Here is a 71,883-nt window from a genome sequence, read left to right as displayed (position 1 = left end):
TAAAAGATATCGATGATAGTTTTAACTTTTAATATCAATATCAAACACGAATATATGGACATATCAATGAATAATTTGATCCTTGTGCATAAACAATACAACAAAAAAGAAAAGAAACACCCTAATATACAATATGAGTGCTATGGTATTTACTAAGTTCGAAGTTAGAATCATCATACTGGCGCATGTGTGTTCAAAAAATGTTCTTCCGCATGTCTTTTAGGAACCATATCGCCGCATATTTTACATTTTTCAAGATTCCTCACGCAATGAACAGAATGCAGATCGATATTTGATGACGGAATATCTCTTCCGCTGTAAATAGAGAAAGAAAACGTTTCATCATTCAAAGAGGGAATCAGAAAACAAAAATCGTCACAAAGAAGAAAAATAATTCAAGCCAATTCAAATTATTGCCTAATAATCATTTTTACAAGGCAAGTAAAACAAAACAACGATCCTGCCTCAACAGATTTGTTTCTAAATTAAACAAGAGCTCTATCCCACAAAACAAACTGATCTTGAACACAATTAACGGAAGAAGTCAAAACTCCGAAACAACAGATAATCATGATTAACAAATCAATTGATGCATCGTTATAAACAAATACAAAAAATCAACGCCAGAAAATAAGAAAAACTGAAATCGATAAAATCTTCAAACAAGATGGAAAAGAAAAAAGATTTCGATCCATGGAGAATTAGAATACCAGTGATTGCATATGCTTGTGGTCTCTTCAGATGCAACAGCCATCGGAACGGAAGGAAGACGATCGTCCCTGAATGTCGGATTATGTCAAAATTAGGGGATGGAGAATTGAAGCGCTGCAGATAAATTTTTGTGGAGATCAGAAAGGAGAAGAAATTGAAGAGACTACAAATTGAAATTGAATGAAAAATTACCTAGAAATTGTAGCCGTGGATCGATGGCGTTTGGAGAACGAAGACCGACCGACTTGGATTCAACTACTTGTAAATTGTAATCAAGTGAATGAATTTCACGAACGAAGACGACCAACCTCACCCACCCTTTTGATGATTGAGCGTCTATTAATTAACTTTACCATTACATTTGTGTATATATACACACACATACGTATATTATTATCCACTTCCGTTTTCTGATGGGAATGGGAATGACGAATATAATTTTTGTTACTTTTTTTTTTAATTTTAGAAATATTACGATTACATTAAATTTTAAATAAATTATTTTAAATCACAAATCTTCTAAAAACATTTAAAAAATATGAATAATTAATAAAAATAAAATATTTGACTAAATATTTATACTTCAAAATAATGAATTTTGTCATGAGTTTGCTAGTGTAAATAATTTGTCGATTTTTTTATTTTTAAAAAAATATTAAAAATTTATAAAATATTACTCTCTTATACATAAATACATATAATATATGAGACATTTTTAAAAATAACAAAATATAAAATCTATTTACAAAATAGAATAAAATCCCTCCAACTCTCTGGAGTTTTTTAATTTTTTTTTGTTGAATTTTATAAATAGGTTTTTTTTTTACTATCTAAATAATTTCTCTAATATTATCCACGACAAAGATAATTTTTTTTTAATTTTAGTAAAATTGCAATTACTATTTTAAATAACAAAATTTATAAAAATATTTAAAAATATAACAAAAATATTATAAATTTTTTTAAAGATAAAAAAATCGACAAACTATTTACATTCAAACAAAATCACTTAAAAGAATTTTATTTAATTTATTTTTTAAAATATTTTATTAAATGTTTTATCTTTTTTATAATTTTTCTATATGTCATAAAATCTATCGAGATATTGATAATCATAAATAATAGTTATCCATGTTTTGCTATATTTTAAATTTTGGATAACATACTCCACCCTCACAACAACAATAATGGATTTGAAATATGTTAATTTTTAGGATTAGAATATTACATTTTTCTAATTATCAAATTTTATTTTATGTTATCTTGATTTACCCACATCTTATTTTTACCTTTTATTTAGTATTAGAATGGACGATACATTCATCTTTAAGTTTAAGTTTTGTTATATCCACGAATTATTAAGGTTAATATTTGGATATGAATTAAATATTTGATGATAGCACCAAACTAATCTTATCGTTTTATTTTTGAAAAAGTTATTGACCTACACATCTTAATCAACGGGCTGGGCCTTGATCCATTTAAGCCCAAGTTCCAACCACAGTTGTTCCTCTTGTCTGGTCTTCGGCCAATTTAATTAAAATTTGTTTAAGTCAGCTTTTTTATCAAATCATCGCCTAATCGACTTTAGTTAGTTTAGTGACCGTTAAGATTCATCAAATCCGAAGAAGTACAAGCTGACGATAGGTCGGTCAATTTAAGTCTTTGAAAAATTTTATACATATCGTGGTTTTGTATATTTTCCAAACCAACACCAACCAAATCCATCCTTATCTACAATTGACTACCTTCTTTTCAATCGATTTTCGTGACGGTTGGTTCGGTTTTTCAGTCTATTAGGTTTACTCCTATATATATATGATTTATAGTTATATCAATTTAAACTATGAACTAATAATTATTTATTTTAACGGATGTAAAGTGAGATCTATAAATTTATCTTTTTTAATAAGAACGTATAATTTTATAAATCAATAGACTCTCAAATTTCAATTAAGATTTTACTTAAAAATTATCGGACACAAATTTTAATAGTCAATTTTATTAATCTAACATTTTGAAGAGTCAGTACACATCCTATGTAACAAAATCTAATAAGAGTAGAATGTACTTGCTAAATTAATTTGTTTATAAAAATTTTGAAATTTAATTTGAAATAATTATATGTTTTACGTGATATTTTTATAATTATAAAGAAGGTTATTAATAGATATATTTACATATGATTTGAGACTGTGAATTGTCGAATTTCTTTTTATTCATAGGATGGAGTGGCGTATAAAATAATGCCTTTTCTCTTTTTTTTAGTTGTTTTTATTGGGTGAATATGTTTTATAAATATAAAATAAAAGGTAAAGTTCCATTCAAAAAAAATTATCGTATAGTTTTAAAATTCAGTCTCACCGATCAACATCCAAAATAATTGAGAAATGTTAAATTTATTAAAAGATAAATAAGAATAAAATTTTAATGATAAAATGAGCTAATCCACGTACGATCGAGTAGATTTAATATGAAGAAAATATTACTTAAAATAATCACAAAATGTATAATCGTGCATAACAATAAATGATGGTAAATACTTTGCGGAATTATATATATAGTTTGAGATAAAATAGATATATATTAAAACAAGATGCTTGAAAGTTGAGTTAAAATCAAATCGAATTAAATTGAGCGTATAAGTACGAGAATTCTAGTTTTCTTCTTTTAGAATGCTTTTGTGTAAAAGTTTGTTTCGTTTGTTATGTATTAAAAGTATTTTATTAATTTCAAACTATTGTAAAACAAGAATTTTTCCGTAGAGATAATCGATGATCATGCAGAGGTGGCAGGAGTTGTCCAACCACAATTATTGGAAGTAATGGTCAAAGTTGACCGATGAGAATTGTTAAAAGGTCGTCGGTCAACTTTTATGTATATATATATATATATATATATATATATTATGTTACAATATTGAAGTAGGAGGAGATTATTCCAACCACGAAAACTATTCAATTGATTAACGTTGGATTTGACATATAATTGCTTTATTAATGTCATCTCATAGATCATGACAAAGTCATGATGTAATTTAACATGTTGATCCAACCATGGTCAAAATAAGAATTGATAGCCGAAATTTTGAGATAATATTTTTCATCTTTATTTTCTGCATCCATTTAAGAGAAGTAATTAATACAACATTATATACAAAGGAAACTCTAGGATTGGGTTGAGAAATAAAGGACAAAAGAATATTAATTTTGTATCGATGTCAACATATGATTGATTAACAATTAACCGTTTTGGTTCTTTGACCATTGTGGAATTGTGCCGACGTGGTGCTTTTCTATTCTTCAATTCTTCAATAATTCGCTTGACAAATGATGAAACATGTTCGAATGAATATATATTTACAACTAATATAATTACTAATCTTAAATAATTATAATTATGGAAAGCAAAAAGGAAATTTTCATTTCTTTAACAAAACATCAAACTATTTACGGGTACTGCATAACAAACCAATTTTCCTTTTTCCTTTCTTTCCTTTGTGATTCTTTCATCGTCTTTCTCCTTGCTGCAATTCATGTCTTTCTTTTTTTCCTCTTCTTTTTTATATTGTGATTTCTTTTCATCGTCTTTCTTCTTTTTTGGTAACCAAATCTAAACGATTTAAAATCTAAAAGATCGTGTATAAAAAAAATCATTTAGATTGGAGTAGGCAATGTAAACTAATTATGTAAAAAAAAAATCATCAGACAAATCTAAATAGTCGTGTAACAAAAGAATTAAAAATACCGTGTAGCAAATTATTAAAAAAAAAAAAAGTTTAGACAAACCTAATAACCAAAAGTTTTAAAAAAATCGTTTAGATTTGGATCTAAATCTAAAGGATCGAATTTAAACAATCATGTAACCAAATTAAATAAATTATAGTCATATCTAAACGAGCACCAAACCATAGTCTCCTATAGCAAATATATTATGCCCTTATTGTTGACGACGTGGTTGACGGGGTATTCTTTGTATTTTACACGGTGGACCTCTGAATTTCTTTTTTTTTTTTTTTTTTTCGGAATTGAGACCCCCTACATAACCATTTATTCATGAACTAGCTTTTCTTTACAAATGTTAATGTTGATAAAAAATCAACGTTACTTTTTTAGTAAAAAAAATAAATAAACGATAGTAAATGACAATAACGATCCTATTTATAAATTAATTCAAAAGCATTTTTTATTCTTTTAGAAAATGTTGCAATACCAACTACCTCAAGAAAAAGGATGAGGTACAGTTACCTCAACAAAATAACAAATCCAAGAAGAAAAATTATCCCAATAGAAATGAAATTGAAACATATTTATTATCAAAAAGAGCTAATTCAACTATCACTAGATTTAAGGTCATGTATAAAGAGGCTAAATCTTATAATATACTCCAAAGATATATTATAAGACTACAAATATACGTGGCCAAAGTCAGCATCTTATTCTTCTTGTTCAACCATCACACGACTATCCAGCTCCACATACCAAACCAAAATAATTTCTGATTATAATTTTATATATATATATATATATATATTTAACAATGTGAAACATAACTATGTATATTTTTTTATTGGGAGTTGAATGAATTAAATAATAATAATAAAATAGCAAAAGTAAACAGAGTCAGAACAATAATAAAACATTACTATATTTTTTAAATTGAAATTTTATATCCTTCTTTTCTTTGGTTGTACTGAAAAAGAAATCCAATAATTAAAACAGTAGTAGTCGGTGACCGGGGGATCCGGGGATGAGGAGCTGTAGAGATTGTTTGATGAGGTGACACGTGGGATTTTCCCAATTTAGAAACCTTAAAATGCCCAAATAGAAACCGGCTATTTCCATTATTCTTTCTTTTCCCATCCGCACAATACACACATAAAACAGAGAAGTGGGGTGGTGACGTGGCCCACGTGACGTGACTGTCTTCGTCCCACAGCTCCCAATTTAAATAATTATATTTACTTTATAAGATAATGGAGGGAAGATTACCTTTCTGTCCCTATGGTATTAGTGTTGTTTATATTTGGTTCTTATAATGTTGTTATATGTAAATTAGTTTAGTTTGAAAAGGAAATCGTAAACATTGTAAAAGATAATTAAAAAATGGTGAATGTAAAATAGTAAATTTTAAAAGGTTTTGAAACCGTTTTTACCGTAACTAATTAAGAACTTCTAAATAGTATTTATTATAATTTTAGATAATCATTATTTCAAACGTTTTTTAAGAGGTGTTTAAGACACTCGTTGGTACCGGAGACTATAATAAGCTCTAAATAAAATAGTAATGATCATATTTTACTAAATATTTGCTTTTAGCCTTATACGTTAACATATATTAATGTAAAATAATTATGAAGAGAATTTTAAAATTATTTTTTCATAGTGATTGAGAAATTAGTTAAACTTAAATAGTAAAACTTTTAGTTTACTAATGTATATTAACACTAAATTATAAGTTAGTACTTAGTTAAGAATCGAAGATAAGAGTGTTAATTATTTAGGAACAAAATTGAAACAAAATTCAGATATCAAAGATAAAATTACGGCATTTAGAAACATATAGGCTAAATTAAAATAAAGCGCATGATTTAAAAACTAAATGTGTAATATTTTGAAACTTGAGAACCAAATAAAAACCAAAGCACAAAAAAAAAATTGTAATAATATAAGTTAAATAACATTTTAAGTATATTTTATTTATTTTCAAAAAATCTTAATTTTTTTTACTACAACTTCAGAGTGAGAATTTGAGTATGAAATCTCTCGTCTTTAAGTACATATAGGTATTTGAGCTAAGTTCATGTTTTTCAATAAATTTAATGTTATTTTGATATTTTTTTTATATAAAAATCTATAGTACGTTGATATTTTTTTAGAAAGTACGATAATATATATAATTACATGATGGGTTTTTACAATAAAAATATATATTTTTTATTTAACTAATTTGGATAAAAATGAATCAAATTTAAAATCGATTAAAAGTACCTTTTTCAAAATTCATAATTAAAAGTACAAGGTGAAAATTAAATAATTAAATCAAAATATAATACAAGCAAAAGTACATAAATTAAAGTGACGTTTAAACCAATAATATATAATTACTTATACGCGTTGGCCGTGGCGTTGGCGGTCCCCCAACCTATCAAAGGAAAGGCATTATAATTGTCTCGGACTCTTCGCTTAAAGAAACCTAGTTCGTTGTACAAACGAAGTGGTCCAACTCTACCAATACCATTAATTTTTTCCTTTATAATCCATTTATTTAGACATATTTTTTTTTATTTTGGTTCTAATATTCTTAAACGATATATATAAATAAAGTACACCGAAATATTATTGTACATATACAATGGATTGTGATAGATTAAAATATACAAATATTTTTGTTTAAGTATATTTTCATGATCTATTATAAATAGATTGTGTACAGTGTTAATATGTTGGAATTAAGCTAGAACCAAAACTATTCATAAAGTTAACCGTACACAAGAAAATAAAGAACACAAACACGTTAGAAACCCTATTTAGTGTATTCAAACCCATATCAGGAGAGCCATATTTAAATATTTCTTACTTGAATGTACTTAAAAAAAATACTCAAAATGAAATTATCTTCATCTTATATTTGTAATAATTAATCTAAATTGTTCATAAAAAATACTTCTTTTATCAAAATAAATGATAAATTAAGTTGACGTATAATTAGAAGATGCATGCTTAATATTTTAAACTATATAAGATAAATGATCATTAATATTAAAGATGATCTTTATCACTGTTCATCTTATCTAAAAAATGTGTTGTTTAAAGGAGTCTTTTCAAAAATATAAAAAAACAGCAAAATATTTGTAATGTATAAAACAATTTCGAGAACAGAAAAAGCTCAAAAGCTCACTGTGTAAATTACCAAAAATACTCCATCAACAATGCGCGTAATATATTTGGTACACGATCGTTTAATTAATTAGATTACACGATCGTTTAGATTTTTTTTTCAAAATTCGGTACATGATTGTTTAGATTTTGCTAAATGATTTTTTTCGATATTCTTTATACACAATCTTTTACCTTTGGTTACCTTAGTTTTGGTTACCTAATCTAAATGGCTAAATGATTTTTTTTTTTTTCAAAATTCTTTGTACACCATCTACCCTAATCTAAACAACGCAAAAAAAAAAAAAAAAAAAAAAAAAAAGACGATGCACACATGAAAAAAAAGGAAAAAGAGAAAAAGTGAAAGAAAACAGATTTTGATAACCAAATCTAAACAAAAAAATGGAAGAAATAGGAGCAAAAATAAAAAGGGAAGACGATAAAAAAAATAAAAAGTAAACTTGAAATATTTAAAAAATGGCTAACTTTGTTACACAGGCTATATTTATGAAAGTTTCCCGTGTTTAAATGATTCATATGATTAATTTTAATTTACACATACTAGATATTACCGTATCAATGTGTTTGAATATAGTTTTGTAAATGATGTCACGTATCTCTTCTGATGAAAGTTTAAAAGGGTGTTTCTTATATGATTAGTCAAGAAGAGTGCATGGTTAATATATAGCAATATGTATGACATAGCTTTTAGAAATATTAGTGATTAAAACAAAGTTGATTTAGTTAATTAAGAAGGAAAGACATTACAAATTATTTTTCATACAAGCATCTTAATATCTAGTTCTATGAATTTAAAAATGATTTTGAAAATCAAAAGTGATTTTCAATGACTTAAGAGTACGTATGTTTGGCTAAATTACTTCTTATAAAATTAGTTTGGTAAAAGTGTTATAAGTGCTAATGTTTGTTTTTAATTATTTGTACAAGTTATTTAAATTTAATGTTTGTTTGATAATGTGGTACTCTTAAAACATCAAATTACTAGAACAACATTTTACATTTGAGATGAAAAAAAAGAAGTTAGAGAGTGGTAACAAAAAATAATATAATTAAAAGAGGAATAAAAATTCAAGAGAAAATAAATAGAGAGATACCTAAGAGTTAGAGAAAATTTTCACAAAGAGAAAATATTGTTACTCTTAGGAAAAGTTTAGCAAAAGAAATTAAAAAAACATTTCAAAAAAATAAAATAGAGAAAAAATTAAAACAAGAAAAATTATGTTAGTAACAAAATCGTTTGAAATTATTTATAAATATAATAAAATTTTATTTTAGATGAAAAATATATTACAATAGATATAGATAGATATCTATCGTTGAATCTACGATATTCTAAAAAGAACAAAACATATTTTTATAATCTATATACCATTCAATATAAATTGGAATGACATTTTGTACTTTTATTCTATATTTTCCTTTAACGATCATCTTTAGAATAACTTACCGTTAAGGAAATGGCTTTAATTTATTTGTGAAATATTCTGATTGGATAGCTATCGTCGTAATTAGTGGTTTTTAGTACACAATTTATTTAAAAAAACTATGTTTGTCTTCTAACACTTCATTTTTTCCTTCAAGTCATTGCATGTTTAATTAGAAACAAGAAAGCATATAATAAAGTTACTTAATTAATTTAATTATGTTTAATTAAAAAGTGGTCATTTTTGTTTTTAAATTTTTAGTAAGTAAAGAATTAGTTAATAAAATAATAAATTAAATAGTGCTAATTAAATTAATTTTAATTGAGTAGTTATTTAATTTTGGTTGTAGTTTCTAATATAGACATACATATTTAATTTTTATAAATTAATATTTTCCACGATATTTATACCTTAAACTTTTAGAGTTTGCATTAATTTAAAACAAACTAATTAATAGTTTTATCAAATTAGTCTTTGAACTATCTCAAATGTATCAATTTTGAATCTTCAGCTTAAACTCTTAACTCTTATAAGTGTATCTAAACAAAACATAATGAATGGTTTATTTGATATTTCTTCTATTTAATATATTCATATTTATGAGACAATATTTGTGTGATATAACCGAGCCCTAATTGCTAATAGCACAATTAGTAAATATTTTGTACTATCAATTTCGAAAAAAATGGATTCAATATTAGTCCACCCGCACCCTTAACAATGTCCAAAAGAAAACGACACACAAATAGAAGTATCTGTAGACTCAATTCAAAAAGGAAAAAAAAACTCAAATAGTTATAAAACAAGAGCTTACTTAATTTAATATATTATATTATGTTTTACCAATGTCTCTGCCCTCTATTTATCAACATCTTTTTACTCTATCCAAGATATGAATATATTTCATTACAGGAAAAAGATATGTTTTTCCCTTACTTTGTTTTTATTCGGTTGGTTTTAAAATATTATACATTAAGTCGTTGAGTTCGTTTGAGTTTAATTCTTAAATTTTAAAACGTAACATTTTTATCGTTGACATATGAATTTTGATTCAATTTGGTATCTAACTAGATTTCATTATTTACAATTTTAGTCTCAATTTTTCACTCATTTGACCACTTTTGAAATTAAATTTAAAAAATTACTTCATAATTATTTTAAATTAATTAAAAAATATTAACATCTATATTTATAAGTGATTATTTAGTGAAAATTTGAGATTAAAAATATAAAATATTAAAATCTAAGAACAAAACTCAAATCTTAAAGGTATATAGAACTCTAACATTTAGATACTTTAAGAACTAAAGAAACAAAAATTAAAATTTAAGAATTAAATATATAACATTTTGAAATATAACAATTTAATAATAGAAGAAAAATCGTAAAAAATGACAAAATAGAAAAACTATTTAACAAAAATCAAGTTTAATGAGTTTTTGTCATTTAATATTTTTGTCGTATAAATGGTTTATATTTTCTTTTATTATTCTTGAAAAAACCCTTAAATATTAGCTACGCAACATTGATGGTCCGAAAATGTGTTTTATCTCATTAATAAAAGAATATGATGTTACAAATTACAAAAGAATAAAAAAAAGGAAAGAATATATGTTTGTCCATATATATATATATATATATATATATATATTCCCCCTTAAACCATGCTCTCCTTTTCATGGGTACATGGAAACCACAACATATCATTTTTGTCGAGTACTTTTCCAAAAGAGGAAGCATGAAATATATATGGATTCGCATCTCTTTTCCTTCCTCTATCCATTTTAACAACAAACATTAATATTAAACTAAACTATGATATTTAGAAATTTTATTTACTTTGCAGTTATTGAACTAATTAAAATAGACTTTCAATTATACCAAAGTTTTAAACATTAGTGTTGATATATATATTTCTATCAATTAATATTTTTTTAAAAAAAGAATTATATAAAAGTCTATTAAAAGAAAAATAAATAAACAATACACATTTTACCTTATTACTTTCACATCAGTAACAGTCTATCAACATTTTTTTTATAGTTCGGTATGTTATTAATGATACAATGAAAGCAAACTCATATTAATAACGTTGAATATGTGAAGTGAACTTAATTAAAAGTAATCCAAATATACTATTTTTTTGAATTTGATGATCGTCCATTTTTATGCCGTAAACATAGTAAATAACATCGATGTACAAATGTCGACTTGTCAGGATAAAATTTAGTATCGGCAATTGTTACATTAGAATATTTCATGCAAATAAGTAAGAAAAGTGTAATAATATGTTATCAAATTGTATATTAATTTATTTAAAAAATTATTGTAAATAACAAAACTATTGAAAATATTTACAAATATGACAAAATTTCAATTTATATCAACGATATATAATGTTAAACTTTGATAGAATCAAAACTTTTGCTATATTTTACAAATGCTTTAATTCATTTTTAAAAATTATTAACTTTTTTTTTAATATTTCGTCAAATGTTTTATTTGTGGTCATTTTCCTTTTATAAAAGGTAAAACTATAAGTAAAATATATGGTAAATATTAATAAAAGATGGAGGGCAATTTGGTAAAATTGTTACACCCTTCTATTTAGCAATTCCACACACACAAAAAGTATCTTTCGGAAGAAGCAGATTTCCAAAAGGAGAAAAAATAACAGTGTCCGTATCCCACAGCCTACATCCCCACGCGTCGATGATCCATATCACGGACCACTCGAACCTCGAGGAATAAAAAAATGTTCAACACCGAAATATGATTGGGCCACGTGTACTCGTAAGGAGTGGGATTTGCCACACTGGAATAAAACCCCAGAGAAGCTTCAACATTTGGACGCAGCAGATCCCTTTCCAGTTTCCATAAATGGCGCTGTGCAGCTGAATGATGTGAAATCCGCTTCAGTACAACGCTCCGTAAAAAAGCGCTGATTCTGTTTGTTTGATCTCTCACTTTGCCTTGACTCCAACAAGCACCGCACTCATCCGGAAACAGTAAGTTACAATTTCTTCGAAAATTCCCTCAGCATTTCCTTTTTCGTTTCTTCAATCATTGCTTCGTTTTTTTTTTTATATTTGTTGATTTTTTCATATGTTTTTTTTTTGACTGTTTTCTACTGTTTTTCTTTTGGATCGCATGTCTTAAATTTGTAAATATATCATTCGCGTGTGTTATCGAGGAAGAACGAAGTGTATTTTGGATTTGGTTGCGATTTTCGTTGTATCGTTGTTTTGCTTGTGAAATTTACTGGAGTTTCGTTATTTTCTGTGACTTTATCTCGGGAAAAATGGATAGAAGAATCGAGTTGCGGATCTAAGTATGGGGAGAGGCAAGATTGTAATTAGGAGGATCGATAATTCAACGAGCAGACAGGTGACTTTCTCAAAGCGTAGGAGCGGATTGTTGAAGAAGGCGAAAGAACTAGCGATTCTTTGCGATGCGGACGTCGGAGTTATCATCTTCTCCAGTACCAGCAAGCTCTATGAATACTCCAGCACCAGGTTCTATGTTATTCATTTTCTGTTTCTTCTACTTTTGCCTTTGTTTTCTTCTACTTTTTTCATTTTCAGTTTGAATAATTGCTCAGTTTCCGTACTTAATTTATAATAGATTAATCTATCGTGTGCGACAAGACATCGGTAACCTCGCTCTACTTAATTTATCTGATTTTTATTCATTCTATTGGCGAGCGTGCACCTTGAATCACGATTAAGACGGTATATGCTTTAATCGTATGGAATAAAATTTTGTGCACACTGAGAAATAGGAATTTGTTTTATTTTGTGATTTTATGAGGATCATCAGTTCTGTCAATCGCCGGACCTCGATCTTGATCGCTGAAACTTCGGTTGTTTCAGTTTTCCACTATTCCGGTAATAAACTCGATTGACATATATCATGTGTCATTAGAGTTATTATTGGCTGTGAAGTGTTAGATACTGATCCACTAGCTTATTCCTTTTAGGATGAACGGATCGTACCTGAATTTAAGATGAGTTTGTGATGATGGAAATTGAAATGTTGCAACATCATTCGGATATGTAGTTTATCAGAAAAGAAAGTTGAGCAATTCCGCCAGTGAAATATTTAGTTAGATCATGCAAGAAAATAAGTACACATTCTATTGGAATTAGTGAGTGCACTATCTCGACCAATGTAGATGAAGATCATGCACACGATACTGAAAGCTGGATAACCAGACAACCAGATCGTTTACCTGTTCCTTTTCGTTATAAATTTTAAATCATCACTTGACCAAAAAAACCTTAAGGTAGTGAGTAATGATAAATTTACTGTAATATATAACAGCAAAGGACGTCATTTGAGCGAACTTAGGTTTTGAAAAAATGGTTGGAAGGGAGGATTTCTCTGCTGTTTTTGGTTGAGGTGGGATCTGTGCACAGACTTATTGGCCAATTGTTGCTAGTTAGCTCATTCTATGCCTTATTGGATCTTGGATTGGATAGAATAATGTGGTCAGTAGTAAATTTTCATTTGCATCTGTTACAATTTGGCTCAAGATTCTTTCTAAACTCATCCATTTGAGTTCAAGGACCAGAGATCTTATATTAGTTAAGATCGTAGAAATAAAAAAGGTGTAGTTTCAGATCTCAAAATTCATAATATGTATGATTGCGTTATACAATCATACCTCCTTCTGTATGTTCAGTTTACTTATCCCATATTCTTAGTTTATATTCTAAAAGAAGGAAGGAGCTGCATGGTTCGAGCAATAGTTATAGTCCCCATGGATGACCACTTTTACGAAATATCGGATAAGGGCGTGGACAGAAGTTGGTCGGGCTTCCCGCATAGCTCACACATTGGGAGGTTTCGTTTGTGTGTACTTCTAACTCCTGGGATGAAGGATTCAAGCTAGAATTTAGAACTATGAGTTAATTTTCTACAAGTTTTTTTTAATACCAAAATGTTAGAAGTGGGTTACGTGAGTTATAACATAAAATTAGTCGAGAGACATGTAAACGAGTTAAGAACTCTATTGGATATTAGACAAAAGAGAATTTAGGTCCGTAATAATAACCGATCAATGCAGGTTGGCCATGTTAAGTTGGATAGTTTTAAATATCATTTCATAAGATATTCTTTCATATTATTGGCTTCTCAAAAATCTCCGTTTAGCGTATGTTGTCTGAAACTTCACTAGAATAAAGCTTTCGCACTCTTTTTTTCTTCTTTTCTTTCCATGAGTACAAGCTTTCATACATTAAGGTCTATAATTAGCCGATAATGTTTACTAACTTTGATCTATTTCAATAGGAAAATAATTGTTTTATTTTTCCATTTCAGTTTTTATGTAATACGAAGTTAATGTTATAAAGACAGTATATAGCAAACATAAAATATAAAGGACCAAAAATAAAGATAATGATTTGTACTTATTTCAAATACTTTCACTCTCTGTCATGTAGAAATAAAATTTTAAAAATATATTTGGTAATCTTATTTGTGTGGTGGAGAAATAGAAAGCGTTTTTTAAAAAATAAATGTGTCTATGTGGTTAAAAAAATAGAAAATTTTCTTGAAATCTAATCGAGTTCATCTTACAACACAAAGAAATCCCTTGCTAAGCATTACACTCATGTTTTGCTTTGAATCTACTTGGCCTCATTGAATCCCGAACTTAACTGATAAAAAAGATGACTAAGTTGGTTCAATTCTTTTGCAAATCGTATTGGTCAGCCTGATTCCTTGTGAACCATAATCTCTCTTTTATTAGAAACCATTTGAATCCTATCATCCATCCTTCATGAGCCAGTTCTCTCACTAATTTTCTAAGTTTAGTGTTATTACAAAAGATAGTATAGGATTTAAAACTTAAGTAACTAAGGGTATGTGATTCGAAATTCATTAGTCATAAGTTCTTTATTTTTATTCTTTATAATAATAACTTAAGTCAACTTAGGATGTTTTTCAGATCCACACAAAAATGTTAAATAATATATTATCGATGTTTTCCTCGAGCAAAGATATTTGAACCATAAGGTTCATATTCTTAATTATTAAATACTACTTGTTCTTATTAAGCACCTTTGAAAGCTTTAATGATAGAAGGGAGGGTGCATTCTGGGGTAGGTTCTTTTCTTATATTTTTCTTTTGATACCTTCCTATGGGAGGTTGTTGAGAAGGACCATCCTTCCAATTTGATTCCCTCATACGAGGTAGGAGGAGAGAGAAAGGTCGAAGTGATAGTTGGAAAAAAAAAAAAAAAACTTAGATGTTGACTAATGAGATGTCAAATATACTTTCTCCCCACCATAACTTTTTCCCTTTTTTTCCTATCACCTATAGAGTCGTTTGGAGTAAAGATTCTAACACTATAATAATCACTCATTGTTATAGTAAAATATTATTTAAAAATTTTCAATTAACTATAACAAACACTATTTTAAAACTCTATTACATCCCAAACAAAAACGATTAAAAAATATTAAATATAAAATTTATCACATATCAAATTATGATTAGATAATTTTTTTGAGATACATGTTATTCGAAATGCATATAAATATTTTTCGGTTGGAAAATAGTCAAGGGTTTTGTCAACTAAATTTCACCGACCTTTCGTCTTTGTTTTTTTAAAAAATTGACTTCTTATCTTTATATACTAAACATAGTCCATGAGAATTCTACTGTGTGTGATTTTTTAAAAAATTATTTTTTTATCATTTTTTTCCTTTTTTTTTTTGTGGTAGTAAAGTGGGAAGCACTTGAGTGCAGCCCACCTACCCACTACTATTCTTGAAATTAATTTTTTTTGGATAATAAATGAGTGTTGTATGGCCTATTCATCGGTAGTAGAGAACAATTTCAAAAATAGAAAAAATTTATAGGTCTACTATGTAAAATACTAAAATTACTCTAGTGATAAATCAGTCATGTGCACTCGAGACACACGATCGTGTAGAATTTGATACAAGATCTCGATCATACCATACCCTGAGATGCCTTGGGATGAAAGAATATTACCTTTAATTCATTCCATCTCGTGCATACAATGCACCAAGATGAAAGATAAAGTGTAGATCTACACAATCTTGTACTTCATTTTAAACGACTTTCAAATTCAAACAATTTTGTAGATAATGATACGCAATCTCGAACCTTAGTTGAATCAAGATACCCCAGGGTGAATGAATTCTGCTTTTAATTCATTCGACCTCAGGTATACAATGCCTCAAGATGTCCTGGTATGAAAGAATTCTTCATTTAGTTAATTGTATCTTGGATCTTAGTGGCACTGAGATGGCTCGGGAAGAAAGAATTCTTCTTTTATTTTTTTCGATCTCAAGCATACATTGCTCCTAGATGCCCCAAGACGAAATACTTCTTCTTTTAGTTATTCAATCTCGGACTTCAATTGCACTGAGATGTCCCAAGATGAAAGAATTCTACCTTTATTTTATTCGATCTCGAGCATACATTGTCTCGAGATGCCCTGAAATGAAAGATCTCTGTCTTTAGTTATTCGATCTCGGACCTTAATTGTATGAAGATGGTCTGAGATTAATAAATTGCAAAGAAGATATAAATTGCAAGGACATAGTGTCATAAACTTTTTCTTATTTTGTTATACCGAATTGTAAATATTTTAGATTTTTGTTTTATTTACGTAAATTACCCTTTTCTTATTCTATATTTTGCCTACTTAATGAGAAACTTTATCTTAAAACTTTACTACATTCCAAACACAAACTTATTGATGCAAATCTATTAACTCCAAGCTTCATAAAACTACAATCAAAACCCTAAACATTCTCCAACATTTCCACAAAGCTACTCATAATTTAGTCATTTATTTATTAGATAAAACAGTAAACCTATCTCTGACACATAATTTTATGTGTTCTTTGATCAGATTTGAAAAAGAAACTATTATTTCCGTAAAAGTTCTAAAACGTAAAAAGTATCACTCGTCAAACTTAAAAGAATATTTATAAATGGAGAAATGAACGTTATTTCTTATTAGAATGAGAAGAGAACGCACAATAAGTTGCAAATCTAGATGTCAATATTTGTATATTAGTACTTAACACGAGGAAAACTTCCACCTCCACGATTCAAAGCTAAGAAGTTTACCCTTGAAACGAAATTTGTGGTCCAGTGAATTTCTAATTTCAAGTCCAATATATCTAACAAATTTAATTTAAAATTTTTTAAATTCATGAGTAGTATTTTAATTTTAAAAAACTTCAAATAGATTAAGGATCCATTCAGAGAAAATTAAAATTTAAGAGAATTATTAGATAAAAAAATGAGAGCTCACAATCAAATAGACACAAACATGAAACTGATTAAATCCAACTTGAAACCCGAACCAATAAAAATAAGTTATAATTGTTATAATCATACATTTTAATATCTGCGAGAAATACAAGAAGTAAAATAGCAGAAACTAATAATTAGGCCTTTTTTTGATAAAATTATAAAGCCCATCCAAATTCTATTTTCCTCCGGGCATCGGCACTTTTACAACAATAATAAAGTCTTTTACAAAGGATTGGTAAGGATAGACATATCAGGATAGATAACAATTTAAAAAATAATAAGCAAGTTTGTAATAATAATATTTTTCAAAAATTACTAATATAACAAAATCAGTCTATCGGTAATAGACTGATCTATCATAGGTGATAAGACCAATATATATTATAAATATTAGTCTATCAACTACAAATTTCTATCAACATACGATTTTGTATTATATACTAATATTTTAAATCTACTTGTCATAATCTATTGATTTAGCGGAAAGCATTCTTATGAGTAAGCCAACCTAAATAATATAAAGCCCTTTATATTAATCTGAACATATATGTACGGAAGTTTCAAAATTAATTAGTTCAATAGAAAATACGATTCAGAAGATTGGATAACTTCTGTCTTAGAAAAAAGGATATTTCTTTTTTAATTTCAACTAGACTTTCAGTACTAAAAAAAAGTTAGTCGCCGAGTTCTCAAAAGAAAAGTTGAAGTACTACGGTTCACACTGTAAATGCACCTTCATATCTTTTGTTGACAACGATTTTAGGATATTCCTATTTCCAATCTATCGTACATTAAAAAATAGTTTAAAAATAGATGCATCCAAAGTTCTATTTTCCTACAGGTAGTAAACTCCAGAATTCTAGATTAAAAAAACTTGAATATATCCCAGAATACATTATCTTTTCTATTCTTCATCTTTCCTCCACACAAAAATTAAAAGCTAACTAATTTTTATGTGTTAAAAAGATGAAGCATATTAGATTAGTACAATTTAGGATGATGCTAGATCATTGTCCATCCATCCATTTAGATACAGTAACCAAAACTATTAGTTTCACATCAAAAACCATAAGGACTATTCAAATGGTCAATGAGATGTGAGAATAGATTGCTAAAAAAAGGAAAATTGAGATGCACGCCGAATCAAGGAGAAGAGCAGGAACGCAACCATAAAATGTCAATAGTAACAAGATGGTTGAGTTGAACGAAGTAAAAACTTAATGAATCTAATATTACAGACTAAGTTCAAAATGCTCAATCTAAATGTGGACTTGAAATTATAGTCGAAGTTTTGTGAGTCAATAACTCCACGGAAACGAAATCACACACACTTCTTTAAACTTTTACCATTCACAAAAAAAAAATATATATTAAAAATCATACTCGAAGTTTTCTGAGTTGTAATAACTCCACGGAAACGAAATCACAAACATTTATTTAAACTTTTACCATTCACAGAAAATATATATATCTATATATATATATATATATATATATTTGGAGATAATTCTACAAGAAAATTTATCATATAAACATAGAACAAAACAAAACAAAATAAACAACCCTTAGAAGTCCGAAAGTCAATCTCAAAATTATAAGGAAGAAACCAAAGAAGAAACTAATCTACGGAGTAGGCAATAAATAACCATGTGGCCAAAAATAGATCGTAGATAAAATAAAACAAAAGGGACCACTCGAGGATAAAAAACACACGAAACCACTCCTTTTCAATACACAGCTTCTTCCTAAAACATATATATCCATCAGTAATACACGGTTTCAATCTTCCCCTTTGTAGCGATTATTACAAAGCTCCTAATAATAATGTAGAAACTGCATTGGAACAGCTGGTCGGGAATTGCTGAAGAGGTGTGGTGAACATGTTCCAAAATTTATGATGTAAACGAACAAAAGCTTCTATGTTTTACTTTTCTACATGTTGAGAACTTGAGACTATCTAGCTCTTAGAAAACATTCGTGTTTTAATACCAATACATGAAATGCAGTAATGTTATCATGAATTATTTTCTTTTCGTTAAGCACTGATCCTAAATCTTCGTTCTATCATTTTTATTTATTTATTTATTTTGCATGTTTCTATACGCTGAAAAACATGAATATTTTCGAGCTCGAATTTTATAATAGAAGAAATTTGGATTTAATCAAATTTTAAAAAACAAAGTAAAAATTTAGAATCTCCAAACCCTGTTTTCTAAAAATTCTTTAAATCGATAATATTTTTAGTTTTAGAAAATATAATTGATTTCCATCTTTCTTATATCCATAGTTAAGAAAAACGAATTTAAAACTACACTTTATTTTTATTTTAAATAACAAAATCCTGAAAATGTATTCAAATCTTTTACTATATATTTATATATTATATACCGTTTTATTTACAAATATAAAAAAATAACAGTGATAAAACAATTTTGCTATATTTTGTTAACTACCTTGTTTACTTTTCAAAACTCTCTTTTAGAAAAAGAGAATCAAAATGACTATAAAATAGAGATGTAGTTTTTACAATTTAACTTTGAGCATCTTTCAAAAGTGGGTATCTAGTAAAGAAAACCAAAAGTGATAGAATTATTTTTGTTAAAAGGGTGGAGAAAAGGATAGTATATTTGAGAGGAATAAAATTTAAATGGAGAAATCTTTTAGAAACTTATAAAATAAAAAAATAACTAGAAAGAATAAATCGAAATAAACTTAACACAACAACAATTGATATGTCATTTCATTGGATAACGGGAAAGATAAGTTGGAAAAAAATATTTTAGGAAGAGGTAAATTAGAAGAAAAAGGAGATATGCAGAGAAATAAAAATATAAACAAATGAAAAAGGATAGAACGATATATATAAATTAATGAAGCATAAAAAACCAAAGTTAGTTAAACACAACATTGAAATTAGCACAACCTTCATCCAAAAAAATATAAAGAACGTATTAAATAGATGGATAACCAAAATTATGTTTTTATTTTATTTTAAAGACTTATCATGAATTTAACAACAATTTTCAAATTAGAAAATTGTAAACAACTTTATATTTAACAAAGAAAAAAAAAAACAAGTGAAAAAGACTGTTACAATGGTAGAAAATAAAAAACCAATCCGACGAATAAGATATAAAAGTATCAGTTCAAAAGTTTAGACAATTCTTTGATCTTATTATTTCACAAACTAAAAAAATTCATGAAATCTTACCCATGATTTCATGAAATCATGAAATCATTAAAGCTATACAAATAAATATTGAAATTAATAATAAAATATGGTGATATGATACTTCCAAATAACTTTTTAAATAATTTTTAAAAAAATTCTAGATTAAACTGCTACCTCTTAAAACACAATTAATCAGAAACCAATTAAATGCTTTAGAGAAGTTAAAATGACCAAATAAACACAACACAATCCATATGAACTAAAACTTATGTAACCCCAAAAAATATTTATGAAAATGGATGGAAAGGCAATTATTTGTGGCCACGAAATGTCAACAATGTTAAAAAAAGAAATAATAATAATAATAATGACTCTCAAGAGTCTCAATAAGCAAAACATGAGGAACCATAAAAATAGATATTTTTTGTTTTAAGAAGACTATGGTAATGTCTTATACGATATGAATTCAAATCTTTTAAATAAGAAAGTACATATAAATCAAAATATATACCACAATTCTTTGATCACGATAGATCGTTATCAACTATAAACTTAGACTATGCTATTTTGTTATATTTATAAATTTTATGAGCAGTTTTGTAATTTAAAATAGTTTTTTATTAAGAAATATAACTTGAGTTCCAACACGTTAAGATAGAGTTTGAACTTTTAACCTCTATCGAAAATTTGTGCCATGTACAGTAAAACTATGATCAAGCTTGTAATTGACAAAGAATTACGGCTCTAAAAACCTAATTCTCATCAAATATAAAATCAAAACAAAATTATCGTCCATTTGATATTTGGTGATGGAAAGGAATTTACAACCTGAATCAAGTCAAATCATGCTTTTCTGAGGTACTTTTCCGTTTTTAAAGTAATCAAGAATTGAGACTTGTTTATATCCATATTTCGCTTTTAGACTCCTAATAGAACCGTCCTTTTGGCTAAAAAATTTAGGAATTCATGTGTTAAGCAAATGATTAGAGATCCAACTTATCCTAAAAAGTTGACATTTTCTTGTCTTATCCTACGGCTCAAATCAAAGAATCTCGACTTTTTAATTGAGATATCACCGCTAGGTCAATCCATAATGGTTTAGGATAGTAAAGGTATTATTAAAAACATATCTAAGGAAGAGCAAGATTTAGGGTAGATCACGTCTCTTTACTGGCTTTTCCATATCACCCCTTGTTAAATAACCATTTTTTATTTCCATCGAAAAGAAATTACCCTTCGGCAAAGCATTACAAATTACAACTCACCAGTTTTAATGTTATATACAGCTCCTTGTTGCTTGCCTTTGCCATTATGTGTGCTCGGTGGCTTTTGTCATTTCATCTATTTTCATTAGTTTTGAATCTCACCTTCTTCTGTTGGCTATACAAAAAAAACTTGACGTTTTAGCTATACTTTCTTTGTTAAGTGATTTCTATTTTTGGTATTTGATCCATCCAATCCCATCTTTAAGGGGCTTTTCTTTAACTCTTCTCCTATGCAGATCCCTCATGGCACACTTAATTCTCTTAATTCTGAGAAGTTTGAAATTTTGAAGGTCAAATCTTTTATTTTGCAAGTCATGTATGAGAGATTTAGCACTTATGAACCATGGTGGATATCGACAATCTGAGATAGTCCGTTAGATGTGGAGATATTTTTCTGAGTCATTTGCGGTTTGCTGGCCTTGTAACCGAAATTGTTGTTTAGTGATCCTTTTCTACTAAGAAATTGTTGTTTAGTGATTCTTTTTTACTGAGAGACTATCTACAGTGTGTAGTTTCTTTTATGGGGCAGTTTGACAAGGGAGGATGAGGAAAATTTCTAAAGCGTAGCTGCCAAGCTAAGAAGCACGAACACTTTACTTTGGCTAGCATGTCCGTGTCCGTGTCTGTGTCCGACACTTGGACGCTTATCGAACACTTATTAGTGCAGTAAATGCATTGGACATACATAGAACACTCGTTAAATAGACCAAAAAGACACATATATGACAATAATAATAACTTTTGAGCGTAGAATACATCAAGCTAAGTCTTTTAAGCATATTAAATGCATCAATGCATTTACTATGATTTTTTTACTATGAAGATGGTATATATTTTTCTAATAAACATGTCTTTGCCTTGTCCTATCCTAGGTTTTTAAAAAATGGTGTCACCGTGTCCGTATCATGTCTTGTCTGTCTCATATCCGTGTTTGTGCTTCTTAGGAGCCAAGAAGAAATTAGGTCTCTCACCGTTCAATGCCTCTGTTTAGCTTTATTTTTCCAAGAATTGTTGCAAATACTGTTTGACAGCCCTTTTTGTATGGGCTTTAAAATTGCAGAAGAGTCCATTCGATATTACAACTATCATTTGAATTTAGCGTCTCCAGAATCCTATGGATATAATGGTATATAGTTGTAGACCTTCAGTGGACCAAGAGAAAGGCAGTTTATTTTTGTGGAGATTTCCCAGACAGCCATTTTGACAACAAGGGCTTCTGTATTCCTTAATCTGCGTCGAAATCTCATTAATCTTTCTTCCATAATCTAAAAGGAGCCTTAATACAAAGAAGTCAAGGTGTGAATTGCTCTTTAAGGATATGTTAGATGTTTTATGCTAATTGACAAGGACAGCCTAGAGGAGTTTGAAAGCAGTAAACCTGGTTCCTTCCATAAAAGTCACATCTTTGACATCCTATTTATGAAGCTTTGGAAGAGACATTTTTTATATTGGAAAGAAATGTGGCTTAATGCTGTTAGGAGCAATTTTATGGTCATTGTAGTTAGAAGAGAAGGGGAAACTTTTTTTTATTAGAAGAGAGGCAGGTCAATCGGTAGAATTGAATTTTTGCACCTCTAACTAATGCATCACTCAATTCATTTTATAAATAATATAGGCTTTGAGTGCAGCTTGTGGTCTTGAGATGCGAGCAGTTCCTTGCATGAATTCACAAGGCAATCGATTTTTATGTTCGTTTGTTCTCTACAGGTTTGGGTTCAGTGGTTCTCTCTTGGTGTTTTTGGTCTCGGTTCTGCTCTTTTACTTGGTGGTTTTTCTATTTGGTTGGAGCTTCTTTCATTTCCCCCTGTTTTGGGCCTTCTGTTTCAGGGCTTTTATGGTTCTCAAGAGTTGTCTTTTAGCTTAGTTTCTTGTGCTGGGTTTGGTTATTCAGGCTCTTCCTTGGAAAGTTTTTCTTTTGAGTGTTCTGTTGTTGTATGGATTTTCCCCTCTCTATTTGGATCTCTTTGATGGTTCTTATTGTGTTCCATTAAGTTCTTTTTTCACTCACTTGAAAAGTTTGTATTGTTCACTTCTCAATTATATATTGAAAATTTTCTGTCTATAATTCAAAATGGTATAGGTTCCAAGTGATTCGTGCCAATTGAAGAAAACTCCTCTCCAACTCCTTTAACTTTTGCCTAATAGTTCCATCTCGTTAATGAAATTTTGTTTCTCACATAGACCAGTAGATTCCCCACTTTAAAATAATCACAATATTGACCTACTGTAGACCAGAGGGTTCCCCAATTTAACCTAGTCATAATTTTGACCTACCCGGGCATGTTTTCAGTTTAATGAATTTGGACAATTTCCTTTGCTTCACCTTGAAGACAGGATGAGTTTCAAGCTCAAGTATTATGAAGCCTCCAATTATTTACACTTACGAGAGGAGGGGTAGAAAGGTAAAGTCAATGGGAACAAACCGTTGGGGACCATAGGAGTTTATTCTCTCTCTCTCTCTCTCTCTCTCTCTGATAGGAAAGAGAGACATATATTAGGAAACAAAAGAAAAGAACAGCCTAAGGGCAGAGGGTTGAGAAGACCCCAACAAAATTAAACTAGAAGAACCCTCCAAATGTTAATAATCATGAGAAGGCTATAATTCTCAACTCAGTCGAATGTGTTGAGTCTGTTGTTCTTCTTTGTTCCTAGTTATATATTGTAATCTTTTAACTTGTGAAGTTTTTCCATGAAGTAATTATATAAGAAACATGAGTGCTTGCCTATTTTATCAGATATTTGCGTGTTCTCGTTGGATTTTCCTGAGTGCAGGCCAAACAGCATGATCCACGCTCTATAAATAAAATCAAAACCAACATATTCAATTGTTAAAATCAGAACCAATATATTCAATTGTTAAGTCATAGTTTGATAGCCATTTAGTTTTAAATTTTTTGTTTTTAAAATCTAAGTCTATTCCTCCCGCTCTGTTGCTATCTAGTTTTATAGAATATTTTCAAAATTCAAACCAAATTCTGATGGAAAAAAGAAAGTAGTTCCCAAATAGTTTTTGTTCTTGGAATTCAGTTAAAAAAGTGAAAACATTGTAAATAAAGTCTAAGAAAACGAGCATAATTTTCAAAAACCAAATGCTTATAGAACAAAGCCTAAGTGTAGAACTATTAGATGGGTTAAATGATAGCCAGTAGATCATAGATAAAACTTAGCACTTGTCAATTGAACCTGCTATGCTATTCCCTCTTGACCACGTCCCTCCCAACCTAAGTTTTATCTCAATGTCATTGGCTCTGCCATGTCAAACCACTATGCCTGGTCATTCATGGGACTACCAATATCTCCGCGCCAAAGCTGCCATGAGGTAGTACAAAGTTCCATTTCAATTGAGGCTCAGAGATAGTTTTGGATTCTGTTGTTCCCTTAAGGTACAGAAAATATGAAACTTGTTTTATGGTTGGTGAGGGTTGCCTTTGTTTTTCTCTGAGCGAGAATCCTGGAATATTTATCCAAGACGAAACGTGACAGACAGACAAATTGAGGATTGGGCCAACCTTATTGTTGGAAAGGCAAAGGTCATTATCCACCAAGGTGGTGAAATACAGAATTTCTCCATTTGAGAGTGAGGCACATCTACAACTTAATACGTTTGACAAGCTTTAGAGTCGCACTCCTTGGATCTCTATCACCCCAAATTGCTGCACTAATTATTTTTTATCTAGTGCAACCTGGTCTGGATTTTCGGGATTTTCCTAGTTGAAGCCTGATGTTGGGACCTGGTTTTTCCTTGTCCTATTAGAGATCTCCTCCCCATTATGTTTGTTGGAATCCTTTCAAGAAAGACCGTGGTTGAATTTGATTTGGGATCTCTTATAATATATTTTGTTAGACCACAACTCCCGTATTTATCTTCTCATATAGAGAAGAAGACACTCAAAATTTACTCACATCCACTCTCTGAGCTCTAGATTCGTGTAAATTGAGATCCCCTTTTTTAACACTAGTGTCACTAATTTTATGACCAATTGCAAATGTTGTTTTGTACATCAGACAGAAGATCCTTCTCTTTTGTAAATTTCATCATATCAATGACATCCTAAAATTAGAATAAGGAAATTGTAGAGCACCCTAGACTTGCTGCAACTGACGGACGGATTTGTCAGCTGAAAGAAACCAAAGATAGATGGGATCCTGAAGCTGGCCTAGACGTTTTCTAAGTGCCTCTTCATTTATATAATACGTAATCAGTAGTGCAGATCCTTAGTTGAGAAATGTGGGGCAGAAAGCCCCTATAAAGTGAATTTTTCTTTGAACCTTGATCTTAGAAGGAATTAGGCAGTTATAGTCCAATAGAACTGAAATGGTGATACGTGGCGTACACATGACCGTCTAAACTACTCTTATCTTAGGATATAAACTAATATACAGTCAAACTTGGAGGAAGAGAAGAACTCCTACATGTGCTAAAACCAAAACACTTCGAGAAGAAATCCTCTATTAGAAGAAACTCTCAAACTTGGGGCAAGCCTTTTTCTTATATTTCTTGGGAAATTTCATGAAGGGTCATTAGGAGACTGTCGAAATTCTTTGGAACCAAGAGAAATTTGTGAATACACTTTGTGTCGTGAGTTTATTACTATGGAAACTTTTTATCGGTTTGATCCTAAGCTTGTAAAGATTGATGAGGGTTGCTCAGTTCTCACCTACAAAAGAAAAACTGAGCTGTTTCTAAAATAATGGAGGCACATTGATGAATAGGTGAACCAACAAATTTATGCTTGAACTCTCTAACCCACCTCTTCAATTTAATTGCTGTAATATTTCATGTTAATATGAATTCATTGATAAATTATAAATTTTATTGGTGACCATGTCTTCTTTTGAACATAGTTCTCAACTTCTCAATATTATTTCATTATTATCTATATAATTGGTGAACTTGTGAAAATTTGTTTGTTTGAATTGAGCATTGGATATTCTAGGATAGATTTTTTTTTTCTTTTTTTTTTTTTTTTTAATTTTAGTTGAACTAAATAAGAAGGAAGGTTCAATTATTAGGCGACCCTATTTACCATCCTTCAAATGTATCCTACGATTACAAATTAAAATCTACCTACTAGTAAATTTGAACTTTATCCATAGAACTCTGAGGAGAATCTCGGAAAGGTAAAGAGCCTACTTCAAGTGTGATTAAAAGTTAAGGTTTAACAGGGAAGACTAAATTAGAAAGAATCAAGGAATGGCTAGGGTCATCTAATTGGCAGTCGCTAAGTTTTCTACTTTCCATGTCTTCTCAATAAATTTTCATTTCTTGGAAATTTCATTAATACATTTCTTTAAAAAGGAAGAGGACTTCATCTCTAACTCTTGAATTATTGACTGTCTTACCAGCATGAAAGCACTAATAGAACGATATAACAAAACAAAAGAGGAGAACCATCAGCTTGGGATCTCGACTTCTGAAGTCAAGGTATTCTTTAGCATATAAGACTATTGTTTTTTCTTCCCTCTCTGTCAGACATTAGGCAGTGGATCATGAATGATTTTTTAAACACAGATTATCTGGATTTCCTATTTGTAAAGTTTCTGATACGATGATGAAGATTAAGTTGTAGAATGTGGAGTTGGGAGGGTTTGGGACAGTGCAGTTGGGGTATGGCAGCTGTTTGACATGGGAAATGGCCAAATGAATTACTGCCTACTGGCTTTGTTCGTTACATCCAGAATAATAGTGAATTTGGACGTATTAGTACCCATCAATACTACTGTCTAGGTGATAGGAGCATGTATGTTTGTTCTGGATCGGAGACAAAGAATGATAATTGTAGGTGTAAATTCTTTTGCTAAAAAGAGAGGCACCACAAACCTTTCTATTTACCTGCCATGCTGAAAGAACCAATGCCAAACAACAATCATGGAGAGAATGAATCTTGGACCCTTGATCTAGGGATGTCTCTGAACAAAATCAAACAGATGATTCAACAACTAAAGCCAGAAAAAAAAAAAACAGAGAGCAAAAGGCATAAAAATAGCAACATGACAGACTTTAAAAGTTAAGGTGCCATAATATATTAAGAAAAAGTATTAGATATTTCTGCATGATAAATTGCATAGAGTATAAACTAAAAATAATTGAAAAAAATAGAATTCTCTATTTCCCCTAAAGTTGCAACTTTATCAGTTAAAATTTAATTTAGTTTTATGTTATTCAATAATTTAAAATAGAAAACTGACCAAGAAAGTTTCTGAAATTCATTAAAAGGAATGGGTTGTAGGCCAGGATGTCGAAAGAACAGGGGTTGTAGGCAAGGATTTTGGGAGGAAATGAGGTGTAGACATGAATTGAGATTCCAGGGCCATCCGCAAGCTAACATAACACTGTCATCTATAATGAAAACTTAAAAAATTCTATGATTTCACAGTCAAATCTAAATATTCAAAGAATTCATAAACCTAAATATATGAACTTCGGGTTCAATAGTCAATCTAATCAAGGTTAACTTTTTTGCTTAAAGATCTATGATCACGAGCAGGCATGCCACTCTTTGTAAAGTGGGAAAAAGGATGTTCTTGCTATTGTATTTGAATATTGATGCATTCAATAACTATTTTTTATGCATACAATGATAGAAATGATGTCTGAACAATTACATCATTCTTAAACTTCAAAAATTAGCATGCTCATGTACCTTCTTATAAAAAATGCTTCCCAATATACTCTATGCGCTTAATACATTTCTGCGCCTGTATATAGAAGGCACTCTTATATTTCTAAATAGTAAGGAAATCACATTCTGGTTTTTAATTAGTACTGGCAAAGGGAAGCAGCAACCTTACGGCAGCAACTGCAGAGCTTACATGAAAATCACCGGTACTAACACATGTATTCTATTATATATCATTACATGTTTACTTGTTAAACACTATTACTAGAAGAAAAGGCAATAGGGTGAAATGCAAATGAAACTTCCCTTCAACATCTTTTAATGGCCATGGGGTTGAGTGCATTGAGCAAAAAATCTACTTCCCAAACTCACAACCATGTATACTGGTTCAGACATAAGAATAACATTTATTGATGACCAGGCATGATCCAAATATACATTTCCTAACACACTTCCACGTGATTGCTCAAGTTAAAGCTGATACATGATTTGAAAGAAATAAAACTTAGAAAATATCAAATGAAAACCATCAATTCATTCTGATAGAACACCACTAATAGATATAGTTACAGGCAGATGATGGGTGAAGAGCTGACTGGTCTGAGCGTCAAAGACCTACAGAATCTAGAAAATCAATTGGAGATAAGTCTACGTGGTGTCCGTATGAAAAAGGTATCAAACTGTATTTTTTGTCAAATGTGTTTGGTGTTTTTACACAACTTTTCATTTCTTTGAGCAGGACCAAATCTTAGTGGATGAGATACAAGAGCTAAACAGAAAGGTTAAGGAACTGTGGCTCTGAAATTTCTGTTCTCGGTTATTTTGGTTACTAAATATTGTTCTCTTTGTTATAGGGAAACCTAATTCACCAAGACAATATGGAACTCTATAAGAAGGTAAACTTAATTCATCAAGAAAACCAGGAATTACACAAGAAGGTATAGATGTAGATAACTGAAATGAAATTTAATTGGATCCCAAAAGAAAAAGAAAAACTGAAGGATTTAATTGATTGACCAGTAAAACTATGCGTTGCTTAGTCAGCCTAAAGCAAATTTTCAACATCCTAGGTCTATGGAACAAAGGACGCCAATGGAGCCCACATAAGCAGTCTTACAAATGGACTTAGTGTTGGAGAGGATGCAGGCATACCTATTAACCTTCAACTCAGCCAGCCACAACAACAAGACAATGAGACACCAGAAAGAGCTACAAAACTGGGGTAAAATTATGAAAAAAATCCATAAACAACGTACAAATGAACTTTTTTCCGTAGTCACTATTTCAATCTTGTTCTTTTGATGGTTGCAGCAGACTACAACTACGCTAGCAAAAAGAGACCTTACACCAAGACCAACCAGGAAGATATTTCTTATTTTGCATCAAGAAACGGTGTAAGGTTGCAAATTATCTTTCAATCAACATTAGAGAGACGTCTATTCCATACCAAAAGAAACCAGCTCTGTCTAGTTTGTGGTGATTAAAACAAGGGTATTTATGTGAAGAGTAGGCTATGCAAAACAAAGATAATAATAATAATTGAAATCGCATCAGCATGCACACTTCATTTTCTAGAAATCTTAAGGTCTGTTTGCCACCTTCATTATAATCAGTTAGGTTCAAACGTTCATACTTATTTTATGACTAATGCTTGCCTGAAAATTCTGGAGAATAATCCAGAAAAAGAAAGAGTAGATTAAAGAGAACATTTATCCCACACTAATTTTCAACCAAACAGTTGTATATGATATTCATCATGAAAGGATATATAGTATTTACCTCGAATCTCTCCTGCTCAGCTACAGCAAATTGTTCAAGCAGTCTGTTTAAAAAAATTTGCATAACATTAGAGAAAGAAATAATTCAACAAAAAATTAAACAAAAGTAAATAAATTAAACAAAATAAAATAAAATAAAAACTATTTTTACTAAACAGAATCATTATATATCCAAGAAAATAGTTAATCACTACATCACTGAAAATAATGATAGTCCCAAGAGCATAACATCATTTCATCAATCAATGAAATATGGAGGGAAGAGTCCTAACACCATAGATAGAAGTTACAAATGTGATGTTCCCATTGTCGGCAATACAGTGGAACTGGATGAAATTATGCTCACTGAGTTGTTGATATTCGCCTAGAGTTTGGGAACCACCTTATCACATAAACAAGAACTTCCCAGAAATGGTAGAAAATAATGGAAAAGGAATCACGAATGGTTCATAGACATATTGCATTGCACATCAAAGAAATAATCGATATTCATAGTACTTTTGTGGAAAATAATCCTAATACGTAATTGTAGCATTTCAAGTAAACAAGGCGTCTAGAGAATTAGAAATAGTCCAGCTAATAACTTATATGTATTCCCCAGGTGTCATGAATTACTGAAGCTCAAAGGTCCAGAAACAGATCAAGGGCCTTCTAGTTTCAAAATGTAACTGCTCTAAAGATAGATATTTTAGAAAAAAGCGAAACTCCAATGAAAAATTAAAAAAACAAAGAAATCCCAACTTTTGACCATACTTTGCACAACATAAAGGGTATAAGAAAATAAAATTAATTTTCAAAAGTAGTACTACTTGGAAATAAGGTGGACAATGTCAATCATATTAATTTATGCATCAAATGAAATTGATTTTTAAAAGTAGAGCTACTCGGGAATTATGTGCACAGTGTCATTCATAATAATGATCCTATTATGTGCACGTTAAGTAGATAAATCTAACAATAATGTGAACGATGCATAAAAAAGAATGAACTTTAGAAAGATTTACTTAAATTAATCCTATTTTCAGCATAAAAAAGTAAAATCACAATTCACGGCATTTAATGCATGAAACCCTATTATTGTTGTATGTAAAATGCCTATAAAGTGGTTACTAACAGATGATGAAATTGAGGTAACTGCAGGAACTTGGCGGGTCCTCTTGGAATGATCCTGGAACCTTTTTTCAGGAGGGAATCATAGACAAGCCGAAATTGAAGAGTGTGTTAATCTCCAACTTGCTTTCTTAGTTTACCTCCTCAAAGACTGCTGATTAACAGTTTTGGAACGTTGAAAAAAATGGGATTTTCTTTTCAAAGTCCCCTAAAACGTTGCATTCTTCTTCTTGCACTAGAGGTGATAACATATGTTTCCATATATATATTTTCCATAAATTATTTATTTTCATATTAGAAAAGAGGTGTTCTAGGAAAATTAAATTATTTATACAGGAGATTAACCATTCTTGCATCAATCAAAATCGCCTTGGGAGGCTCCCTTGCCTCTATCTCTCCCCAAATTACTGTTCTCTTTGTTGCAGGAATGCCGAAACACAGACACTTTATCAAAAATTGACCCTGGCTGCCAACTCTTGGAGCATGCTGATTTGCATCCTTTGGTTGGTTAACTGTCTTCCCCTACAAAAATCACACTTTTCTTTCCTACTTTCACGGGACATCTGTTCAAGAAATGGGAAGGAAAAAAATACCCTTTGGCAAAAATCACACTTGCCTTTCCTACTTCCACTATGTCTTCCCCCATTTCACAATGGAAGAGTTTTTTTTGTAAGTCCTCTAGATAGGACTCTTTTTGTAGTCATTTCAATTAACAAATGAAATGTTTGTTCCCTGTCTATAAAATAAAATTAATAAATAACAATAATAATAAAAAAAAAAAAAGAACCAGTTGAACAAGAAGATTAAAAATCAATTAGGTTTTTGTACATTCAAATTTGTAATAATTTAGTTCTTGAATTTTAACTTGTAACAATTTAGTCTATATACTTTCAAATTAAATTTGTGTCAATTTAATCTCTTACTTTCCAAATTACAACAATTTAATCTATCTACTTCCAAGTTTGTAGAAATTTAGTCCCTATAGAAAATGTCACCACACATAATTATCAATTTTAATTATGTACCTACTTAGACTATGATTTAGGTACAAATTTGACCATAAATCTTAATATTGTTTTATGATGGACACTAAATCCTTAGAAATTGTTACAAACTTGAAAGTGCAAAGAATAGATCGTTACAAATTAAAATTCAAGAACGGAAGTGTTCCTCTCATGAAAATTCAGGGATCAAAAGTGATTTTTAACTAAAAGAGAATACACATTAGATATCAACACTATCATGATTCAAGAGTAGAATAACATCAATGAGACTATAAGGATGAAAAAAATGGCTTCAACATAAATAATAGTGAATGCAATCAATGCAAGAGGAGCGGTTCATCTTAGGTGTGGGATGCCGTACCTATTTTTTCAATTGAAAGCCCCAAAGAACTTTCTTCGCAAGCTTAATCCAACACCACAGATAAATGTGTGGGCTACATCAACGAAATATTATCCAACCCACATCACTAAATTGGCGTGTGATACTCTAGTTCAATGCCTCTCAATGGTCCTCACATTCTTATATTCCTATTCCACATCAAAAGGAATGACCTTGACTGGAAAATATGCTATAATCCATATTTGTACATATACAATAGAATGGATTCACAAATCTCAATTGTGATCACTTTCATACACAAGTGGTCTTTCTTGAAAGGTAAAAGAAATTTCACACCTCCTTCGCTACTAGCTATATATATTGAATTCAGATAGACAGAGATAATTCAATAATTTTGCTTTGTTTTTTATTTTGTTTTTGTTTTTGTTTTTTGTTTTTTGTTTTTCTTTTGTTTTTTGTTTTTTGTTTTTCTTTTGTTTTTTGTTTTTTGTTTTTCTTTTGTTTTTTGTTTTTCTTTTGTTTTTCTTTTGTTTTTTGTTTTTTTTTTTCCCCTAATGCACGAGTTGGATGCCATTGAAACTGCTTAGCTCAGAATATTGTGTAACTATTCTCAATAGGGGAAAGTAGATGGATCGGAAGTAGGGTTCTCAAAATACTTGCTCCAGGTTTCCTAACCATTAAGATCACTTTCAGTGGAAAAGTCAAAGGCTACACAAGGATATAAAAAAAAAAAAAAAAAAGTCACTCATAACACCTGAACATTAAAATATAAAACAAGATGGCTGGTAAAAGGGTAAAATCCTCAACCAAAAGAGTAAATCTTGGAAAATGATAAATAAATTTTGGCACATTTCAAAAGAAAAAACGATTTAATGGTTTGATGTGGCCATCGAGAGCAAGCCAAAATCACAGATTATTATGGAAAAAATCAATTTATATAAAAGTAGAATACTGGTTCACTCGAAGATATGAATTAATTGTGGATTCAGATTATCACTAAAATACCTCTAAAAAGAAGACAAACTATTTTATCCAAGTCCTTGAGATCATCGGTAATAGAAACATCTTGAAAAATTAATTTGCTCAGTTCTCACCATTGCTACTTTTCATGGCCATAAAAAGAAACTAGTACCATGGTCCCCCATGCACCAGTATCCTATTTAAACTTTCAAATAATTATTCAGGAATCAGGGTATGAAAATTTAATTGTTAGCTATTCTTACGGTTTTACTACCTCCTGGTGGGTGATGGGCACGACTTTGCAAGAATGTCACTAAAATCAATACTAGACCTCTTTATCCAACCAACACCAACTTTTTGTTCGAACAAACCATCAAATGATAATGCACCAAAATGTTTTACTTTACCATGGAAAGAAAATTGTAAGGGGATTGATTCATCAAGACATGAAAAATGGTGGTTATTTTACTCTTGTTCATGGTGAGATTTATCAGTGGAAGAGTTCGAGTAGCCTCTTCTAGAAGTTTGTGGAATATTTTTATGAAGACGCGGGTATGGTCCAGCGAAACCTTGAGGTGAATTCATTATCTGAGTATGGATGATACCTAATTAAGGAAGCAAGTTGAAACTCCTATTGCTCTGAATTTCAATCCAACTATAAGTTCACAATCATAATGTTAACTTCGAATCTTTTTAATATATTGTAATGATTTCACTAAGAATAAACTATAAAGAGAACTGAATAAAAAATCCAAACAAATAAAAAAAAACCTAAAAAAATATATAACACCTTTCACAAATAATACAATACAAGAGTAAGCACCAAAAACAATGCATATGCCCAAATTTTTTGCAATTCTCATATTTACAAGAGCTTTGGCTTTACCTACATATGATAGAGGCACCATTGAAATTTCTTACAAAGCTACTAATCTCTAGATTAATGCATGCAAGAAACGGTGAAACAATGCAGTCTTAATTCTAATCCCAAAACTCCAGCTAAATATAAAAATAATATATTATTGTCAGCACACCAAGAAGGCATTCTAATTGGAACATACTGGTTGTGATGACTTTACCCACACAACACCAAGCGAATGTTGAATGTTGTTTGTTAAACACAGGTAACCATCAAAAGAAATTCGCAAAAATAGAACATCAAAAAAGAAAAAAAAAATGTGGGCAAAACTAAAATACGTGTCTTAAGATTCAAACCCTTTTGCCAAAGCAATTAAAAGTAACTGAAATACAAACACAAACCATACTGGAAGAGAGAATAAATAGTGTTTAACTATTGCTTATTCAAGATTGCTTCCATGCTTCAGGAGGTAAGATTAGAAACAAATCGCTCAAATGATTAGTTGCTTGCATCCCAGAACAGAAGAAATGAGTGCCAACTAACTACTAAGCTTACAGTACCCTACATCACAAAGGCTTCGAAGATGAACTTGTGTAACTAATTCTACTAGAATCATGTGTAACTAAATCTACTAAAATCATGCTTCTAAGGACTGCGACAAATTAGGAGCGCCACTTAAAGCCTGATTTTAATAGATTTAGTTACACATGATTCTAGTAGAATTAGTTACACAAGTTCATCTTCGAAGCCTTTGTGATGAAGGGTACTGTAAGTTTCGTAGTTAGTTGGCACTCATAACTTCTGTTTCGGTATGCAAGCAGCTAACCACAATTAATATCTTATCAACGACTATTATCCACAATTAATATCTTATAAACAAGTTCAATTTCGTTTCAACAAACAAAAGCTTCAGGCATGTCTCGGAAGTACGTTCTCAGATAATTAACCTTACTCGTTAAATATGAACTACTAGCTACCAAAGCTCTAGAGTTTCAAACTATGTGATCAATCACCAATGTTCTACACTTATACATTTATATTCAATAAACAAAATGATCTAATATTTAGAAACCAAACCAAAATCACTAACAAGCAGAAAAAGTTAGAAGAAAAGTGAAGTGAGGGTACAGATAAATCGTAATGATCTCGTTAACACTCAAAACAATTTACAGCAATAGATTAAAAAGAACGTTGTAACAGAAGTCTTTCAAAGTAATGATTAAGTAACTTGAACGTCAGTTGCCAAGTTTTGGGTTCAAAAAAGTTATGGATGCGTAAATACAAAAACAGATAATCTTGACGATAGATCTCAATGGTATAAAAAAACGAAACCAAAACAAAACATAACGAAAAAACTAGTGGCCATCTCCAGAATACTTGGAGAGCTTAAATGCCGTACGGTTTCTATCAAAAGAACAAAAGAAGCTACGAAACTTCTTGGCCTACGATTTCCCACTCTCTTTGGTTATAAAATCGTTACATATCATATTATGCAAATGCTACAAAATGCGTATTTAAAGATTACGCATACAACCACAAAAGGCAAGCATCCTTGTCAATATCTCAATATAACAAATTATCGGCCAGACAGGTAAAGCGGAAAATGACAAATTAAAAATAATTAGACAAACGTGGTATTATAATACCGCACACATACACACGCGCACACATAGAGAGATAGGTGAGATGAATGCCAGGCCAGATCAGTTCTACGCTCATGATCTTATGTTCACTTCAGGTTAATCCAAATAGATCCAGAAATGAAACAGAAAAACGAACTATAAATATCGCGCACTAGATCAACCAGTAAGAAAAACGTAGCAAGTACGTAAAAGTGTGTAGAAAACTTACGATAGAAAACGAATTCTGCAATAAACCGATTCTACATCGTAATGCTTCGTTCGGTTCATAAGAAGATGCTAGAAACAAGATGACCTAGTAATTCAAAGGCACATAAGAACAGTTGCGTTAGAACTCTAGCCTTTTCCAGTTTATTCTCCCGCCTATTAAAGCCAACCAAACGGATCTGAGAAATAGCTTCTGAAACAACATTTCCTGACCATAAGAAAAGTTATCGAACTAAGAAGCCATGAAAACACCAGAATCGAGTGTTGAAGTAAAATCAGAGCAGGAAACTATATCAAAGATGCATAGTAAATATGAATATAAGTTGAGAAGCACGAAGATGGAGGTCGATGAAGATTGAAGAAGATGAAAAATCAGAGAAAGAGTTGTAAGAGAAAGAATGGATCAAAACCTGAAGAGGAGAATAGATTGTATGTGATGCCTCACGCGAGGAGACCAAAAACGGTTGTACCAGGCTACGAAGAAGCAGAGCAATTTGATGTTTGATCTCTCCAGACGCTCGAAAAGGAAACGGAAAACGAGAATAAAGGCGGTATTTATAGTCGTGATGTGACAGAAACAGACTGAGGATTTCGCACGCTTAGTACTTTCTAGTTGCCTATAATTTATAATATCATAAATATTGAAAAACCAAAAAATATATATATATAACGAAATATTTTTCGATCTGATTAATTAATTTTGTTTTTAATGTGTCAACTTTTTTTTATTTTTTAAATATTTATAAAATATTTTCGGATTCCAACATTTAATTTCAAAATTTTAGTTTATGCTTCTGGTTAGTTTTTTAAGTTTAGTATCCTAATTTAATAACATAAAAAAAAACATTTTTTTTCTGTCTATTATCAAGTATATGAAGTAAACAAAATATTTGTTAAATATTACCATTTATTTATGATTGATTACTCAAAATAAATCATTATGTTTATTTGTACCATGATAGACGTCGACGATAATTTAGTGATCTATACATATATAATATGATATTTTGATTTATTTATAATTATTTTTAAGAGTTTTATTATATAAAATAATTTTTAATTTTAATAAAATTTCGTTTGAAAAATTAATTGTTTTGTTATATTACTTACATAGTGAATTAAGATGAAACTCTAATCATATGATAAAATGTAATTTGAAAAAAGAAATTAAAAACCACTTTTCTTCCTTACTAAAATTTAATCACTTAATATTAATTAGATATTTAGTTTTAAAAATTTAAATATAACATTATAATATTTTTAATATAACAAAACATGATTTAGAAAATATAACAAAATATATGATAATATTTTTTATATTTATAAATATTTTTGGAAGTTTCCGTTTAAAATATTTTCCTATATTTTTTGCACTATCAAGAATGAATTTTATTTTTCAAATAATTTTAGTAGTTTTTTTATTAAAAAAGATCATTTTCCACACGTGCCAAAAAGTAAAATAGGAAGAATTATACATACTTACGTGGCCGACTGTATACCACGTGGCACCGTCTAGAGAAATCTCCGCGCGTGCAGAAGGAAATAAAATTTTCTTTTGAATACGTGTCGTGGAAACAGGCAGGAAGTAAACAAAATTTGGTTAGTCTACGTGGCACAATGGGCGAATACAAATTGAACACGTCGTGTATTTTAGGGCAAGCAAATAGTTATTCTTAAATCCCATAGGATAATAAACAATTAAAATGTCTACCGACAACGGGGAAACAAAAGTTCATTTTTGAATAATTTTTCTTTAAAAGAAATGATAAAGTACGAAAGTGAGTTGGGGAATCCTCTTTCTTGCTACGTGTCAGTGTCTTGGGCAAATTTAAATAATTAACAAAATTTAAATATTGTTGTTTTGCATATGAGACTTGAGAGGATGGAGGTATTTTGGAGTTGAAGTGCCACTTGGACGAAGATATTTTCTAGGGTAAGCGCAGAGCAGGAAGAACTTTACCGAAATCTAGGATTCAATAAATAATTGTTTGAATATTTAATTTTGAATTAAAATATGCTTTAGACTATAATGAATGAGAATACAATACCTTTCACATGAAAAGGACATTTTTATTGAATTTAGGGTCCATTAAGTATTATAAAAATTCTAAAGAACCAATTCTGATTTTCCGATTTTTTTTTTTAATTTTTCTGATTTTCTGATTTTTTTTTTTTAATTTTCTGATTTTGTTGGTTGTTGGTTCTTTGGTATTTTAGGTGGAGCTATGCCTTTTTGTCCCTAAATTAAATCGAAGACAAGTAAATGGTAAAATAAAAAAAGATGGCATGTGTATTTTTCTTTTGTGATCATTTTATCCTAATAACTAATTCATTAATTTTAATGGGGATTAAGCTTGTACAAAGAACGATTTATTTAGCTAGTAGACTCGTCAGATTGTAAATATAATAATTATATTCAAAACAATCAAGTATATAACAATATTTTAAAAAAATTGCAAATATAGCAATGTCAAATTTTGTCGATGATAGGAGTCTATCAGTTATAGACAATGGAACAAATATTGATCTATTACTTATAAACCATAAAAATCTATCATTAATAAATTTTGTTATATTTGTAAATTTTTATAATTATTGCTACATATTTGATAATTAGCAAAGTGATTATCTATATTATAAACTAATAATTAAAGTCATTTGAGTATGGCAGTCTAGTGTACGAGTTCATTGCAATTTTTTACAAGGAAATTTGGTTCAAGTTCAAGCCCAGTTTTTAGGCCCAAAAACAACTTAGCTCAAGTAAAAGATTCCTAGAAAGCTTTTATAAATGGAGGCTTTGCCTCTCCATTGGTTGTGTTGGAACAATTGAATATCCAATTATTGAAGATTAGAGAGGATACATACTATACTTAAAAATTAAAACTTCTCTGCAAATTAAAACTATATTCAACTATTCGAGAGAAATATTCGTCAAATTATTAAAGATCAGAGAGTATTTATACTATACTTAAACTATATATATATATATATATACACATACACACATACACACACGCAAATGTATATATTTGTATATATGTAAAATTTAAAAAAAAAAGTCAATAATATACGATTATTGAATATTTGTTTTAAATAACATTGTTGTAAATTATTACGAATATAACAATATCTATCGCTATTTATGAGCAATATTTTGTTATCATTTTTGCTCCCACGAGAGATAGAATAAATATATTTTCATTGTGTTTTAAACACATTTAAAAAGAAATCAAAATTGATCTATGTAATTTGAAAATGATCATTTCAATTCTTAGGTTTTTTTAAATTTTGATTAACGATATTTTGGATAATTATCTTTTCATTTTGTTCATTTTCATCGTCCTTAATTGGATTCACATTTCACACATGCAGTCAAACCGATACCCTCTCATGTAAAATTAAATACAAATTGCATTCTTTCTTTTTGTTTTCCTTTCTTAAAGAAAATGCACCAATAAATATCACATGGTCATACAAATATTCAGAAATTAATGAAAAATCAAAATATTAAATGCTCATTAAATTGTCTCATTGTCTCATAATACAAGAAAAACATGAATGACGATTTAATTATATATAAATCATAAACCATGGAAATCTTCATCCAAACGCCCAAAATTCGTTTATTGATTTATTAATTCTTATCTTTGCAAAAAGAAAATATAAGATTTTATTTTCATAAATATTTTGGAAAAGAGAATTGAAGAAAGCAGAGAAACAAAAAAACAAAGAAGGAATAATGTCGTGTTGGGAGCGTTTGAAGATGAAGATTTTGTCGAAAAATAAAGAAGAAAATAATAAGAAAAAGAATAATACTACTAATATTACGTGCATGGCAGCTGAAACAAGTAGATTGAATAATCGAAGTGGGGGATTATTCAGGTACGACGCATTAAGCTATGCTCAAAATTTTGACGAGGGATTGGCTAATGCTGACGAAGAAGGATCCCATCGAAGTTTTTCTGCAAGATATGCTATTCCTTCCCAACCCCCAACTAAAAAGTTAGGATAGTAAGGATTTTTTCGTAATTTCATATTTGTATGTATGTATAACGATGTTTCTTATTTTTTATTTTAAAGTTTATCAATGTTTTTTGTATTTCATTGTTATTAGTATTTGAATATGGTATATGTGATAGTATAATGTACATAAGGAATCGAAGGGGGTAGGGGTACATATAATTTGTTAGGAAAAGAAGAATTAATCTTATTTTTAATACTTAATAGAATTTTTGCAATTTAAGTGAGATTCATCATTCTATTTGTGATAAAGAACACCTTCTAGTTTCAAGATTAAGTTTGTTCGTGTCTAACCCAATTTAAAACGAGTACCATAAAGATATTTGGTATTGGAGAAAAGAGTACATGTGACCGTCCAATCGGATAAAATCAAATTGTTGAATTGTGATATTGAAATTTGTTATAGACAGTTCTGTTTTGTTGGAAGAAGATTCTATATGATGTTAAAAACAAAAAAGATAGTCGATATAGAATCCTACCAAAGAGTGTCATCATGAACAAGAATCAAACCCACACTTCAAGAACAAAAAAGTTGACCCACTTAAAAACCGAGTTGATTTGGAGATATTAGTGGATTTCTCGGTTTCAATGCGAGGAATTTAATTCATATAATTATATAAGAAAGGAATTGCTACAAATTAATTTCAAAACATGTGCCCTAATTAAAAGTTTAAAAGATATTTACATACATGTTGGACTTCACTTATTTTTTTTAAGTCATTCAACTACTCTTTCCAACCTTTTCCCTAATTGATGTTTCACAAATCATCTAACTTCTGACTAAAATGAAAAGTCAAATACAAAAGATCAAATGGCCAAGAAAAAGAAAACCAATGTAAATAAGTATCAGAAAACAGGGCAACCATCAACAACAATACCTTTAGCGGTGGGACAATTAGCCAAATCACAATGTTCACCATCGGATCCCCACCACGTCAAGCCTTTATCTTCCATAGTCAAAGTAAAATACAGAAGCACTCCCATGAAAGCCAATCCAGCATCCAACGCCGCCGACAAAACATAGTTATATCTCTGCCACCACTCTTTCCGGTACCTGAAAACGAAGAAATTGAAGATTGTGCCAACGATAATCCAGCAATTGAAATTGACGGCGGTAGCCGGCGGCATGATGGCGGTGGAGCCGAGGAGGACAGGGAGGTTAATGAGAGAAATCCATTTGTGATTAGGGAAAGCCTTTTGAAGAAGCCAAACTAAGAGAGGGCCAATCGCACCGCCGACGAAGAACCAGTTGAGGGCGGCGTAGTTACCGAGAGAACCGAAGATTCGTTTAGGGCCGACGAGACCCCAAATTACGGAAGCGTCGAAGAAAACTCGATCACCCGGGCAGGTCCACGGGCTGTTGGGAGGAAGGAGTTGGTCTTGACAAATGTTTTCTATGGAGGTTAGTAGCCACCAGGCAACTGCGATATTTACTGTTCCAGCTATGAGTGTTCCTATGCACTTGGAAGGTTGAGAAACAAATTATAGATCATATAACAGAACAGTAAACATACAATCAAACTTTATACTTTCCAACAAATTAAAACATACTAAAATTAAACATACAAAAGCAAACAAAATTTAATTATATATCGTTAATGACTCTTATTACAACAAAAATTTTCAATCAATAGATTACAATTTTTAATTGGTTAAAAGTATAGGTTAAATTTCAAATTTTGTATCAATCTTATTATTGAATTTGTTAGAGATCGAAAGGATGTGATTTATTAGACATTTCTATAGTTTAGAGATCAAATAATTAACACGAAATTAAAACATAGTCAAATATTATCACTTTTTTTCTTTTAATACAAGAAATGAAGTCCGGGTGAAATAGTACACACCAATTACTATTTGTTTGTATTATATTATTTCAAAACTCCTTTTTATTTACTATTTTTGTTTGTTGAAGTCTCTGACTATTTTTTATCGATACTAAATGATCTATACTACAAAATACAACTATTATATTATAACCCACGTAGTATTATAATAACTATCCCACCGCCCAATTGACCTGAGAGAACCAATTTTTATGCTAAATGAAAATTTTGAGATGAAATTTTGGGTTGATGGAAGAGTTGAGTTGTTCCTTTCTCCCCTACACCACTCTAAGACCAAAAACTGAAACCAGCCAAACAGTCAAATAATATGCATTTTATACAACTTAAGCTTAAAGAAATTGAGAAAAATGGAAAGATTTTGAAGATGGAATTAATGTGTTACCTGAACAATGAACATGGAAATTGGGGGTATCTTCATGTAATGACCAAGCTTGAAATCATTGAGAAATGAGACTGCCTGAGTCATGCTTATATATCCATAGGTCTTGAAGCACACATTGGCTATTGGTCTTCCTGGCAATATAATACCCATCAAGTACTCTGTTATAATGTTGAGACCTGGGGACTGGCAGATGAAGAAGATGAAAATTCATGTTTTATATGTTCATCGTCAAGTCAAAATGATAATGATTTCAAAATTTTTGTATGCTCTCTCCCTATTATACCTTGCTATAATTATCATTTATGAAAAGAAATTAACTTTTAAGAGCCAGCTTTTTCTTTTTATAGAGTTTTTAGACTTTAGTTTACGGCACTTAGAAAACTATACAGGTATGACACACATGTAGAAGTAATGCGACCTAAGTAAAAAAGATAACATAACAATCGTACGTATTAACATTTTTTCGATGTATACATTTCGTTTAAGAGATGCGAGATTCGATTTCCGTCCTCTACAGAAAAACAATAATCTAGAAAACACACTCAACTCATGAACAATTAAATTCCAAATCTCCAACTTATTATCATGGTCAAGGTTAATAGCATCATTATTAGATAATATCATAATTTTTATTTCAATTAAATCAAATAGCAAATAAGAAAAGTAGTTCAATTATTTTATAAAACATTATGGTCATCCATGAATTTTCGATGACAGGTTTCTTCAAGACGGTATATCTTTGAATTCATCATTATACGTTATGAGGCCTCTTACCTTTAGCAATGTGTGATTTTCAAGAGTTTGAGTGGTTGAGATAGAGTAACTTTAATTAAAAAAATTAAGTATTTAAAGAGTCAAAATATGGACAATGAGGATGAAAGGCGAAAGGTTGATATATATACATATATATACCTGATTTGTAGTGGCAGTAATGATGCTGATTGGAAGGGTAAAAGTCAAAGCAAGAAAAGCAGCAAATATGAGTCCCCACCATGGCATTTGAATCTCATCTTTCATGAAAATGCACAAAGCAAGAGACAAAATAATAGATAAAAGAAGAAGCAAATGGAACCACCAACTGGGTATATCCTTGTACTTCTTCATTAATTTTGTATGAATATCTTCTTTGCCGCTGTAAGAAGCTCGGAACTGTTGATATATTTCCCTGCCAAAACTTCATCTATTAGTACAACATATTTGTAAATATTTTTTTTTAGCAGTTTTGGATTTGAAATAATTGTTTTTTCATTTTCAACAACTTCTTTATATATAAAAAAAGTGCCTTATTAAAAATAGGTTTTTGAACATCTTTTCTTTCCTTGGACAACGGAGATCCCATTTTGTTAATCACATTGTATTCTTATAAACTTTAGATTTTATTTTCTTAGACAAGTAATCATATTCGAAAATTTAAAAATTTATACGTGTCTAGAAATAATTTCAATTTTGGTTTTTCTTTCTTTTGTTTTTTAAATTTTATTTTTGTTCATTAAACACAAAATATATATATATATATATATATATATATATATATATATTTGATAATCGATTTAAATAAAAAAGCTTCATTTTTATTTTCAATTTTCTTGTAATTTAAAAACACAATTCTAAATTCTAAATTTTAAAACAAATAAATGAATTAATTACCAAAAATAACATCAGGAGGTCATTATTTTACCAACAATGAGGACTCACTTTCCGTTGAAGAGCGCAACATGAGAGAGTGTAGAAATGATAGCCGCAAAACCAATTCCATAAGAGAGTGAAAAGAACACACTGAGATTGATCCTCCCTTGCTTCTCATATGCACCCATATCAATCTCAAACTTGTCATTAACAATGGCGGAAACATTATAAATCTGACCTTTTGCATCATAAAGATGAGAGGAGAAGATAGGGAAGTTTTGGGCATTGTACACATTGGTTTTCCAGTAAGCAATTGGTAGCATAATGTACATAATAACAATGTAGCCAACAGCAACATTGACAGTGGCGAAGAAGGGGCTGATAAGAGGGCTGTAGAGATAGGACGCGATGACGGACCAGTCGAGAGAGAAGGAACCGAGTCCGAGGCCTCGCATCCCCGACCCGAGTTGCTGGGCTGTGACTGACCGTGGATAAATCCAACAAACCCATGAAATGGTCGATAGAGTTGGGAATAGATAGCCAGGAAATACGTACCATGAGAAGCTACATATTAAGGTTATCAAGAAAAATTTCCCTCTTGACATTCGACTTTCATCTTTTTCATGCATCGCTCTGTTCAATCCACAGTAGAATAATTTCTTTAGTAAAAATTGGGAGTAAAATTATTTGAACTCATAGTCTCTTAATCGGATTAATACACATCGGTACTAATTGAGCTATAACACAATAACTGATATAACAAGTAAAATGAATTAATCCAAACATCTCTTATTTGCTAATAAATTTATACGAAGAATGAAAAATTATCTTACTTAATCTATCGGAATATTTTGTTATAATTAAAAAATGTTCCAACGATAATTAATTTTAATTAATAAATGTTTGATAAATTGAATAATATGATTTTAGTATGTATTTCGTATACCAAACTAACAAAAATTTACGTAAGAACATAAAAAATTCAATAAGTATGTATTGGAATATACTACCAATTTGAATTTGCAGCGTACTTTATTACTTCAAATGAAAACTAATAAAAATTCAATTACTTTATGTACATGCATCAACTTATTTATTATATACTATTTACATAAAATTGATAGGGTATGTAATTTGGATTTTCGTTTCAAATTATGAAGGGTATATAATTTGGAAAAAGCTCTTTTAGTGTATCCTATTTTGGAGAAGAAGAAAATAGATATCCTTATTTATATATTTGTCCTATACATAAATATATTAGGTAATTGGGTGCACATTGCACTGCCTCTTCTCTTTACACTCCAACGCCCCAATAACATAAAAGCAGAAAATTCAACAAAATGTTTTTCTTTTTTAAAAATAAAGTAAAAAAGAAAAAAAAAAAAAGTAATTTTACAAGTTGTAGTTGATCAAAGCTCAAGAATTGGTGAATATTTTTTTCAATTGTATTCAAATATTTTTTGTTATAAAAATGATGACATAAAATAATTAAAATGGATAACTTTTAGTAAATTTGGGTTGATGTGATTGTGTATGCATAAAATGTGAGTTTTAAATTTTATAGGTACACTCACCTTCAATTAAAGGGGTTAAACCCCCTTCTAAATGTTGAACTAAAAATAAAACTATTAGTATCATATTTCTACCCCATAATATATAGTAATATGTTAAAACAAAAATAATAAAGAGTCATTTTTAAATATGGTGTAAAGAATTAAAATATTTATAAAATATGACAAACTTTTGCTGTATTTTGTAAAATATTTATAAAATATTTTGTTATATTTTGTAAATATTTTCATAAGTTTTGTCATTTTTAATAATTCTTCAAAAATACATTCTCTTACTATTTAACATTTTCTATTTTTTGCAGTGAAAGAAATATAAAAAGAAAAATACTAATATGGAAAATATGAAATAAAAATTAGAGATATTTTAAAAATATAGAAGAATATTGAAATTATTTACAAAAGCAAAATTTATCAACTCACAATATTTTCGAACATCCACAACAATTTCCCAATATATATTTAAGATGCATCTTAATCTACAATAAAAAAAAAATTCCACTCTAGGGTTTATGTTTTTGAATTTAGTATTTATTTAACAAAAACATAACATGCCATAACCATAATGAAATATATTTGGAGATTATTTCAAATTACCTGAACAAAGAGACCTGCACTAGACTACTCGGCCACCACATTTCCGCAGGATCCACAACGTATTTCCTCAATATACCCGCCCAACCATATCCCATAACCTAACTCCCCCAAAAAAAAAGCGTTATTAAAATTAATTCTCACAAAAAACGAATTGAGTCATCACTCGATAAGGAACAAAAAAAAATCCATCAAATTTGATAATACATATACCTGCGTCGTAATAACAAGAATCCAACCAGCTAAGAACGAGATTTTCCGATGATAAAACGCCATAACAATATCCACAATTCCAATTGCATAAGCAGCTCCATTACCAAAAGCAGAACCAGCATTAGCAAAAATCGAAATCAACACATGTTCTTTAATATTAAACGGCCCTGGATTAAGCGAGAAATTTCTATCTCCAAATCCAGGGATCCGAAACGTCGTCGTAGGAAGAACATTGGCCATGAACCGTCCGATCGGGAGTGTGGCGACTTGAACAGAGATCATTGAAATGACGAGCGGCTCTGTACGGTAACCGAAGAAGGTGTTGAGAAAGGAAAGGATCATACAGGAAAGTAAACCTAGAAACCACATTCGGAAGGTCCAGACGGGAATGGAAGGATCATCTTCATTGGAAACGGTGAGACGAACTTGTTCGATTGGAGAAATTTCGTCGTCGGGGATGGGTTTCTGAGTAGTAGTACTGTCTTGTTCTAACTCTATTTCGAGTGAAGCCATGGCGGCCGGCGGCGGAGGAGGAGAGTGAAGAGGGGAATTATTGTTTGGAGAGAAAGAGAAGAGAATTGAAATGGTGTGTGAGGGAAAGGGAATCTGAATCTGAATCTGAATCTGCAGAGTGTGACGAGAGAGAGAGAGAGAGGGAGAGAGATATAGAAGGAAACGGTTACGTTGGTTGTTTGATTTGGTAAATTGATTTTTTGCTAACTTTTTTGGTGTAATTGAAAGTATATATTAAGAAAAATATTTCTTAGGTGGTGAGAAGTATACCATAATGATAGGTGATAGGTGATGTCAAGGTGCACCTAAGATATATAGTAAGAATTGTGTATCACCAACAAAGTATGTAAATATATATTTTGTAACATTAAAAAAATATAACAAATTTTATATTTTAAAGAAAATTAAGTTTAAATTCTCCATCCAATTTATACTTAAAAAACATATCACCTACGAGAACTTAGCTCAATTTATGTTTTCGTAGATTAAAAATCAAAAGTTCAAAATTTTCACTCAATATGTATTTCGAAAAGAATAAGGTGTATTATAAGAGTGTAAATATGTAAAAAATTATTAGAATTATGCTTGAAATAAATAAATTTATTGAAGGTTAAATGGTAACATTTTTTTTTTCAACAAGAACAATTAGATGGTTATGAATAAGTTGAAACTAAACGTATAATGCAAATTAGATCCAAAGAATATTCGGTTTCCCTTGATTTCTCGCACGTCTGATTACTTATGGTAATTACACAGCTGGCTGGCTGGCTGGAATTTCACTTCTTAATTTGCTTGTTTCGCGGCTTTTCTTTTTGCTAATTAATGTTATATATTCCTGAAATGGCTAAATTGCCAGCACAGATGATGACAAGGATTCCGAGTTGTTTTTAATTTTAATTAAACTTTTTATATTTTATTTCGTTTTAATTCAAAAAAAAAATCAATTTGTTTTTAAGGAAAAATTTAGTACATAAAAGCCATAAATTTTTTAAATAGAGTGTCATATTTATGGTAAATTTAAAAATATTAAACTAATTCAAATACCATTTTGACCCATTTAAATGTTCAATAGCTGGTTAATTAAGATTGGTAATCCAAATTCTATTTTGTGTTTTTAAAAAAGTTCGACAAACATGTAATTTGACACCTAATTTAGATTCTAGTTAGTGATTTTCCATTGAAATCATGAAAATTCTTTAAAATAATGTTTTTATATTTTTAATGTATATATATATTTTGAATGTCAACTTTTAAAATGTAAAATTTTATAAAACTAAAGGATAAAAGAAAGGTTTAGAAATATAGGGTGATATGTCATAACCTCAATTATTCATATTTTAAGAATTAAAATATGTGTCATGTATTTATTATAAACTATATAATGTAACAAAATAATAATTATATAAATTTTGTAACAATAATAGTTTTTTTTTCTATAATAATAATAATAACAACAGTTTATACATTAATCTATTATATAGCATGTAATTATATTCAGTTTTATGGTTTATATATATAAGATGAAATTTAATATAAGATAAATAAATAAACAAAATATCAAATATATCTAAAATATTAACTGTAAATAGTTTTATTTATTTATTTATTTATTTTGCTATTTATGACCATTCTTCTTAGCTGTGGATATTATTTTCTATTTATTTATAATTAGCATTTTCAGTGTAAATTGGAACAAATTGTAAACCTTTTCTATTTGGTTATGATAGCCTGTAAAATATAAGAAAATACAAACAAAGTTATATTCAAACTTAATTTGGAACTTGAAATGTCATTTTAAAGTGATTAATATATTTTAGTTATATTTATATATGACCTAAGCTGTGTTTAGAAAATTAAACGACTAAGGTTCGTGACTTATTATTATTATTTTATTTTTCATTTATGTATTTTGGTTTGGTTGTTTATTTGAGGTTTTATTTATTCTCTAGTGTAAAAGGCCATTATGCACTTTGAATTATTTTAAATAATATTTAATATATTATATATAAAATATTGATCTAAATCGACCATCAACTAAGGTAGATTCATCTTTCGTGATAGATATTATATGTCATTGAAACAACATTTCGTGACAGTTTATACAACTGTCATAAAATACTTTCCATGACTGCCGCATCAATGACTGCAAAAAACTGTCACGAAAACCTTTAATGACAGCATTTAACTGTCATTGTAGGCCCTTTTTCTACTAGTGTGCTAAATTTCTTAAATCATGGTTGACCTAAATGTTTGAGTTAATAGATAAATGCATTAGTTAACTATATATCATTAACTAACAAATTGAACGTATAGCTTCTCTACTATCGAGTTTCTTAGAAACAAAAGAAACAAACAAAGCAAAAAAAAAAAAAAACTTCAATCTAGAGTGAGTTTCGATAAAACTCTAATATCTTAAATCACGATTGACCTAAAAGTTTAAATTAATAGATGAAGGCATTAGTTAACTATATATCATTAACTAACAAATTGAACGCAAAACTTCTCTACTATCGTGTTTTTTAGAAACAAACAAAGTAAAAAAAACTACAATCTATAGTGAGTTTCGATATCAATAACTAAGTGTTAGAAAATACACAATAATAATTGTCAACGTGAACGCGATTTAGTGATACTATTGTAATCTCTTTCTTAGATGTGTCATTCAAACAAAATAATGGTAATTACCATTTGAGTCTTACTTTAGATTTTTATCCATTTTTTACGTTTGCAAATTTAGTTTTTGTACTTCATTTTTTTAAAAAAATTATCATATATATTTATCCATTCACCTAGAAATTCAAATTTTAAATATTTATTTAGACATTATATTTGATAAAATCAAATTACTATATCATAAATAAAATAAGAAATTTAGAGAGGATCAATTTAGACCCTTAAAAAAATTCAAGAATCAATTATCACGTTGGAAAAACAAATGTTGATTAATTATCGTTGGTGTGCTTTGGTGCCAAATCGCTTATGTCAATTGCTTCCTAAGGTGAACACAACTTTCCTTACTCACGCTTGAGGAAAGATTAGTGGAATAACTTTCTCTACTCAAGCGTGTACTCGTGATAGTAAGGAGTGTAATCAAAAGAAAATCGCTCAGAAAAGGTAATTATGGGTTATTTTTTCTTTTTCTAAAGAACACACCAGACAAAATATTTCCTTCGAGAATATATATAAAAAAGGATAATAGTTTTTGAATAAGAAATTAAACAATAATTAATTTCCAACTCTTATAAAATAGTACAATAATAATCCTTCTCAACCATAAATACTTAAAATTACTTACCAATCAAACAAACAACCAAAATCATAACCCTAAATAAATATGATTCACAATTGCAATACAACCCTTCTGAACTTTTAATACAAATTAAACTTTGCGTTTCAACTTTCAAACGACACTTAAACGAAGAGGGAAAAGGAAAAGTTTCAACTTAGCTTACATTTTTCACACTCAAACGACATGTCGAAATCACTACAAACAATCGATTTACCAACAAAATAAAATAAAATCAAATCAAATACGCCACACATCGGAGAATTCAATTCAACAAAAGCACTTAAGTTAAAACACGGGACAACCATCAACCACAACGCCTTTAGCAGTGGGACAACTAGCAAGCAAACAATGATCCGTGTCAATTGGATTAGAACCCCACCAATTCATATGCACATTCCGAACACCGAAAGTAAAATGAATAAGCAACGCCATGAACGCCACGCCGGCGTCCAACGCCGCCGACAAAATATAGTTATAACGTTGCCACCACTTCTTCCGGTACCGGAAGAGGAAGTAATTAAAGATCGTGCCGACTAAAATCCATGAGTTGTAATTAATCGGCGCGGCTGGAGGCATGCTTGCGGTGGCGCCGAAGAGGACGGGGAGGTTGATGAGAGGAATCCAGGATTGGTTGGGGAAAATTCGGTGGAGGAGATAGACGAGGGAAGGGCCGAGGATACCAGCGAGGAAAAACCAATTGAGAGCTGGGTAGTTTCCTTGAGAGCCGAATATTCGTTTTGGGCCGACTAAACCCCATATGACTGACGCGTCGAAGAAAACTCGGTCGCCTGGACAAGTCCATGGGCTGTTTGAGGAAGCGCTTTGATGGCATATTTGGTCCACGCTTGATAAAAGCCACCATGCAACGCTCACATTTATTGTCCCAGCTATTACTGTACCAATCAGCTGCGTACACGTGGATTTTAAAAGGCTGTTAATTCTTTGATCCACAAGGAGATTTGTAGTTCCAAAAATTTTCTATACTACTTTCATTCCTTATCTAAGTAGCTATCAACAATTGTGTACGTCAACACAAAAAATATCTACTAAAATTCGACCCTTCCCAAAATAATGCACAAAACTGCCCCTCCGACGACTCCAAACACAAAAGCCAAACTCAAAACCACTAAAAACAAGACAAACAAAGAACCTAACCAATCAGACCAAAATCAACGATATAATACAGAGCATGAGTGTGAAAGTTTTGGTACTCCATGTCTAATAGTGGAAAGTTTGTATATTCCAAAAATGATGTTGACTTCAATTAAATATACCTTGATTACATGTCATGTCACATATTAATATACATGTTTGATGTCATATCATTGATGTGTTAGAAAACCCATTATTGATGACAGAGGAAAAAAAGAGTTATTTATTTTTTTCAACAATTTAAGGAATAAAATTAGCATTTTATATCAAAATAAACTAATTTAATTTCAAGGAAGAGTGGTACCTGAACAAGGAACATGGACCTAGGAGGGATCTTCATGTAATGCCCTAATTTGAAATCATTCAGAAAGCTAACTGCTTGGGCCATGCTTATATATCCATAAGTCTTGAAGCATACATTGGCTATTGGCCTTCCAGGCAATATCACTCCCATCAAATACTCTGTTATAATATTCAGCCCTGGAGTCTGCACCATACATTCAATTCTTTGTATAAAATTAAAAAGAAAAGAAAAAGTTTTTGGTTAATTAATTACCTGATTAGTGGTGGCTGTGATGATGCTAATTGGGAGAGTGAAAATGAAAGCAAGGGCAGCTGCAAAAAGGAGACCCCACCAAGGCAACTGAACCTCCTTCTTCAAGAAAATGCAAAGCGCAAGGGAGGCGGCTATTGCCACTAATAACACTACATGAAACCACCAGGATGGAATGTCTTTATAACTCCTCATAAGCCTTGTGTGGATGTCTTCCTTCCCTTCTGATGAAGCTCTGAATTTTCTAACTATCTCCCTAACATATTATAATCACAATAATGATGATGTTACAACCAGTAATTAGTTTTATAAATTAAGTAAAAAAAAATTGATTATTTATTACGATTCAAATGCTACAAAATGAATCAAAACATCACCGATAGACCAAAAATTTTTGTTATCTTAAATTATTTAAAAATCTTAGCAAACATTTAATGGTTTGATTTTCTAATTTATTTTTCTAGTGATTAATTTAGTATGATTTTGTTGGTTTTGGGACCAACGAAAAATCCAAACAAACTTACTGTTAATTTTATAGAAGTAGAGAAACAAATCCATATTCAATAAATAATGACAAAACCAATGATCTCTTTGTCTTTGATTCAGTATGGTTGTCAATTCTTTGCCTTTTTCTCTTTACGTTTTCTTTCCATTCTCCATTTTTATTTTAGCTTTTGTTTTGGATGTGTCGTTTTGTTCCTTTTTAAAATTGGATTTTTTTTAAAAAAATTTATATATCTAACTTTTAAAATAGATGTTTTGTTTTTTATTCTTGTATTTGTCTAAATAATAACAAATATACATAGTATTATAATGTTTAGAAGGAATTGTCAAAAATGGTAAAATGGACAAACTATTATACTTTATGACAAAATCAATTACAATGATTTTTTGTTATTAATATTTTGCTTTCAATGGGTTCAATTTCCTTTTAAATAAAAAGCAACATAAACTAATCAATTTGTATTTTCTCCGAATAGGCAAACTAATATACCCAAATAGGCAAGCTTTGGTTTCTCAAATATTGTTTTGTTGTTATATATTTCTTTCAAAAAGGCTAATTAAATTTCATTTAATTATTTTAAAAGTTACGATATAAATCAATGTGAACTCAATTCAACAAATAATGAATATGATCTTTCATCATAAAAACTAAATAGATTTAACGTCATTAAAAAATAGTTTAACGTAAGAGAATAATTAATAATAATGAATAAATTAAAAATCTGACCTGCCATGAAACAAAGCAACGTGGGTAAGAGTAGCGGCAATGGCAGCAAAACCAAAGCCATAAGTAATAGCAAAGAACGAGCTTAAATTGACCCTTCCAACTTGCCCGTACGCATCCGTGTTTAGCTCAAAATTATTATCAACAATGGAAGTTATATCATACTCCTGCCCGCTCGAAGTGAACAGATCCGATGAAAATATTGGGAACGTTTTGGCATTGAACACGTTCAATCCCCAATAGGCAGTAGGGATCACCACGTAGATGAGCACCACGTAGCCAACGAAGATGTTTACGACGGCGAAGAACGGGGTGATCAGAGGGCTGCCTAAGAACGAAGCCACGGTGGACCAGTCAAGAGAAAATGAACCGAACCCGAGGCCTGAGAAGCCCGAGCCGAGTTGATGAGCCGTTACTGAATGGGGAAAGGCCCAACAGACCCATGATATGCTTTGAAGGGTTTGGAAGATGTAGCCTGGGAATATGTACCATGTGAAACTGGCTGTAAGAACTATTAGGAAGAATTTTATACGTGATGTTCGCTTCTCGCCTTCTTCTTCTTCTTCGTGTAATGTCCTGCCATTGCCTCAATTTAATTTCTTTCTCCAAAAATTGCAAGAAAATAATTTATAGTAATATGTTAAAAGAATAATAAGTTATTTAGGTCTACTTGTGAACCATTTCCATTTTTAAAATTAAGTTTATTTTCCTTTTATGTTTTATCATTACGTGCATATTTCTTAAATATAGCTAAATTTCATAAAATATAGACTACAAAGAAATAAAGTTGAAACTAAAAGTGGTATCTATAAACTTAATATTAAAAATTAAAAACAAAAAAACAAAATTATTATTAAACAAAATTTTAACAATAGGAAAGATGAGTTCATCCCTACTTGTTATAGTAAGAAAAACTCATCACTTCTGTCTGTAAGAAAAATAAAGAGATTTTTGTGTGTTTCTTTTAGGAGAATTATTATCATTAGTTAACTGAATTTTTAAGCTTAACATTTATGGAAAGTATTAATACTCTTCGTGCTTAATTGCAAATTTTATCTTATGATTATGATTTAAAAGAGAGAAAAAAAAAAGAATTTTGTGTTATATATACAGTTCAACTAAATTAAACCTCATGAATAGTTCATATAGTTAGTATAAAATCATCACAACACAAACAAATTATTTAAGAAATTTTATCGCACCATACAAACAGAATTAGAGATTTTTGAAAAATAGGAAAAAAAAAACTATTTACTGAAAAATCATTAAAAACAAAATTCAATACACATGAATCATAAATATGTTATCAATCTTTCCATTTTTGACAAATTTCCAAAGAAAAAAGGGGACTAAAATTAAAATTATAAATTATATCAATTAAAAAGCAATAATTAAGTATCTGTGCACTCTGTATTTTTGTTGATCAAATTATTCACAATTTAACTACTGTTTAATATTTACGGTATAGAATAATCTTCTCACTGTTTAATATCGGATAAATATTAAAATATTCTAAATGAAAAAAGAAAAAGAAAATTTTGTTGAAAAAAAATATTTCTTTAGTTAATTACCGGAAAAGGGAAATCTGCACGAGAGTATTCGGCCACCACATATGCGCCGGCTCAACCACGAACTTCCTCATCAAACCCGCCCACCCGTAACCTAATACCTATAACACCAATCCAACAAAATCTCACGATTTTTATCTTTAAATTGAATCAAATACTTTTCCATTAAAGTTCTTTTTTTTCTTTCCAAAATTCACCTGGGTAGTGATAACGAGAAGCCACGAGGTAAAGAAAGAAATGGTCCTCCAATAGAAAACCTTGATAATGGTAATAATCCCCACCGCATACGCCGACCCACTGCCGAAAGCGCTTCCAGCGTTGGCAAATATTGTAATAAGCACGTGCTCTTTCATGTTAAACGGACCCGGGTTGAACGAGAACTCCTTTGACCCAAACCCGGGGATCCGAAACTTTCTGGTGGGAAGAGTGGCCGCCATGAACCTTCCGATTGGGAGCGATACCACCTGGACGGTGATCTGAGTGATCACCAGTGGCTCTTTGCGGTAACTGAAGAATTGGTTCACGAACGACATAGCGCAACATGATATCAAACCTAGCGTCCACATCCGAAACGTCCATACCGGTTGTGTCACGTCGTCGGTTGTTGCTACCGTTAATCGGACTTGCTCTATTGGAGAAATATCTTCTTTTTCTAACAGTTCGTCCACCGTTAACGGCGTCTCTGTTACCTCCGTCCCCATGGCGCCGATTGCGATTAAGGAATCTGAGAATCTGCCTCTGTCTTGTTTAAGTAGTGGAGTAGAGAGCTGATGGTTTGTTTGTTTGTTTATTATTATATGTTTTTAGATATTTCATGGAGATAAATAAAAACTGGTAAATGCCATCCATTGCTATTATTAATAATTATTATCCATGAATATTATCGATAGTTGCTATCGATCATAACTTTTAATTTGAAGGAATGTGTTATCAGTGACTGTTATTGATAGTAACTATCAATGAATATCATCCATAGTTATGATAGTTGTTATTTTTGGTAACTTTCAATTTGAAAAAAATGTGTTATTAATTGATAACTGCTGCAAGCTATTGAAATATGTGCATTAGAAGGTAAGATTTAAATTTTAAAAAATTCTACATATTGGTTGGTCAATATTTATTATATTTAGAGTTATTGTGCCATGTTTTTAAATTATTTTTATGATTGTACTATTTTCCATAATTTTTTAATATAAATTATTAAAAAGTAGAGGCTACAAACATCGATGGATTTACATAGAGGCCAGTGGAACACGTACCCCTTTCACATTATCGAATTTTATATTTTAATATAAGTTTTGAAATATCAAATTACAATATATGTTAAATAATATTTTATTTTACGTAAAGTATCGTTGAAGTTTTACGTTCCGCAAATTTAAGAATTTTTGTAGGTAACTTATATTTTAATTTATTATGATATAATTTGAAATAGTTTATAGCAAATTGGAAATGAGATTATAAAATTTTAATTTCCCTTTTAAATTGAAGATTGACGTTTATTATTCTTATTAAATGTTTTTTGATGTTTGCATTGTAATTTTTCAATTACATAAAAAGTTTCAATAGAATGTTCTATCATCTTGAAATTTTTGATATATTTGTAAATATTTTTTAATCATTTTAGTATTTGAAATAATTTTAAAGTATTAACAAATAATGATTTAAAATTTCTCACGGTTAATATTTGTCAATATTTCTTCTGTGTTATAATATAATAAACATTGTCTCGATATAAACGGGCGTTGAGGCCTCCATGCAAATTATCTTAACATATGTTCATGATAATCTATTACCCTAGTTGTCAAGTGAGAGAGAGAGAACTGTATGTATGTATCTATATATATATATATATATATATATATATATATATATATATATATATATATATTATTGATGTTGCCAACAAATATTACAAACAAAATTCTAATTAAATGAATGGTAAATATAATAAAACTTAATTCTGATAGTAATATCAGACATCCACATCTAGAGAACAACTTTTAATAACATAAATTTGTCTGTACTCTTTTTTTTTCCTTAATATTTTGAGAGAGGTATTTTTCATTCATGATTTGTCAAAGGGTTATGAAAAATAATTGGTTGTGTGTCATTTTTATGCCCATTTATTCATTAATTCATCGAAGATGATTACACGGATGGGACATTAATGCCGGCCGATTAACCTGGGAACCATCGAATCAAAAGTTGAAACCCATGAGAGTTACGACAATAGTAATAATTAGGTTGAAAATATATGTTATTTTATATTCTCATAAATGGAATTTTTAACGAAATTCATAAATTATTTATACAAAAATAACAAAATTACTAACTTGATTTTTCTATAAAATATGATTATTTTTTAAAATATTATATTTTTAACAATTTTTCTTTAATTATAATTCTATCTATTTTTATTGTTATTTTTTTTTTGTAGTTTTTTAATTTATAAGGTCGTTGAAATGTGAATCTTTTGACTTTGTGATTAATAACATATACTGAGTTATGTTAAGTTATTTTTTGATATGTGGTTTCAAGTACTATTGTCATTTTATTGGTATTTTATATATGTATGAGAAGAATAATAATACATGGAGTTTGAATGAGTAATAACGTGGTATGATGTGTGGAGGAAGTAAACTCAACTAATTTGAGTTACCGCAAATTTGAATGTGGTGAGCTAGAGTCGTGGAGAGTTTGTTCCATACCATAGAATACTTGTCGACAATACTCTAGTGAACAAAGGTAAGGGCAGCATTAGTGGATAAGAGTGTAGATCTTGAACTAAGGTAGGCCAATGATGATTTAGGATTTAGATCAACTTCATCGAATAGAGCAAAACGAAATTCGTTAAATATGGTTGCGACATGATATGGCAAGACATCATGGTCCTAAACGACAAAGTCAATAGCAAAATATGTGTGCTTGTTGACGATGAAAGAAGATAAAATCTCAAAGTTCGGATACGATTATTTTATCAAATAAATCACACTTGTCATTCAAATTATTACACAAGTAAATGTAGCAAAGTGCAATAATTCTACATGGAAAGAAAGGAAAATACATAAAAAATAGAATCAAATTTCCCAACTGACAGTATATACATTAACAATTGAATTGATTAAATAGTTATAACATTTTTCTTAAAAGTTGTGGACAATGTTTTCAAAATCCATGGAGTGAAAAATAATAATTACTATTTTTTTCTTTAAAAAATCAAAAATAAAAAGTTGTGGACAATGTTTTCAAAATCCATGGAGTGAAAAATAATAATTACTATTTTTTTCTTTAAAAAATCAACAATAAATAAGACAAAATTGCTTCCCAGAATACCGAATATATGAAAATATCATTGTCCATCGATGAAAAACAATGACATACATTTATCGACATCTATAAGTGATAGATGATTATAATCTATAAGCCTTTATTATCATTAATAAACAATGATATTTTACTATATTTATAAATATTTTAGAAAACTTTTGTAAATGTAACAAGATACCAAACTATTTACTGTGAGTATAAGCCATCAAGTTAGCCATTTTTTAAATATTACAAGTTTGTCCTTCCATCTTTATTTTCTTCCTCGCGATTCGTTTTACTCCTGTTATTTCTTTCATCGTCTTACTCTTGATATTTCGTCTTTCTTCTTTCCTTTTTTTTGCAATTTATTTCTATCATCATCGTTTAATTTTTCCATTGTTTTTTTCTTTTCCTCTTTTTTTTCACTTTTTCATCGTCTTTCTACTTTTTCTCTTTTTTTCGCTACGATTTCTTTCATCTTTCATTTTTTTTATGTTGTGTACAAAAAATAGCAAAATCTAAAAGATCGTGTAAAAAAAATAAAAGATCGTGCATAAAGAATCTTGAAAAAAAATCATTTAGATTGAAGTAGCCAAATGTAACAAAAATTAAACGATAGGATTGAAAAGATATATAAATTGTAGTCATATCCAAAGAAGCTTTCTCCGTTTTTTGAATTGTTGTATAGAGTGTAAATATTTTACTTTTTTTTTTTTTAATATTTTTGAAAGAACCCCGATATTTTGTAATATAATAATTTTAATATTATTGCCTTTTCAAATGTGGATTGATTTGGCCTTTATCTTGCCATTGTTGAACTTAACAAACATAATATAACAAACATAAATAATAATAATTTGCATGGGAAATATCCTCCAAAGTATTTGTATCGTTGTGGAATATTAAAATTGATTTCATCAAGCTGTTATATGTTTGTTTTAAGGAAAATTTGGGCGTCATCTACGCCTCGTGTTTGCATTTACACGCTGGTGTTGATGGGAAATAATTTGTTTACATCATTTTCATTCATCGGTGTGTTGATAAAGATTTGTTAAACAATTTTTAATATAATTTGGTAAAACAATTAATTACTAATGAGAAAAATACTTAGTACGATGTTGTTTCATAGGTAAGAATTAAATATGTCAAAGATATCCGACATTGCTTTATGGATACAAATTGATTTGTTAATAAACACATGTAATAGTTGATTATTAATGTTTTCATGTATGATATCTAGGAGAAAAATATTGAATCTTCGACCTCAATAAATGGAGATTATGTCAATGTTCTTAGTTTAGCTCACTTTCTACTAGTAAGTTTGACATTTGACGATTAAAAGTTGAATATATGTATTTGATTCACCAATTTCTCTTTTTTGTTTAACAATCAAAGTTAACTAATAATGCAATTAAATGCAGAAAAAAAGGTAACACGATTATAAATTAAATTTGACAAATTATCGTAAATGACTAAAGTACTATAGATATTTACAAAATGTAGCAAAACTTTAGATTCTATTAATTGTAAACATTGTCTATCCGTATTTATCTGACTATTATGACTATAATCTAAAATGTTGCTATATTTTTTAAAATACTTTAGTTTGTTATAATTGAAAACGATCTTTCATATATATTATACATGTGAGTCTACAAAATTAAGGTAAACGACAAAAACATGAACATAACAATTAGAAAATTGGAGCTAAAAAAGAATACGACAACAAATATATTTTAGAGGGAGTTATGTATTTTAAAGGGTTTTTTTCTTTTAATGTATATGTGTTTCTTAGTTTATTTACTTTCTCATAAACCTTAAACCTATTTTTTCAAAGTTAACTTCAATCCAATTTCATTCAATATTAAAAATAACTTTCATGTAAGAAAATAGTGAAATGTTTTAGTAACTAAATTAAAAATGACAATTAAAAATAAAATAAGACAATTGTGTAACAAAGAATTCAACTTTCATTTTTAAAATGGAAGAGTTGTACTAATTATCTTTGAGCCTCAAAATTTTGAAACAAACCTTATATTTATTTCTCTAAAGTATATTGATGACGAGATAATTTAAATTTTGCAAAGTGTTGAGTGGTAGTTAGTATGACTTATCATTTTAAAGATAGATGTTCGATCTTTCATCCCACGCTTTTGAAATAAAGCATAGGGAGAAATAAAGATGAACTTTAGTTCAAAATTGTTATCGTCATCAATATACTTTAATTTAATATAAATTCCATCATGTTAATTATCATGATTTAGTCTAGTGGTAAAAGTAAAAAAAAAAAATCGTAGTCTTAATAACTAAAAGGTCAATGGATCAGGCGTCGTGTAACATTAGTTTTTACGGTTACAGTTGTTATGTTAGGTCAAGCCACTTATAACTATTTGAAAGACTAAAATTGATCTCGAAGACAAATATACTAGATTTAAAGCCTAAATTTTAAATAAAAACTTATTTGAATTATCTATGGAAAAATATATTTTTAAATATTACATTTTCTTTTGAATAATTTCTTTAAAATATATCTTGAAAGATTATTTTTATTCTTGTTTTCTTTAAAATAGGTTTTTTTCAATCTCATTTTTTATATTTTGAAAAGTTATCAAAACACTTCAATTTTTTTTAATGTTTTCTTCAAATTTAATTATTTTAAAAACAATCTAAACACAGAAAATATTTTATATTCACTAAATTTTAATAAAACTGTATGGACTAAAATTATATATATATATATATATATATATATAAAGCATCATTTAACAATGGTTCGGTCGCATACTTAGCTTGATGCTTGTTTTAGTGTCGGGGTCGGTGTTTGTTCGATCGACATTAGCCACACCTAAAGCCATAGCCCAACTGAAGGCGGAGTCAGTCAACCATAAATGCAGTGGAAGAAACGAACCGAGCGATTACTGGCGGGAAGGGCTGAATAAAGAAAACGCCATCTGAATTGCCGCGGTGAAGCACCGCCACAGTCTATAATGGTGAAAACTGTGGTCGGAGAAGAGTCACGGCTCAAAATCGTCGAAAATCGCCTCGCTCAGTCCGCAATTCCATCTGAGGTTCTTTTATCTCTTTTTGCTTCAACCATTTCATTAGGTTTTTGTCACTGACATTTATGGTTTTCTTTGTTCACAGATCGGCCTTGTGATCGGACGACTTAGCTCTCCATTAGATAGAGGTTTCGTTTTCGATTTGGTCCCAACTCCTCTCAACGATGCCGGAGAGGCGGCTTGTTCCCTCGTCGGCGCCATTAAAGACGATAAGAAGAAGGGATCGAAAGGAAAATCTCCAGCTGTCGATTCATCGTCTTTGGTTATCGACATGGATTGGGTTGCTGAACATGCTCGACAGGTCGACTTTAACATCTTTTGTAATTATATTTTTGGGATCTCAGTTTGTAAAAGAGGTCTGGATATCATTTTCATTCCAGGTTCGGAGAATGCTACCGGGTGGTGTGAAGGTGATTGGCATTTATGTGTGGGCTAGTGAACTGGCGGTTAAGAATTCAACCCTAATGCTTTGCCAGGTATCCTTGTCAAACCTTTCTCAACATGTAGATTTTATTGTTGAAGTTACTGTCTCTTTACATTGGTTAGTTTGGTTATGATGCTCGTGCATAATGTCCTTGGATTGGAATGCATGACAATTGAACTGATGTTCTAAGCTGCTTTATCGAATTTCTGTTCGTATCGAATATTCAAACCTTTGCGGTGAGCGCATCATGGATTTGTGGTAAAATTTACATAGCTAACGTTAACCTAGTGATGTTTTGTATTGGAGCGGCATTTCAATGAGTGGCCTTCTGATGAATTTTCCCCGAGTCTGGAATGTGGTTCTCTCTAGAGATTTCTCCATTATTAGCTGCTGGGACAACTTGGAGAGAGACTTGAAGTTGGAATCTTATAAGTGTTGAGCAAACTGAAATTAAAATCAGTTGTTATGGGGGATGGAGATTTTATCTAAATATTTGCATTATCGTTGTTTCATTCTGCCTAGAGGCCCTCAAATGCTATTAAATATATTGGTTCTTGCAGGCTGTAAAGGCTGTTGCGGAAGCAGCACCATTTTCAGTCAATGACTTGGAGGAAAGACTCCTCATCCATATCTGTTATAGTCCAAGGAGGTGTGTACATCGAAATCCACATATATTTAGCTCACGACTCCCCTCCCCCCCCCCCCCCCCCCCAAAGAATAAAAAACGTTTGATGTGCTGATGAACAAGTTTGGCAGGTGGACATGTAGGAATTTCTTTTTGACTTCAAATCTCACATCAAACAGCTTGCGTCCTTGTGATTTTAAAATGGGAAGAGTCTTAACATCACTTCAGACGTTTAAGTGTATGTTCAACTTTGATATGAGGTAACTTGCTTAACTATATATCTATATCATCCCCTCTTTTCTTTTCATATGAAGCTATATAGATTATTTATTCTCATTCTTTGTTGCTAGTGGCCTAAAATAAGGTATTCATGTGAACCTTTCTCCACCCTTAGAAAATGGGGAAGCTTTCTTCCTGATGATAGACGTGTTTGAATTTTTCCACCTTGAGGTCTTAGGACAATCAAGTTCTAGGGACGTGTTCCATTATATCCCTAATTAGGCCATGGGCGCAAAAAGAAAAACCTTGCACTCCACCTATGGAGCACATATCCTGTACATATGTGAATCTAAAGTAGAGACAGGAAGTTTGCAGAAATTTGTTTTATCACTTATGCGCTTACGGAGAGAAAGGAAATAGATATGAGGTTGGTAGTGAATTCGTTTGGGGAGACACAGCCTAATAGTTGGAGGCTAGCTATTGGGTTTGGGGAGGGCAACTGATTAGGAAATTATGCTTAATTAAACATGTAAAATTAATTATGCTACTTCAATATTAGAAATATTTATAAAACTCATGAAAATAATATTCAGTTAGCTTTTGTTACTTTAACTAGCATAGCTAATTTAATCCCATCTCTGAAGCCTTAGAAATCATAGGGTTTGAAAGCGTAAAGATGAAATGGACACAAAGATGAAAACTCATGGACTGAAATTTAAATTTGATCTCGAACTGTATGCTTGCTGTTGTTTCCTAAAACTTTTGCAACAATCTCGAATCTACCTCTCAGTATGAATATTCCTTTGTCTGTATCTTGCTACTTTTTGCCAGGATACCTGTTTGGAGGGCATCAAATATCCAAAGATTAATAGATGTAATTCATAATGGAATTTCCATTCAAGCTGATGTTCTAAAAGGTGCAAAGGCCGTGGTTGACGGAAATCTGGTTAGTAGAATAATTTTGCTTCTCAAACCTACAAGTAGGATCTAGGACCTTCTTTTTGCAACCACAGAAAAAAAAATTCAACGTATTTTCTGGAGATTATATCAAACTGTGCTAAAGCTGGTAAAGGTGGTTCGTGTTCATCCAATGGTGTTTAGGGAAAGAATGATGTACCCCTTCTGGGGGATATAGTGGGTTTCATCCAGGAAGCATTTGATGAATCTCATGCATGGATCTTTCTTTTATATTTCTTGTATGTAAGGAAAAGAAAAATACTTTCTTTACTTGCTTTTCTTTGGTTTTGCAAATAATTATTTAAATTTTTTAATAATTCTTTCATTTGCCTTGGTTTAACAATTATTTATGACCACCATCATCTCTCTTCTTTCTTACCAGGTTGTCAGCGATGACCCTTCAATTATAGGGGACTTGCATGAAATTGAACTACTCCTACCATTCCTGAAAAATACGTCTTTTGAAGGTTTACTGGTTGATTTTATTATATTTAAATGTTCTTTAGGGTTCTTTTCTTTGTTCAAACTTCTTTTTTAAATTGTTTTGTACAGCGTCCAGCCAAAAAGATGTTGATGGTATCATGGTCTTTAGAGGCTCTGTTTGTTCTTTTGCTTATTTGAATTCGAAAGAGCCTATTTCCGAAGCTGTAATGGAAATAAAGGTAACGTTTACATGTTTAATATTATTTCCTTGACATCATCTTGAAAATATTTTTTTGCCTAGTACATTAAGTCATAAAAGTCTTGTATGCTCTATTCTGAACGCTTTCCTATGCAATGAGCTGATATCTGATTGATCGATTGCAAATTGAAACTTCTAGCTGTCTGCTATGACAATTGTACGATGGAAATGGATTATGAATCACTATCTCCCATAAAAGTTACTTCAACTATCCTCCAATCTGATTTTCAAATGTCCAAATCTTTCCTCCTTCCTTCCATCTACAAAATCTCTTCGAAATTTCTTTTCTTGTTTTCAGTAAATGAACCTAAGTTCCCTTACGTGCTCCACCTCACTACTGCCTTCTTATTCATTCCCTAACTTCGAAGCTCACAATGTTCAGTGAAATGTGCTTGCTGGATTATACATTGTCAGACTTCTTTATTCACAAAAGACATGAAAGTCAATTTGCTTAGTGATAATCACTTCCACATGGTGATTGGTGTGACATAAAAACATCTGAACTGTGGGTCAACTTTTGGTTGACAATGTAAAAGATCAAGACAGTAGGGCTCTATCACTAATGGTTGTTGCATATTTTGCCCATGACAATGACACATGCTTTCTCTTCACACAGGGAGATATCATCACAAGTTTACAAAGTAGATTGGCCATAATATGTGATGAGGTAGATGCAGATAAAGATGTATCTAATGACGTTCACAGGGATGCAAATGAAATGACATCAGAACAACACGTTTCTCAGCTCTTCCTTCACTCATTAAGGTATGTAGGTACAATGGTACATAAAAGGATAGACACCATGATTAACCAAAAATGTTTTCATTAGTAAGTTTTTGGTCTAAAACTTTTTGGTGGTGGATCTTTTTTTAAAGAACAGAAAAAAAAACAGAAAGAACTTCCACGAGTCCAAGAAAAGGGATGATACGAAAGAATATAATAAACTAAACAAACTAGCAGATTCTCTGAATTACCACAAAAAAACAAAGAATCCATGAACCGTGCTACAAAAGAGTGTTCAAATCATACACTGTGCAAAAGTGATTTGAACACCTTCCGGATGCTATTGGCAGTTCAGTCGACCAAGTGTTCGAATTTTCTGACTTTAGATATTAGTGGGTATGAAACTCTCATTTTCTTGAGTGTTCCAATCTTGACTCTTGATGTCAGTTTCTGTATGCTTTCGGTTTGCAGGAAAAAGTGTGATCTCTCATTTCCTCGAAGAGTATTTATTCCTTGGTTGGCAGACATTTACATTTGCGACTACTTGCAACCATCTGAAACAACTGAGGTCTTCACTTTTCCTCATCTCCTCTCCCTTGCGGCCACCGTCCTTGGTGCTTGCATTTGGTTAATTTGAAATTTTCGAACTTTTGATTTATTTGGATAGTTTGAGACTCATTTTTGCAGCTGAAATTTGTGAGTTTAAACTGCGTTCTAGATCACATTTGTTTCCTGGAATTAAATTCTTTTTGCTAACTTCTGTATTATCGAACTTCAATGTAGGTTTTAAAAGAACATTGCACTGAATTAATGTCCATGGAAGCATCGATGGACATGAAATCAGTTCTTGAACCAGAAAAGGAGGCTCTTTCCTTCTCTACAGAGTTATTTAGGGATGTGGCCACCCCATTCCAGTCGACCGAGACTTCTTTAGTGAAGAACAACATAAATGATGATACGAGAACGGGAAATGACGTAGTTTCGCCGGGCAAGTCAAGTGGTATTAATATTATGGTAGCTGTTTTCGTCCTTATCATTGCGGTTATCATTGGCTTTGTGTTGCTTTTCATGATGGGGTCATGATTCATTAACTTAACCTTGTTATCTTTGTTACACAAATTTTGATAGCCAATGCCATTAGATGATAATAGGTTTTTCAATAGGGTTATTTTTAAAAATAACAAAATAAACTAAAATATTGCAAAATATAACATTATCTACTTTAGACTAGATCAAAATAGATTATTATCTATGCGTGTAATAAATAGTATGATCGATCTTCCTTTTCCATATTTCAGCTGTATGAAAATATTTATAATGAATAGAATTTAAAATTTTGTTATATTTTATAAATATTTTTTACGGTTGTCGATTATAATAAAAAGTTTTATTTGTAACTGATTGGTTAACTCATATAAGCTTAAAGTTATACTTTTCTAATGGTTCCAAATGCGATTGTATTGCTCTATTTATTATCTTGTTAGGGCATGTAAAAAAAGAACTGTTGGCTTCAGGTTATAGAGACGTCGAAGTCTCATGGGTTGTTCATTCTCCTTAAATGGTCAAATCAAAATAGAAAGCTTGCACATGGAAGACGTAAACTTTATTACCTTTAAATAAAATTAAGAGCACATATACCCACAACTAATGAAAATATGGACAGAAACATGTGTCTTGGAGACAAGAAGCCATGGCCTAAATAATGCCTAACTGAATTTTGAAGTAAAAAAAGCCTCCAAAAAATGAAATGATATAATTGAATTAAGATTAGCGAATTAAGAATATCGAAAAATACCACATTCCTTGCGTTCACAAGCTTCATCTTCTTCAAGCTTCAACATCATTTGTAATTCCTCTCTATGGTTGCTTCTCTGTGGCAACGTCACTGGGAAGATCGAGGCCTCGAGGAATTTTGCCAGGGTAATTAGTCCTTGAGATATCCAAACCTGTCATACTGAAAATAGCGAGTCTGATAAAATGAAATCTTGTGTTCCAAATAAAAGTAGTAAACTGTACGAAAAGGTGATCAAGAGAGAACTGGACAAGAAACGTTTTTACTTACCTCTTGTCAACAATAACCATGGATCGAAGCTCACAGTTTGTAAAACTGCATATTGGTGTAAATTTCATGTGTTAAAATTGAATGCAACTCTAGGGAATGTGACAACATGTATAATACAAAAAACACATTTGGCATCGCACATCAAAATGTCACCATTCAAGTATGATATAAACAGTTAAAGCAAGCCTAACTCAATTGACATATGAGTATGTTAGTGACCGTGAGTGTTTAAGGTTTAAGTCTCCTAACCCATATTACATAAAAAAAAAGTACACTTTGGCACAGATTTGAAGCTCCTAACTGACAAGTTCTATATTCAAACTTATTTTTGAAAAATTATTCTCTAGTTCTGCTGTGCTGCCTAAGAAATTGTCATTCAGATCAATGAAATGCTTACTATTTGCAGATTTCGCTCTTTATAGATGGATGGCAGTCATTTCCAAAGCATTTCATAAGCTCAAATAAGAACGCACTGTGGGTGACGATTGCAATCTCTTTCTCCTTCCGAGTCCACAGCCTGGCCAGGACAAAAAAACAGGGTATAAAAGAATCTAAGAGTTGTGAGTGCCAATACACAGAATAGATGCAGAATTTTATTTTATTTTTTCCCTAGAGATAATGCATAGAAAGGGCCTACAAAGAGTTGGAAAATTCAACATATGACAGCATAGATGTAACTGTAATGAACTAGTCTCCATTCAAAGGCATTAACGAAGGTCGTAAAGTAGCTACGAATCGAAACTATTTCTCAACTTATTCTTTCAAGTGAAATGGATTCAACAGTATGCAGATTACTGGCTGGAAGCAACTTTTCTTCTCCTTAATGAAAGGAAGAGACAACATGGTAGAACTCCTTAACTGCAAGAGACAACCAAGTAATACTAACGTGCAAAAATAAAAGTTAAGAAAACAGGACAAATGAGATTTATATTTGAAGTTTTTTTTTTCTTTGGATAAGAAATAGTTTCATTGGTAAATGAAATATCCAAAGAGTACAGCAGAAAAACCCAAAACGAGAAGTAAGATGAACCAAAGAGACACCGATCAAGGGAGATAGTTACAACAGAAACCAAGAGGAGGGGGCGACAAAATGGAGAGAAAAAACAGAAATATAATGACTGAATCGAAAATAATGGGCGATATAATAACCACTAGGAAAGATTACCAAGGTATGAGAACTGCATCATTGCCAACATTACTTAAACTGATTATGTCTTCTCTCATTTTCCAATTATTTGCACTTGGTTTTTTAATCTCCTGGTGTAAGCCTTTAAAAAATATATAATCAAACGTGTAGATATTTCAAATAAATAAAGTGAGCATTTACCAATTCAGAAACTTCAGTCCCCTTGCTACAATCTGGTCATTTGTCTCTCTGTTGTCTGGTGTCCACATGACATCATTATCATGTTCAATCTAGAGTAAATGAAGAAATGTTCTATCAAAAAATTGGTCTTAAAAAAAAAGAGACGAAAAATACAAACTACAGCAACATAATCCAGCAAAGCAGTTTAACTTGCCATGGAAAAATCAATTGCAGGGAAAAGTGTCCGATACTCGCTAATGCTTCTCCTCTTATCACATGGATGAACACCCTGTACAATGAATATAATCATTCGACATCACATAATATGAAAAACAGGGGACAATCTTTACTTTTAGCTTTTTAATTCATAGCAAACTAAACCAGTTCAAGTTCTTGTTCAGCTTATATCCTCATGTAGATAATTTTTGCACGTGAAGGCAAATAACTCCGTTATTTATCTAGAAAGCATTTCAAGCTAACTGTTCGACTTATATATGTCCTCTTCCCTCGTCAAAATTACTTCTACTTGAGAATTTGAGAGCTTAAATTTATGTATTGATTCAGGATGAATATTAGTTGCTAACATTTTATCTGAAACTGCCACAGATACTCAATAGTTTCATGTTAACCTTTTATATTAAATTTGTCAACCATCAACTTAAGTTTGTTTGGTCAATTGGTGATTTAAGAAGTCAGAAATATCAAAATGAAATCTTGAATTTCGAGTTCAACTTATGAAACATACCAAACGTTCTCTGCAAAGCTCTACTGCCAAAAATGGTGGACAGTGAAGGCTTGAAATTGCAGGATGGTTGCTGCCCCCAACGTTTGCTACCATTAATGGAGGAGCATTTATACCATCTTTGTACTCATCACCACCAAAGGTTCCAACTGCTGTTTGCATTGTCCTACAGTGCAACCATTGATGGTTGAAATAAGAAACATTTAATTAGTTTGAGCAAGAAAACGAGAGTCCTCCAGCTGGACAAAAAGAATCAAATCATGTAAGATGACATTTCATTCCAGAGAGCAGGAGGAAGAAAAAAAAAGAGACTAGCTCAATCATTCAGAGGGAAAGAAACGTAAAATTTATCCCTAACATAAGACAGAATTAAACATACAAGTTAAACAGAATTCAGTTCTTAATGACAATCAAACATCTTTTCTTAATGATATTTCAATTTGTTTTTAATACGCTTCAGTACATCAAGTTCGAGTGCCCTGATATAATTTACCAGTGAAACATCTTAATGGGACAGCACCCCGAGTTACTAATGCCTACGTTATTAACATCTATCATCTTATCCTCATTAATTATAGAACGAGATTAAGGAAGTGAGCAATCTTTGCATTTATTGCCACTACAATTTTCATTTAGCTACTATTATCTTTTTGGTAATAAAATATATTAAAAACCTATCAAGGAAAGTGATTAATGAAAGGCGGGAACTGAACTGATCAAACAGGTGTATTGTATTAAATGAAAGGCTCGAGCTTGAATTTTGTGTCTTTATTCTACTCCACGTCTATCTAGGTGATTCGATCTTCTGATAGGAATAATAAATATGTATATCCTCTCAGTTAGGCTATCTTTTATTGCCCTTAAAGTAATGTTAATGCCATATGCATAGTGCAGTTGTCAATTCAATATCCTTATTCCCTAATTTATGTTTGATTCCGTTGAATATAAAATTAATAAGATCTTGGAATTTGGCGGGTGAAAACTGAATGAACAAGATCTTGGAAAGTACCAAAAACATACCGCAAAAAGAGAAAAAAAATGGTGTATGAAACAACTTGAAATAAACTTCTACTACAAAACGACGAACATGCAAGTATTAGGATCCCAGAGGTAAGATATAAAGTAAACAGAAAAATTCTAATAAGTAAGCGTGAGATCACCATTTTTTTTGTCTTTTTGAAATGGAAACGAGCCTTTTATTAACAGTAATAGATGAGACCACAAATCCATAAAATAATCCAAATTTTCAAGATAAGCAAATGACTATTTTAATAAATAACTAAAGTGTGCTGGCTTCTACCCATTCCATACCTTAACAACGGGGAGACGATGACTAATTCGATTGTCTTTGAAATTCCACATGAATGCACATGCTTCCGCAAATTGTCAACCTGTTCCAATATCAAAGAGAATATATTATTATGGATCTTAGAACAGAGTGTCGGTGCGTGTTTTATGAAGAGGGTGAATGATTAAACTAGCCATACGAATGTTTTTAGTACATCGAATCGATGACCGTTTTTCCCTTTCTAAATGTTTTATTTCAGTATGTAGTCTCTCATATGTTGGAAAAATATGGATAACATGACAGATTTCAGAGAGAATGGTATAATTTAACTTATAAGTACATACCTGTTGCCATCCTAAAGGGGAAAGTTGAGCATCAAAATAATCATAAGATTGAAGCAAACTGCGATCCTTTTCCATTGCAACATTATGAGTTCCCTGCGCGTGCCTCACCTGTAAATTTCATGCAAAGTTCAAATGCTTGAAGAACGGAAAGAAACAGCTATGAACTCACATGTACAACTACAGATTAAAATTCAAGAAGAAAAAAAAAAATCGCCGACTTCAAAAGGAGTACGAGAGTGGAAACGTTATGTTACAAACCAGGTGAATAGTCTTACAACGGTGCGACGGGTACAAACTCAGACCTCCTGCAGAGTCCATATATCTACAAACCAAAATAGAAAGCCAAAACAATCAAACAAAAACATCTCAGGAACAAAAAAATCTCATGCGCAGAGTAGAACAGAAATTCATTCGAGGTCTCACACTTCAAAAAATCAAAATCAGAATCGATCTAGTCAACGAGAAATAACAAAGAAGCTCTGAAGAAAAAGAAATCCACATCAATAATCGCAACAATTCCGCAGAATCAACCACATTTTATAGTCTCTATGAAATTTCAATAAAAATCAGCATCAAAAGTAACGCCATATCGCATAAGAACAAAACCGTAAAAGATGTTGAAGGAACAGAACCAAATTCGACGGCGAAGGAAAAACGTAGCGATGAAGCTTCAAGACCAATGGAGTGAGGAGAAATTGAGAATTGGCGCCACAATAATTGCTTTCAGAAAATCGAGGATGGTGATATATATATATATATAGATATAGATATAGCGACGGATGCAGCATCGTAGTTTCAAAGGCGCGCCATTTAAGCCATAAATAAATCCCCAACACAACACTCGTGTGAGAACATTATTGTATTTCATAGCTTTTCATGATTACCCAAAAATTACACTATAATTATCTCTATTTAGAATAATATTTTTTTAAATTGAAAATTGGAATTTGAAAAATATATTTTAATAAGAAAATATTCTTTTGGAAATTGAAATTTTGATATTTAAATATTTAATATATATTTTAATATATATATTTTAAAAAAAAATTAAAGATTGGAATTTAAAATTTCAAAATATATTTAATAAAAAAATGTATTTTTGAAAATTGGAAATTGAAATTTAGAAATTTGAATATTTAATATATATATATATATATTAAATATTAAATATATAAAAAAGAAGAAATTGTGGGGTTGCAGTAAAGTTGCGTAACGGCTGATTATAACCTAAATTAGAATAATCTACTCCTCGAACATAAATTATATATTATAACAATTTTAAATATAACAATTAGATTC

General features: G+C 30.4%; 6 protein-coding genes and 1 long non-coding RNA gene across 28 annotated transcripts in view; 2 read left to right on the top strand and 5 right to left on the bottom strand.

The window, feature by feature from the left end:
• LOC103503642 (uncharacterized) overlaps positions 1–1,118 on the bottom strand; it is a 3,381-nt gene extending 2,263 nt beyond the window's left edge. Inside the window, exons 1-3 of one of the 2 annotated variants that reach the window (XM_008467913.3) lie at positions 904–1,118; positions 711–825; positions 180–315 (exon numbers count right to left, since the gene is read on the bottom strand). In XM_008467913.3, coding sequence (XP_008466135.1) covers positions 180–315; positions 711–754 — 180 coding nt within the window. In that variant the 5' untranslated portion in view covers positions 755–825; positions 904–1,118. The remainder of the gene's footprint in view (positions 1–179; positions 316–710; positions 826–903) is intronic. The other variant, XM_008467914.3, reaches the window with a different exon arrangement.
• A 10,764-nt stretch (positions 1,119–11,882) lies between these two features.
• LOC103503640 (MADS-box transcription factor 23-like) lies at positions 11,883–29,971 on the top strand. 13 transcript variants are annotated; one of them, XM_051083566.1, is made up of 9 exons: positions 11,883–12,042; positions 12,344–12,549; positions 27,120–27,198; positions 28,538–28,599; positions 28,966–29,065; positions 29,133–29,174; positions 29,248–29,289; positions 29,464–29,615; positions 29,708–29,971. In XM_051083566.1, the coding sequence occupies exons 2-9, from the start codon at positions 12,368–12,370 to the stop codon at positions 29,721–29,723; spliced, it is 675 nt and encodes a 224-aa protein (XP_050939523.1). In that variant the 5' UTR covers positions 11,883–12,042; positions 12,344–12,367; the 3' UTR covers positions 29,724–29,971. The 13 variants fall into 13 exon arrangements, with proteins under 13 accessions (XP_050939523.1, XP_008466134.1, XP_008466132.1 ...); XM_008467912.3 differs by having other exon boundaries at positions 29,705–29,971; XM_008467910.3 differs by having other exon boundaries at positions 29,248–29,331.
• Positions 19,038–36,858, bottom strand: LOC103503641 (uncharacterized). Of its 5 annotated transcripts, none has more exons than XR_007820190.1 (7): positions 36,702–36,858; positions 36,296–36,499; positions 31,286–36,176; positions 30,444–30,535; positions 30,173–30,215; positions 27,607–27,683; positions 19,038–24,567 (listed from the first exon to the last, which is right to left on the bottom strand). It is a non-coding gene; the product is annotated as an uncharacterized LOC103503641 (long non-coding RNA). The 5 variants fall into 5 exon arrangements; XR_007820192.1 differs by having other exon boundaries at positions 32,647–36,176; XR_007820191.1 differs by lacking the exon at positions 30,444–30,535.
• A 4,299-nt stretch (positions 36,859–41,157) lies between these two features.
• LOC103503639 (oligopeptide transporter 2) lies at positions 41,158–47,130 on the bottom strand. The gene is made up of 6 exons (XM_008467908.3): positions 46,542–47,130; positions 46,332–46,429; positions 44,236–44,799; positions 43,453–43,705; positions 42,541–42,723; positions 41,158–41,772 (listed from the first exon to the last, which is right to left on the bottom strand). The coding sequence occupies exons 1-6, from the start codon at positions 47,052–47,054 to the stop codon at positions 41,158–41,160; spliced, it is 2,226 nt and encodes a 741-aa protein (XP_008466130.2). The 5' UTR covers positions 47,055–47,130.
• A 3,185-nt stretch (positions 47,131–50,315) lies between these two features.
• On the bottom strand, positions 50,316–55,545 carry LOC103504008 (oligopeptide transporter 4-like). Its single transcript, XM_008468430.3, has 6 exons — positions 55,042–55,545; positions 54,848–54,945; positions 53,280–53,852; positions 52,052–52,304; positions 51,800–51,982; positions 50,316–51,249 (listed from the first exon to the last, which is right to left on the bottom strand). The coding sequence occupies exons 1-6, from the start codon at positions 55,543–55,545 to the stop codon at positions 50,629–50,631; spliced, it is 2,232 nt and encodes a 743-aa protein (XP_008466652.1). The 3' UTR covers positions 50,316–50,628.
• A 5,378-nt stretch (positions 55,546–60,923) lies between these two features.
• Positions 60,924–66,239, top strand: LOC103503637 (uncharacterized). The gene is made up of 11 exons (XM_008467903.3): positions 60,924–61,221; positions 61,298–61,513; positions 61,593–61,688; positions 62,197–62,285; positions 62,393–62,521; positions 63,312–63,426; positions 63,820–63,904; positions 63,990–64,099; positions 64,736–64,884; positions 65,314–65,410; positions 65,626–66,239. The coding sequence occupies exons 1-11, from the start codon at positions 61,141–61,143 to the stop codon at positions 65,923–65,925; spliced, it is 1,467 nt and encodes a 488-aa protein (XP_008466125.2). The 5' UTR covers positions 60,924–61,140; the 3' UTR covers positions 65,926–66,239.
• Positions 66,240–66,423: 184 nt separating this feature from the next.
• LOC103503638 (phosphoglycerate mutase-like protein 1) lies at positions 66,424–71,465 on the bottom strand. Of its 5 annotated transcripts, none has more exons than XM_008467906.3 (11): positions 71,217–71,465; positions 71,008–71,063; positions 70,843–70,906; positions 70,585–70,692; positions 70,264–70,343; positions 68,956–69,118; positions 68,425–68,499; positions 68,232–68,320; positions 67,302–67,421; positions 66,905–66,949; positions 66,424–66,796 (listed from the first exon to the last, which is right to left on the bottom strand). In XM_008467906.3, the coding sequence occupies exons 3-11, from the start codon at positions 70,900–70,902 to the stop codon at positions 66,700–66,702; spliced, it is 837 nt and encodes a 278-aa protein (XP_008466128.2). In that variant the 5' UTR covers positions 70,903–70,906; positions 71,008–71,063; positions 71,217–71,465; the 3' UTR covers positions 66,424–66,699. The 5 variants fall into 5 exon arrangements, with proteins under 5 accessions (XP_008466128.2, XP_050939520.1, XP_008466126.2 ...); XM_051083563.1 differs by having other exon boundaries at positions 70,860–70,906; positions 71,217–71,339; XM_008467904.3 differs by lacking the exon at positions 71,008–71,063 and having other exon boundaries at positions 71,217–71,386.
• Positions 71,466–71,883: the final 418 nt, after the last annotated feature.

The sequence above is a fragment of the Cucumis melo genome, chromosome 4, assembly GCF_025177605.1.
Source record: "Cucumis melo cultivar AY chromosome 4, USDA_Cmelo_AY_1.0, whole genome shotgun sequence".
Taxonomy (NCBI): Eukaryota; Viridiplantae; Streptophyta; class Magnoliopsida; order Cucurbitales; family Cucurbitaceae; genus Cucumis; species Cucumis melo.
This window is presented reverse-complemented; position numbering and strand designations above follow the sequence as displayed.

Coding starts and splice junctions, on each gene's coding strand:
- LOC103503638 (XM_008467906.3), bottom strand. CDS start 70,902: ATGGACTCTGCAGGAGGTCTGAGTTTGTACCCGTCGCACCGTTGTAAG. Junction 70,693..70,842: donor GTTGTAAGACTATTCACCTG/GTTTGTAACATA, acceptor TGAAATTTACAG/GTGAGGCACGCGCAGGGAAC. Junction 66,950..67,301: donor AAGAGCGAAATCTGCAAATA/GTAAGCATTTCA, acceptor ACCAATATGCAG/TTTTACAAACTGTGAGCTTC.
- LOC103503639 (XM_008467908.3), bottom strand. CDS start 47,054: ATGGCTTCACTCGAAATAGAGTTAGAACAAGACAGTACTACTACTCAG. Junction 43,706..44,235: donor GTTGCGCTCTTCAACGGAAA/GTGAGTCCTCAT, acceptor AAGTTTTGGCAG/GGAAATATATCAACAGTTCC. Junction 41,773..42,540: donor TTTCCATGTTCATTGTTCAG/GTAACACATTAA, acceptor CAACCTTCCAAG/TGCATAGGAACACTCATAGC.
- LOC103503637 (XM_008467903.3), top strand. CDS start 61,141: ATGGTGAAAACTGTGGTCGGAGAAGAGTCACGGCTCAAAATCGTCGAA. Junction 61,689..62,196: donor CAACCCTAATGCTTTGCCAG/GTATCCTTGTCA, acceptor TGGTTCTTGCAG/GCTGTAAAGGCTGTTGCGGA. Junction 62,286..62,392: donor ATCTGTTATAGTCCAAGGAG/GTGTGTACATCG, acceptor CAAGTTTGGCAG/GTGGACATGTAGGAATTTCT.
- LOC103504008 (XM_008468430.3), bottom strand. CDS start 55,545: ATGGGGACGGAGGTAACAGAGACGCCGTTAACGGTGGACGAACTGTTA. Junction 53,853..54,847: donor GTGCAGATTTCCCTTTTCCG/GTAATTAACTAA, acceptor AGGCAATGGCAG/GACATTACACGAAGAAGAAG. Junction 52,305..53,279: donor GTTGCTTTGTTTCATGGCAG/GTCAGATTTTTA, acceptor ATAATATGTTAG/GGAGATAGTTAGAAAATTCA.
- LOC103503640 (XM_017048066.2), top strand. CDS start 12,368: ATGGGGAGAGGCAAGATTGTAATTAGGAGGATCGATAATTCAACGAGC. Junction 12,550..27,119: donor TATGAATACTCCAGCACCAG/GTTCTATGTTAT, acceptor CTGTCTTACCAG/CATGAAAGCACTAATAGAAC. Junction 28,600..28,965: donor AGCTTACATGAAAATCACCG/GTACTAACACAT, acceptor ATATAGTTACAG/GCAGATGATGGGTGAAGAGC.